This window comes from Cololabis saira, chromosome 5 (genome assembly GCF_033807715.1).
Source record: "Cololabis saira isolate AMF1-May2022 chromosome 5, fColSai1.1, whole genome shotgun sequence".
NCBI lineage: Eukaryota > Metazoa > Chordata > Actinopteri > Beloniformes > Belonidae > Cololabis > Cololabis saira.
Window position 1 is genome coordinate 6,593,562 of NC_084591.1, and position 72,089 is coordinate 6,665,650.

At 41.2% G+C, this 72,089-nt stretch overlaps 1 protein-coding gene across 1 annotated transcript; it reads left to right on the plus strand.

The window, feature by feature from the left end:
- Window positions 1-2,218: 2,218 nt before the first annotated feature.
- Window positions 2,219-46,083, plus strand: LOC133444571 (cellular retinoic acid-binding protein 1). The gene is made up of 4 exons (XM_061722414.1): window positions 2,219-2,642; window positions 11,153-11,331; window positions 38,812-38,925; window positions 45,720-46,083. The coding sequence occupies exons 1-4, from the start codon at window positions 2,570-2,572 to the stop codon at window positions 45,768-45,770; spliced, it is 417 nt and encodes a 138-aa protein (XP_061578398.1). The 5' UTR covers window positions 2,219-2,569; the 3' UTR covers window positions 45,771-46,083.
- The last annotated feature ends 26,006 nt before the right edge of the window (window positions 46,084-72,089 follow it).

The window sequence follows — 72,089 nt, forward strand, 5'->3', positions numbered from 1 at the left end:
GGGGGTTAACGCAGAGCTTTAGGTTCACGTCCATTAAAAACAAAGTTACATAGAGAAACTGGGGGGGGGGAGAAGAAGAAGATCCATCTTTGGATACACTTTCCTACTTAAGCTTTAGTTATGGTTCTGCGTCAAAACGACGCCGTGCCTACGGCGTGTGGTCTGACTGCGTCGACGCGTAGCACACGCCGTCACTGACGTGCACCTCCCGAAAATTGTAACTACACGTCGAGGCGACGCAGACCACACGCAGACGGAGAGGGCTGTGATTGGTTCGCTTGGTAGCAACGCATTTCCAGTTTCCGGTTTGAAGCAGTCGTGAACTTTCAGCACTCTTTTCTTCGTGTATGTGTGATTTTTATGTTTTTTTTGCACAATAGTTGTCCTTATCTCTTTGATTCACTGTGACCGGAAAAAGTCGGATAAACCATTCAGAAAAATATCGCCAACTAGCGGTCACGGGGGGAACTGCACCGTGGAGAAATGGAGTGACGGAGAAGTCTGAAGGGTTCATGACGGTGTCACGGTGACGGCGTGTGCTCTGCGTTGGTTTGACACAGAACCTTAATTCAGGCTTTAGACGTGAAAAAGAAAACCCAATGTGTCATTGAAAAACACATCACCCGCGTTCCCTCACCGGCCTGGGATAGGTGGGTCGGGGTACCCGGGCCCGGCGGGGCTCGCCGTGCAGCCTGGGGCACCTTCTGGCGGTGCTGGACCCCCCCGGGGAGGGGGAAACGGTGCGTGATTGTGTGTCTGTGTCGGTGAGAATGCGGTATGGAAGGGTCCTGCCATGGAGGATTTGAGCCTCCATTGGCAGGACAACAAAACTTAATAATTTATCAATATTATATTATACAAAGATGGTTATTATTATTATTATTGTTATTATTATTATTATTATTATTATTATGTATAGTATATCATATTATTATTAGTATAGATATCGGATAGGTGAATGGATGAATGAATGGGATGCCTGGGTCTGGGGCCCTCCATTGTCGGGCCTGCACGGGTGTCGCCCTGTTGGGGGGTTCCCTCTCTCCGGGCCCGTTTCCGGTCCCCCCCGCTGCCTCTGCGGCGGGGCGCCCCTCTGGTCTTGGAGGGCCACTTTCGTGGGGGGCGGGTGCGCCTGCCCGCGTCGGCGGCCGGGGCGGCTCTGTCTCTCCGGGCAGGCTGGCCCTCTGCCGGGTGGGGGTCGTTGGCCTGAAGGGTGAGGGCCTCCTGGCCGCGTGTCCGGCCCGGACCGGGTGGCCGGGGATTGCCTGGGTCGCGGTCCGCTGCCGCGGGATCCCTGGCTGCTTCTTCCCGCGCCGTGGGGGCCCCGCCCGCGGACCCCCTCGGCCGCTGCCGGGGGGGGGGGGCCTCGCAGGCGGTGGGTTGCCTCCCTCCTACTTCTCCCCTCTGTGGGTTTGCCGGTGGCCTGGGTTCCGGGCTCTTCCGTGTCGGCCTCTGGTCTCGCGGGTGGCGGGGTTGCTCCCCCCCCTCCCCCACTATAGATACACTTCAGGTAGAGCTTTGTTTGGTTTATTTTACACACACACACACACACACACACACACACACACACACACACACACACACACACACACACACACACACACACACACACACACACACACACACACACACACACACACACACACACACACACACATACACACATACACACATACACACATAGCCACTTAGTCACATGCATATACACAAACATACACACACACACACACACAAGAAAAAGACAAAGATGGGGAGAAATGCGGAAAAATAAATAGGTTGTCATTTCTTCTGTATCTTTGAATGAATGTATGCTTGAGTCTATAAGGTAACAATATAATAATAATAATAATAATAATAATAATAATAATAATAATAATAATAATAATAATAATAATAATAATAACAGTAATAATAATAATAAATAATAAGATAACCTTGTTTGAATTGTAAAATGGGTTTGGCTAAATACAATCTTTGACTAAAACAAGACAAAAATGGTCCTGGACAATTCTGACTAAAATAAGACTAAAATTCTCAGACTTTTAGTCGACTGAAACTTGACACGACTAAAGGGGAGATGGGGGGGGAGGTCGGGGATGGAGGTGGGGGGTTTGGGGGGGTGAGGGAGGAACCTCCTCTGCCTCCCATCAAAGGCAGCAACTATAAAGGAGCTGAAGGCGAGACTGCAGCCGGCAAACTGACACACACAGACGAGGAGGCGGCACGGAGTGTGTTTGTGTGTGTGTGAGAGACAGAGAGAGAGAGAGAGAGAGAGAGAAAGAGAGAGAGAGAGAGAGAGAGAGAGAGAGAGAGAGAGAGAGAGAGAGAGAGAGAGACTCCATCCGTGTGAAAGTAAATAAATAAAGAAAGCAGACCCTCCTGGGTGTACCGTGTGAGCGGGAGGCTGAGCCCAGAGCCCAGAGCCGAGGAGACAGGAGCACAGCGAAGGAGGAGGAGGAGAGTCAGAGCCAGACAGACACCCCAGCGTGGAACAGGTTCCTTGTGCAGCCACCTCAGCACTGCCGCCCCAACGCCCCAACGCCCCAACGCCCGCCCCAACGCCGCAGACATGCCACCCAACTTCGCCGGCAACTGGAAGATGAAGAAGAGTGAGAATTTTGATGAACTTCTCAAAGCCCTGGGTAAGCCCTCTCCTCTCCTGTCTTCTATAGCTCCATGCACAGAGTACCGGTAAGTCTTTGGGTAAGAAGCTCCCTGGGAACTGGAGGCAGAGATGCTGAGGGTGGGGGGGACCTGAGCTTTACAGGAGATGAGCAACAGTGGATGCTGGATCCCATCCTGAACAGACGTGGTATTGTTGCATGAACAGAGGAGGGGTGGCGGGGAAGTGGGGGGCACAACATTATTCATTTTGGGCATTTAAGTAGGCCATGCATTAATGCCAGGGGATTTCTATGCCCCCCACCCCCCCCGTCTCTCCATTCTTCCTAATTCCTCTTCTTCTTCCCTGATGGTTGTGGTGGTTGAGACTCGGACCTCTTTAACTGGGTCAGCGTTTCGTCACGCCGGCAACCGCCGAGACGGAGAGCGACGGCGCTCAAACGCTCGGCATCTTCGGGGTAATTTGGACATTTTCAGGGAGAGGGTCAGCTGCTTCGACACCGTCCGGGAGCTGACAGATCACGGCTCCAACTTCCGACGGAAATGTGCGGATTAGATTTTAATTAAAAAAAAAAAAAATTCTTCATTTAAAAAAGTTGAGATAATCTGTGGCTGAATGTCTGACAGGACAAAGACGGAAGACTCTGCAACGAGGCTCTGCAGCTTCATAATTAGGCTCATTACACGCTACACTTGAATCCCTGGCAGCAGAACTGACAGACGACAACCGGCTAAGACCTCGTCCAAGTACGGCAAATCTCCGTTCCTGCTTGGAAGGATGAACCCGAGTCTGAAGCCGCCCGTCGGGCGTGAGTTTGATTCCCCCCCGAGACACCTGTCCGGCCCCGGGTCCCCTGGTCCCGGTCCTGCCCCGTTGGGAGGCCCCACAAGGCAGCAGTTTATCCGCCTGGATGAGCTCAGCAGAACCTCCTCCAGCACGTTAACCTCGTCTCCCCGGGCGGGTCGCCCGGCCGCCGTTACGTAAGGCCCCGGTCACAGAGGGAGCCGACGGGCAACCAAAGCGGATTCCAGCGCCGCTGGGCCGCCACTTTCCATCAACATCGTTCTAATGATCCGTTGACTGGGAGATCCCCCGGCAGGAGGAGGGGACCGGTTTACCCAGAGTGCAGCGAGTGGAGGCCTGACCCGACTCGCCGTTTGTTAGTCCACAGTTCGTACGCCGGCACTCTTTTTTCCAAATTTTATGGCGAATCGCCCAATAGAACGTCATGGGAGCCGGTGTTCTGCCAATTTCTGCTGCTTTGCCAAAAAATGCTACCTAATGGTTTTCTACCTTTGTAGAGCTACAATTTTACCGTGTTTTACTCCCTACTAGGGCTGGGGATCGATTCAAATGTCAAGAATCGATTTGATTCCGATTCTTAAGATTCAGAATCGATTATCAAGATTTGATTCGATCCGATATTCCGATTCGGATCCGATATATTATATTCCAATATCGATCTGGGTTAGTGTTATTAAATAACTGTTTTTTGAGCTGTTGCATGAATTATATGACTGTAGTTCTGCAACATATTAATACTGTTATTATTGTTATTATTGTCTATTTTGGTTTTACATTTTTGAGAATTTGGTTTTTAGTATTTTTTGCAAATGTAACCCCAAGACAGTATATAAAGTAATGAAATATAGACACTTTATGCAATTATAACCTAACACTTTAATGTTTTCATACCTTTAAACATATTTAAAGGCAAAAACATGGCAAAACATTACTTTTTTGGGGATAAACAAAAAAATAACCAAAAGTTGTAATGTAATGATGAAAAAAAAAAATACATAAATAAATAAAAGGACCCCCCCCCCAAAAAAAATAAAATAAAATAAAATGAAAAATAATAAATCTTTAGACATATGAATCGATTTTTAGGAATTAATATGAGAATCGATTTAGAATTGGGAAATCAATTTTTTCAACACGGGCCTACTCCCTAACCCACGTCCTTTTACCCCAAGTGGTCCTTGTCTCTTGCCAGGCCTTTATTGTAAATAAGAATGTTCTTAATGACCTGCCTGGTTAAATAAAGGCCAATGACTGAATGAATATGAAATAAAGCGATAGAATTGTTTTTTTTTCCTCTTTATCATATAATGTTCACAAAGCGTAATGCAGTTCATGTCATGGGTCGTGTATTTTGAAGGATCAAATACTCAACATCCCATATTATCAATTTTACATCGTGCAAGAAATGATTGGCGTGGCAATCAAACTTTGAAACTGACTGTGCGCATGCGCAGAACCACAAAGTAGCATTTCTCAGCAGGTAGCAAGGATTGGCAGAACACCGGTTTAGACGCAATATTTCTTTCCTTTTAGACCAGACGCTCCTCTTTAGAGGCCGTTGGAGGCACATTTATACATTTATCAGGTGATACTGCAAGATATCTACAACACATGACGGTTTGAAGATGAATATGAACTAATTTCTCTGGAAAAGTTCAGACTTCAAAGCAAAGAGATGCTGACGGTTTCCAAACACATGGTGTGATCCATCAGAACATGGGTGGAGCCAAGTGCGATGTGACGTTAATGTGTTTTTAATGTTGGGTGTTAACCATCTGAGACAGGAGGGTCTTTCGGGGGGATTCTTTTCCAAACTTGACATAATATAATGGCTCTCTATAGATTCACCTAGTGGAAAATAAAAAAGATCCCCACGTGAAGCCAGATGGCCCAACCAGACGTGCCCAACACTCCCCCAGGGAAGTCAATTGGGTATGAAGGTACGGCAGCCGCCACACCTCGGCTTCAAGGGAAAATGTAAATGTTTGTTTTTTAAATACATTTATGGAATTACTCTGTGTCTCTTTGTATTGATTATTCTATTACTTAATACATATAGAATAACTACAAATGCAAATCAGAACAACATGATCGATTTCACTAGTTATTTTACACTGCAAAAACTCAAAATCTCAAGAATATTTGTCTTATTTCTAGTTAAAATGTCTAATTTTTAGTAAAAAAAAAATCTCATTACATTTAAGACAAGACTCAAAAACAACCATTTTCACCTGTTTCAAGTAGATTTTCACTTAAAATAAGTGGAAAAATCTGCCAGTGGAACAAGATTTTTTTGCTTGTAATGAGAAGATAAATCTTGTCCCACTGGCAGATTTTTCTACTTATTTCAAGTGAATATTTACTTGAAACAGGTGAAAATGGTCAAATAACAAGTTATTTTTCTGGTGATGACTCTTGTTTTTAAGTGTAATGAGATTTTTGGACTAAAAATGAGACATTTTAACTAGAAATAAGATTTCAACATTTGAAAAAGTTCCAATTTTCTGGACCACACAGATAAGCTACATAGCTACACCTGAGGAAAACGAGACGAGACGCAACGAAAATGCTGGTCATGTGGCGATAGCAATAATTAAATACATAATGCAATATCGTAGACGAATAAAAACAAGACTAAAATGTAGATTACAAAATGAAAACTCTGCTAAAATGTGTCTTCATTTTCGTTGACCAAAACGAGACGAAATGTTCCAACAAAGATCCTTAATGTCCATGTTTTCAGTAGTTTCTCTGGTTTAAAGTCCATGTTTTCAGTAGTTTCTCTGGTTTAATGTCCATGTTTTCAGTAGTTTCTCTGGTTTAATGTCCATGTTTTCAGTAGTTTCTCTGGTTTAATGTCCATGTTTTCAGTAGTTTCTCTGGTTTAATGTCCATGTTTTCAGTAGTTTCTCTGGTTTAATGTCCATGTTTTCAGTAGTTTCTCTGGTTTAATGTCCATGTTTTCAGTAGTTCCTCTGGTTTAATGTCCATGTTTTCAGTAATTTCCTCTGGTTTAATATCCATGTTTTCAGTAGTTTCTCTGGTTTAATGTCCATGTTTTCAGTAGTTTCTCTGGTTTAATGTCCATGTTTTCAGTAGTTTCTCTGGTTTAATGTCCATGTTTTCAGTAGTTTCTCTGGTTTAATGTCCATGTTTTCAGTAGTTTCTCTGGTTTAATGTCCATGTTTTCAGTAGTTTCTCTGGTTTAGTTCTGCTGGGTGACGTTAGTCCTCAATCCCAGTTGCTGCAGCGGGAATCAGATCCAGAAGATGCAGCTGCAGAGTTAGAGGCTGATGCCGTTAACGCAGAGCTCTAGATTCACGTCAATTAAAAACTAAGTTACAGAGAGAAACGTGGGGATCTGCTCTGGGGCTGGAGAAGAAGAAGAAGATCCATCTTTGGATACACTTTCCTACATAGACGTGGAAAAGAAAACCCAATGTGTCGTTGAAAAAGACAAAGATGGGGAGAAATGCGGAAAAATAAATATGTTGTAATTTCTCTGTATCTTTGAATGAATGTATACTTGAGTCTATAAGGTAACAATAATATAATAATAATAATAATAATAATAATAATAATAATAATAATAATAATAATAATAGTAAAAATAATAAGATAACCCTGTTTGAATTGTAAAATGGGTTTGGCTAAATACAATCTTTGACTAAAACTAGACTAAAATGGTCCTGGACAATTCTGACTAAAATAAGACTAAAATGCTCAGACTTTTAGTCGACTGAAACTTGACACGACTAAAATGAGAATGAACGTGACTAAAACTAATAAAAACTAAAACGATATCTTGACCCAAAGACTAGACTAAAACTAAAATTGAAACAGGCGGACAGAAACAACACCACTCGCGATTTTTCTCTTCCTTACATGGCCGGGCGATCCCTCACACCGGGCTCGGCGCCAACATTCCACACATTTCTCTCAGTTTTGAGGAATAGTTGGGTTTTTTTGTCACGGCCACAGAGACTTTATTGTGTGTTCTCCCTGAAACAAGCACATTTCTGGCATCGGCGGCTGGGGTTGGTGTGGAGACTCACGGCCAGCGAGTCTCCCCCTGTCTGAGGTCGTGAGCTGATCGGGGCTGGCATGAGCGCCGGGGGGGTCACAGTCTGGGTGGAGTGTCTGCTGGCAGACCTTTCTGGATTTTTTATTTATTTTTAACAGCAAATTCTGTTGGTAAAGATGCACAAACACACAAGATGTGGCAAATGTCTTGGAAGTCCTACCTGCAGCTTATTGTCTCCCTTCCCTCTTTAGCAAAACAGGTCATTTCTTTGTTTTTATATAATCCTCTAGTCTTGTTTCTCTTCTATTTCTGTACCTGACGACAGACGAGCATCGACAGCCGTTCTGCATCACGTCTTCTCTCTTGAAGAGCCAGTCCTGTGATCAAATCAGCAGTTATGAAGTTATTGAACAAGTTTTCACCAACAGAATAATCTGGATCCTGTCATTACTAAACTGCAAGTGGGAATCAGCAGCCTTTAAGGCGACAATGAACCAACCGACCAACCGACAAACCAACCAAACAACTAACCGACCAACCAACTAACCAACCGACCAACCAACCAACCGACCAACCAACTAACCAAACAACCGACAAACCAACCGACCGACCAACCAACCAACCAACTAACCAACCAAACAACTAACCAACCAACCAACCAACCAACCAACTAACCGAAAAATCAACCAACTGACCGACCAACCAACCAACCAACTAACCAACCAAACAACTAACCAACCAACCAACCAACCAACCAACTAACCGACAAATCAACCAATCAACCAACCAAACAACCGACAAACCAACTAAACAACCAACCAACCAACCAACCAACCAAACAACCAACCAACCGACAGACCGACCGACCAACCAACCGACAGACCGACCGACCAACCAACCAAACAACCAACCAACCGACAGACCGACCGACCAACCGACCGACCAACCAACCAACCAACCGACAGACCGACCGACCAACCAACCAAACAACCAACCGACCAACCAACCAACCAACCAAACAACCAACCAACCGACAGACCGACCGACCAACCAAACGACCAACCAACCAACCAACCGACAGACCGACCGACCAACCAACCAAACAACCAACCGACAACCAACCAAACAACCGACAAACCAACCAACCAACCGACAGACCGACCGACCAACCAACCAAACAACCAACCGACAACCAACCAAACAACCGACAAACCAACCAACCAACCAACCAACCAACCAAACAACCAACCAACCAACCAACCAAACAACCAACCGACCAACCAACCAAACAACCGACAGACCGACCAACCAACTAACCAACCGACCAAACAAACAGAACATAATCATACAAGAGGGTAGAAGAAAGCTGTGAGGCTGATTTTATAAGATACACCCCCGGTAGGGCCGAGGGGCGGAGTCAAGTTGAGTGACCGACTCCACCCCCTAGAAACCTGGCATGACCAGCTGTAAAAGGTGCTGAAAAGTGACCGTTTATCTACATTTCTGTTATTTTGAGCAGTGTCCCAGGCATTTCATTAGGACTTCAGATCACTGATTCATTCAAGACAACTTTTTTTTTATATAGGCTAATTTCTTTTTATTGATATTCAGCATTAGACATTCACATCCAGTACATCATGTACATCATACATCTGTTGTCTGTCCTAAATGTCAGAATAATGTTTTTGTTTTATGTCCAAACAATGAAAAGAAAGACAAACCACCAAAAACTACTATCTACAAGTGGGGAGTGATCTTTTCAACATAACACAGTCCTTGACTTGAGAAAATAAAACCAGGCCTACGGGGCGTGACGTAGTTGAGCCAGTTTTCCCAGTATGAGGTGAATTTCTCCAATTTCTGATCAATAAATGCCGTTATCTTCTCCATTTTATAAATGTCCATTGTAATTTCCATCCATACCTTTAAAGTTGGACTCTCCTGTGATAACCATTTCCTTGTAATAGTCTTTTTACAGGCCACTAGCAGGATATTCATTATATGTTTATCTCTTTTGGCCAGTCCTGAGGTACGTGTCCGAAAAACATAGTCTTACTCTCGAGGAGTATTTTGCATTTGAAGATATCCTGTCGGGCTTTGTGTATCTCTTTCCAGTAATCTTTCATGACAGGGTAGCTCCAGAAAACATGGTAATGATTTGCATTTTGATTCCCACAGTTTCTCCAGCAGACAGAGGAGTTATTATCATATTATTATCATAATGAGACTTCTGGGAGGATGTGATAAAATACCTCATCAGACTTTTCCATCCAAACTCAGGACAACTTCTAAAAGTCATTTTCACGGGATCTATAAATGCAGAAAAGTACCGTATTTTCCGCACTATAAGGTGCACCTAAGAGCCTTCAATTTTTTCAAAAGCTGACCATGCGCCTTATAATCCGGTGCGTCTTATATATGGGTCAATATTGAGCCGCAACAGGTTTATTTTTCAGCAAAGGCTCTGTGTGTATTGTTGAAATGTCTTGCGACATTTGACCATTTATTGTTAGACAGTTTTTCTCCACAAATTGGGCACACTGGTAGGCCACTCTCATCAGAGCTAAATGCAAAGGAATCTGCCCAGGCATCATTGAATGTTACATTTTCTTCAGATATTTTTCTTTTCTTACATCTCTCCATACTTGGCCTTGCTGGGGTTGAAAGTCGCGACGAATGGATGGCGTTTTGGCGGGAATACCGGCTTTCGCGAATATGACGTTTATTTTGAGCGACGAAAAACAATAAAATATATTTATTCTAATATGTCAAGATCACAATAATCTTCCAATTTAGAACTAACATAGTAAAGAACTAACACAAATAAAATACACTTCAATTAAATACATAGTTGTTTTTTTTTTTTTTGGAATTTATTTTCCCAAGCCACTCGGAGCCGCAGTGTAAGGATGAAAGAGCCGCATGCGGCTCCGGAGCCGCGGGTTGCCGACGGCTCTAGAGCCGCATGCGGTTCTTAAGCGCCGCCCTAGTGGCTCCTGGAGCTTTTTCAAAAATGTTTGACCTTTTTTTTTCCTTTTTTTCTTCTTTTTTTCTCCTTTTTTCTTTCTTTCCTTTTTTTCTTCCTTTTTGCCTTTCCTTTTTAATCTCGACGTTTTGACTTTTTTCTCAAAATTTTGACTTTTTTCTCGACATTTCGACTTTTTTCTCGACATTTTGACTTTTTTCTTGACATTTCAACTTTTTTCTTAACATTTCGACTTTTTCACGAAATTTTTGACTATTTCCTCGACATTTAGACTTTTTTCTCGACATTTTGACTTTTTTCTCAACATTTCAACTTTTTTCTCGAACTGCATAATGAAAAAAAAAATCTTCCCCCAGTTCTAACTAATATAGAAACATGCAGCATGTGTTGTCTTCATTCTAAGGCTGATACAAGACTTTTCTTTTTTTGCTCCAGACATATTTGTTTTTTGTGTTTTTGGTCCAATATGGATCTAAAACATTTTGGGTTGCCGACCCCTGCTCTAATGGATGCAGAACGTAACCCCAGACTCTACTGTAGCGCCTTATAATGCGGTGCGCCTTATATATGGAAAAAGTTTTAAATGTGTCATTAATTGAAGGTGCGCCTTATAATGCGATGCGCCTTATAGTGCGGATAATATGGTAATGAGACTAAGCCCCCCCCGTCCCCCCCCCAACCTCCTCCTCTAACCGGTCTGGTGCCGTGTGTTCAGGTGTGAACGCCATGCTGAGGAAGGTGGCGGGGGCGGCGGCCTCCAACCCTCAGGTGGAGATCCGTCAGGACGGCGAGCAGTTCTACATCAAAACGTCCACCACCGTGCGCACCACCGAGATCAACTTCCACATCGGCGAGGAGTTCAACGAGGAGACCGTTGACGGGCGGAAGTGCAAGGTAGGGTACCTTTCATATTGCAATATTGTTTGGGGGAGTACATTTACAACTACTCTCCATAAAATCTTAATTCTCCAGAATGGTTTTGTAAGACTTGCATCTCGATCTGTCTGGGATGCTACTGCTGCTCCCTTATTTAAAAATCTACAGATCCTTACTATTTATGACATCAACAGTTACCAAATATGCATTTTTCTTTCTCAATTTCATTCCTACTCAACACGGCAGGCCCTCGCCCTACATCCGCCGAAATGTCTGGAATCTAGAAGCCAATTTTTGTTTAGGTTTAGAGGTGTCAAAGTCTGGAATAGTTGGTACCAGATTGCAAACAATTGTAGGTCCCTATCCATTTTCAAAAGTTGCTCAAGAGAGCATTTAATTCAACAATGTAGTCAAGAAAGCTCTTGTTTTTCCCACTGTTAATGTTCTTTTGTACTTCATATTCTGTGTTGCCATTTGTTCAGCATAAAATTCATATTTTCATGATCATGTGATCATAGGTCTACAGTAATTTTTTATTTTCATTCATGTTCTGCATGCAATTTTATGATGTATTATTTATTTTTATTTTATAATTTTGTATCCTCATAACTTTATTGTTAAATGTTATTAGGTGGGGGCTCCTCATAAGCCTACTGGCTCGCTCGCTCTGCACTTATTTGTGTGATGTTATTTTTTATTGTATGTGCTAAATAAACTAAACTAAACTAAAACTAAACGGTCACGGAAAGAGCCTTTCTGTGCGATTAGGAGGTAAAACAGGTTTTAGTGGTAAAATCAAAGCTGAAGCAAGAACAGTGTTTTGCAAGATGCACGATAATTATTGTATTTACAGGATAATTATCGTATTTGCACAATAATATCGACTTCCGCACGTTGTACGATCAATAGTCAGAAGTGTACAATCATTTAGTAATTAGCCTGATGTGGAATCTGATTCAGCAGATTCATTGTTCATTTTATTTATTTTGTCCTCACCTTGTTCCTCAGACGGACACGCCTTCTTCGCCCCACGCCATCAGCAAACCCATTTCCCATTTACTTTTGTTATGTACGATAAGTCATAGCATATGATAATACGATACGATATCTCCGCGCGATAATCTTGTATAGTAGGCTATTTGAATTTATTAAAAAAAATGTATTTCATCCCTCACTTGATTTATCTCCCCTGCATATACTGTAGTCACATTTCATTTGTGTAATTTAAATCCATCTCTGTAAATTTATTTTAAACAGCGTAAATTCATTTCAACTGTAGATTCTTCTCTACTGTAAATGTATTCCCTCCCGATTTCTTCGCACCTCCACGGTATAATTACAGTGAACGGCTATTCTATTCTATTCTATTTTATTCTATTCTATTCTATTCTATAATTTGGTTTTGGGTATCTGGCAACACTAAGCCAGAACTTAATGACCCAAGACTTTACACTTGACAGTTTAAGCTCTTTAAAAGTTACAACTTCCTTCTTTTGACTCTTTTATTTTGCCAAAGAATGCACATGAAACAAATTAGCTTTATGAAAACACATCTACAGTCATTTAGTGGTTTAACGGCATATTTTTCAGTCTCTTTAAATATGTTTGTTATTTCTTTGTAGTCATGTACTTTGAATCCTCAGAATTTTGTGTCTCTGTGGTCTTTTTTATTGACTTTCCACCAGTTTCCTCAGTCAGATCAGATCCCTGTTTGGGGATTCGTCCAAAGTTGGAAGCCTCAACTCCGTTTCACCCCAGTGGGGAGTAAACATTACATTACTGTTCTCCTTCTGGCATCATTATCACTCAATTATTCAGTCCAGTCTCACTTCAATTCAGATTGTTTGAACAGCAACAAAAATCATCTCCAGGCACTTTTCATAGAAAGTCAGCGAAGGGTTTATTTATATGACACTAAATCCTGACAAACGCACCAAGGCACTTCAACAATACGGTTCAAATCATTCCAGATTAGTCCAATTAATACAAAGCTAATAAGATAACCATACTAATGATTGCTTTGCTGTGTCATTCGCTGCAGTCCTGTTAAATACGCTCATTTATTGTTCCTGAATGGTCACTGTGCTGCATTTCACTTCATCCAAACACGCAGCAGTCTGTCTTTTTGCAGTTCAGCACATGCTCGACATCTCAGCCGGGAATTCATTAGAAGAATCTGCTTCTGGGATTGTGGGAACAGAAGAACGCTGCTGATGTCAGGACGGAGGTCCTCTCAACATTGATTTAAGGAACAAAAACAACATGGAGAGGTTTTCACTTTTGCGGTCTTGTTATGATAAGGATAGACTCAACAACCGAGACGCCAGCGATTATGAAAAAAAGAAAAAGTGGAATTAAACTGATCTTCTGCAATAATTTATTGCTGATCTTCATCTGAGCCGCAAAGCCACGGAGGAAGCATCTTCTGGTGTGAATCATACTTCACTTCACTTCACAGAAAGAAAAAGAAAGCCCTTTTTCAAGAAAATTAAAAGATTTATTTGCATATATACAGTACTCGAGTTGTAAATAAAAATCAGGGGGGATGGTTGATTTTATCATATGGGGACAGATAATTTGTGCTGATTACAAATAATATAATATATTACAAATAATAGCAGTGACCAAAACACCTGCAGAAATACTGCAGGAATGACATAGCAGCAGTTAAATGCAGCCTTCTGTAAACTTTAAATATCCACTGGGCTTACATCAAATACATCAAAACACAACAATAAAAAACACTTTTCTGAACTTATCAATATGACTCTGTCCTTCACAGGATAAGTTAAATGGATCACTGCAAAAACTCAAAATCCTAACAAGAATATTTGTCTTATTTCTAGTTAAAATGTCTCATTTTAGTAAAAAAAAATCTCATTACACTTAAAACAAGACTCATCACTGGAAAAAACAACAATTTTCACCTGTTTCAAGTAGATTTTCACTTGAAATAAGTAGAAAAATCTGGATGTGGAACAAGATTTTATTGCTTGTAATGAGAAGATAAATCTTGTCCCATTGGCAGATTTTTCTACTTATTTAAAGTGAAAATTTACTTGAAACAGGTGAAAATTGTCAAATAAGTTATTTTTCTGGTGTTATTTTTCTGGTGATGACTCTAAATGTTGAAATAGCAGTAAAACCACATTCATTGATGAAATGACATAAGGGATGGAAAGGGGGGATGGCAGTCAACTCGAGTACTGTATGTATGTATATATATATATATATATATATATATATATATATATATACACACCGTATTTTCTGGACTATAAGCCGCACCCGTATATAAGCCGCATCCGCTCTATTTAAAAAAAAAAAGATATGCAAGCCGCAGATATTTATGTTAGATTATATATTTACTACATGTACAGAAGGATTTTGAACTGTAAATGATGTACATGTTTGTACCTAAATAGATCCTTTCCTAACAGTGTCTTTTAACACGGCAGCAACTTTGCTGATTAAAACGGGACAGAACCAAGAGAAAATAACCGGTATTTATTTCTATTTATCTGTTTGAAATCTGCTTCTACCTACTTCTATCTGCTAAAGAAGAAGTAGCGTATTCTTCTTTGCATTTATTTTGTCTTAGTTTTGATTCCAATTCCGGTTAGAGCGCCCCGAGCGGTGGAAGAAAAATCCACAGAATATTTACACCTTTGTATAAGCCGCATGGTTGAAAACCTATGAAAAAGTAGCGGCTTATATTTCCAGAAAATACGGTAGATATATATATATATATATATATATATATATATATATATATATATATATATATATATATATTATTGTATATGTTATGTTGTTGCTTAAATAAAGACAATCACATTTTATTGCAAATAACAGTAGAAAAGCAGCTTATGGTAAGGTGTAACTTTTTCTTGCAACTGTAGGTTGATAATGACGGGGTAGCTGTGACTCAGGTGGGAGAGCAGGTCGTCCACTAATCTTCTCAACATCCGTCCCATGTGAAAGTCAACAAACCTGCCTCTAAGCAGAGCCTCATTTTAAACGAATGCAGCTCATTTGCTTCAGCGAGTCCTTTAAACCGCCGACACGGCTCAGATTACTGTCATTTATCTGTATCTGAGTCCTCCGAGGTCCTCCTCTGTTTGTCCTCCTGAAGCTTTAATGAAAAATTATCATTTTGCGTGCAGCGCTGCTAACTGGTATCATCTCCACGTCTGAGGAGAAACATTAAGAGCAGCTTGACCTGGATAACAGTTTCTCTCTGCAGCTCTTCTGGCCCCGGGGGGATTGGGGGGCTTTCGTACAAAGCTGCAACACAGGGGCGTGAAATTTCCTTTTTAATACTTTGGAAGCAAAATGAGGGATTTATAAATCTGCAGTTGTCCAGAGTTCACCTAATCTGCCTTTTAAAGATACAGTCATTTAATTGTAAAACAGGCAGAGCGTGTCCAAACCCTGATAGAACAGATATCGTCTGTGTCATGCTATATGAGTAAAGCGGTTACTTAGAAACATCCCCTGATATGATCTAAGCGCTGAGACAATTACACCGCCCCTGGCTTAAACATGAAGACTGCACAGCTTGATGAATTGGACGAGGCAGATCTTGAACCCGATGACCTCCGACTGAAAACAAATCACTGTGGCCTTGCCAGCACCGAGCTGTTTTTAATTTGAGTAAGAAATAAAAACCGCCGGGTTGTGAGTGTGAAACGGCTTCCACTGCACGGAGGAGGAAACTTATTCCTGCAGCAAACGCCCTGACACCTGTATGTGCACGCTGCTGCAGAGAGCTTATGTAACTGACAGTGATAGGAAGTGAAGACTTGGCAGGATTCTCTGACCCATTCATGAATCTGGGGGTTAAACGTCCTCATGTGATCGAGACGAGTTCAAACTAGATTTATATTTGCCGTCGTAACGATGAAACTAAGAGAAAATAAAATCATTTGTATGAATTTTGTAGGACCTTATATAAGAGTCTTGCTGTATGGCGACTAACTAAAAGTCACAGATGAAAAAACTCCATATCAGAAAATGTGGGATTACAATGTCATTTCTTTGCAAATGTCAAGAATTCAAGTATGCCATTGTTTTTTTCTTCAGCCTCATTTCATTTGTTAATATTCGTCAATTTTTGCATCTCAGTCATGCATTTCCACCCCAAAAGTTGGGGAAATGCAGAGCTGGCAAGCAGGTAAAAGGTTAAATTCTTGCTTTAATTTCAATTACAATTAAAGCTGCAAGCAGCGATGAACGGGCCCTCGCACTCACGGCCACCGCCCCCCATAAGCATATCAGAAATGACACCACCCACGACTCTCTATGTCAAACCATTCAAAAGTTATAGCAGAAAAAAGGGACAACCAATCAGAAGAAGGGGCGGGGCTAATTCAGGCCAATGAAGGTCAAGGACTCCATACAGAATCTGATGACACCACCCACGACTCTCTATGTCAAACCATTCAAAAGTTACAGCAGAAAATCGGGACAACCAATCAGAAGAAGGGGCGGGGCTAATTCTGGCCAATGAAGCTCAAGGACTCAATACAGAGTCCAATGACACCAACCACAACTCTCTATGTCAAACCATTCAAAGGTTATGGCAGAGAAAAGTATTCTAGGGGGAGCTGTTGAGCCATTTTGCCACGCCCATTAATGCAAACCATGAAATATCAAATTTATTGCCAGGCCTGGCTTGCATGCAAAATTTGGTGACTATCAAATATGGAGAACTATCAAATATGGACCAATCAGATGAAGGGGGGAGCGCCTTTTGGCGTCTAGCGTCGCCACGGTAACACTTTTGAAAGAGAAAAGTAATGCGCGTAGTCGCAAGATGGAGACGCACATTTTGATGTATAACACACCTGGGTGCACGTTACGGTTCGGGCCGTATTAATTCTCGAAGGAATGGCATATATTGCTCCAAAATTACGCGATTCATTCAAAATGTTCAAAATGGCTGACTTCCTGTTCGGTTTCGGCCATGGCGCCAAGAGACTTTTCTTTAAGTTGCAACATGATACAGATGTGTACCGATTTTCGTTCATGTACGTCAAACCGTATTAGGGGGCTTGAGGCGCAAAGTTTTTTCTGTCTGAACCAATCAGATGAAGGGTGGGCGCGCTTGTTGGCGTCTAATGCTTTTGAAAGAGAAAAGTAATGCGTGGGCACGTTACGGTTCGGGCCGTATTAACTGCCGAAGGAATGGCATAAATTGCACCAAAATTACACAATTAATTCAAAATGGCCGACTTCCTGTTCGGTTTCAGACATGACCCCAAGAGACTTTTCTTTAAAGAGCATATTGCAGGTTAGAATTTTTTCAAAAATGATACCTGACCTTATGTGAAAATGACTATGTGAGAAGTTAATGTAGGATTTAATATGTTTTACAAGACATAAGGGCACTTATTCAGAGGAAAAAGTGGCTGATTTTAGCCAAGCTCCTACAAACGCTTTTTTTTTCGACCACCGCGTCATATGACGTCACACCAGGGAGACGTCTCCACAGCTCTGCCCCATGTTACTGCCCAGACCCGTACACACGTAGCCGGGTATCTGCTAAACCGAAGATATTTTCCTACGTTTGGACCTGTCATCCACATGAAAACGCAAATAAACGAATGTTTAAAAAAACTCCAGGCAAAGGGAAGATTTTTGAAAACTCCGTTTATGTAGATGCGTGTAGACCTAGTGTAGACACAGTCAACCGGAGTTTTGCGTTTTTCGAACGTCACATTATGCTCCAAAACAACAACAAATCTGCTCTGACGTCTAACGTGCGACCTTTGTTTACTACAGAACTACAGATGATCCACCATCTGTTCTCCCAGCTATTTATTAAATAAATGGTCTCTGCTCTTGACACCGTTACACCAACCCAGTCTCACACAAAAACGTACCCTGCCTACGTTGGTCCAAAGTGCAAAAACGTAGAGGGGCTACAATATTAGCCCTTGAAATGTATAACTATTACGTTTTTTTAGCCCTTAAAACGTATAACTGTTACATTTTTCTGCCGATTCGTTTTGCGCCCAAGTCACGTGACTTTTAAGATTCTGGCCGTGATACCAACAAACACGGTGGACATTTTTCATTTTTGAGTGAAGAAAATCAATATTTTGAGTTAGTTTCTGCATAGAAATGCGTTTTGATTACATTTCTAGCAATACATATTTCACTTTCATAATATTCACTCAGTAAATGTATATAATCTCTTGCTTGCTCGTGGTTGCAAGGTTTTTTCAGATCTCGTCAGAATAATGTAAATCTGGAACGTTTTAAAAACGTGAAATGGTTACATTTTTGGTTGCTGTACACGCTGTGAAGAAAATCTATAATTTGAGTTAGTTTCTGCATAGAAATGCGTTTTGATTACATTTATAGCAATACATATTTCACTTTCATAATATTCACTCAGTAAATGTATATAATCTCTTGCTTGCTCGTGGTTGCAAGGTTTTTTCAGATCTCGTCAGAATAATGTAAATCTGGAACGTTTTAAAAACGTGAAATGGTTACATTTTTGGCTGCTGTACACGCTGTGAAGAAAATCAATATTTTGAGTTAGTTTCTGCATAGAAATGCGTTTTGATTACATTTCTAGCAATACGTATTTCACTTTCATAATATTCACTCAGTAAATGTATATAATCTCTTGCTTGCTCGTGGTTGCAAGGTTTTTTCAGATCTCGTCGGAATAATGTAAATCTGGAACGTTTTAAAAACGTGAAATGGTTACATTTTTGGTTGCTGTACACGCTGTGAAGAAAATCAATATTTTGAGTTAGTTTCTGCATAGCGTTTTGATTACATTTCTAGCAATACATATTTCACTTTCATAATATTCACTCAGTAAATGTATATAATCTCTTGCTTGCTCGTGGTTGCAAGGTTTTTTCAGATCTCGTCAGTATAATGTAAAACTGGAACGTTTTAATAACGTGAAATGGTTACATTTTTGGTTGCTGGACACGCTGTGGAAAAAATCAATATTTTGAGTTAGTTTCTGCATAGAAATGCGTTTTGATTACATTTCTAGCAATACATATTTCACTTTCATAATATTCACTCAGTAAATGTATATAATCTCTTGCTTTCTCGTGGTTGCAAGGTTTTTTCAGATCTCGTCAGAATAATGTAAAACTGGAACGTTTTAATAACGTGTAATGGTTACATTTTTGGTTGCTGGACACGCTGGGAATAAAATCAATATTGTGAGTTAGTTTCTGCATAGAAATGCGTTTTGATTATATTTCTAGCAATACATATTTCACTTTCATAATATTCACTCAATAAATGTACACAATCTCTTGCTTGCTCTGGTTGCAAGGTTTTTTCAGATCTCGTCAGAATAATGTAAAACTGGAACTTTTTAATAACGTGAAATCGTTACATTTTTGGTTGCTGGACAGTGCTGTGAAAAAAAAATCAATATCTTGAGTTAGTTTCTGCATAGAAAATGTGTTTTGATTACATTTCTAGAAATACATATTTCACTTTAATAATATTCACTCAATAAATGTACATAATCTCTTGCTTGCTCTGGTTGCAAGGTTTTTTTCAGATCTCATCAGAATAATGTAAATCTGGAACGTTTGAATAACGTGAAATCGTTATGTTTTTGGTTGCTGGACACGCTGGGAAAAAAATCAATATCTTGAGTTAGTTTCTGCATAGAAATGCATTTTGATTACATTTCTAGCAATACATATTTCAATTTCATAATATTCACTCAATAAATGTACATAATCTCTTGCTTGCTCTGGTTGCAAAGTTTTTCAGATCTCGTCAGAATACCCTGGCTACGTTGGTCCAAATGCAAAAACGTAGAGGGGTTACAATATAAGCCCTTGAAATGTATAACTGTTACATTTTTCTAGCCCTTGAAATGTATAACTGTTACATTTTTCTGCCTATTCGTTTTGCGTCCAAGTCACGTGACTTTTAAGATTCTGGCCGTGATACCAACAAACATGGTGGACATTTTTCATTTTTGAGTGAAAAAAATCTATATTTTGAGTTAACAAACACGGTGGACATTTTTCAGTTTTGAGTGAAAAAAATCTATATTTTGAGTTAGTTTCTACATAGAAATGCGATTTGATTACATTTATAGCAATATATAAATGTAGATAATCTCTTGCTTGCTCTGGTTGCAAGGTTTTTTCAGATCTCGTCAGAATAATGTAAAACTGGAACTTTTTAATAACGTGAAATCGTTACGTTTTTGGTTGCTGGACAGTGCTGTGAAAAAAAATCAATATCTTGAGTTAGTTTCTGCATAGAAATGCGTTTTGATTACATTTCTAGCAATACATATTTCACTTTCATAATATTCACTCAATAAATGTACATAATCTCTTGCTTGCTCTGGTTGCAAGGTTTTTTCAGATTTCGTCAGAATACCCTGGCTACGGTGGTCCAAAGTGCAAAAACGTAGAGGGGTTACAATATTCAACCCAGTCTCACAGGAAAACGTGGTACAGGCTACGTTGGTCCACATTGCAAAACGTGGCCAATGTTACGATTTGCCTCCTAAAACGTGAGATGTGAAACGGTTCCGTGGCTCATTCATTTTAATAGGTTTCGTTAGGTTTCGTTTCTGTCACGTGACTTGTTGCTGCCATTTCTTTGATTCTCTGTCTAAATTGCAATATTTTAAGATAGTTTCACCATGAAAAGCAGATTTTATCATATTCATAGCAAGAAATATATTTTGATTATTTTACCCTCATTTAATGGATCTTATTGACGGAAATGTATGAACCATGTGCTTGTTTTACTTCCTTTGAGTAATAAAACCACCAATTCTCTTGCATGGCCCCGTTATTAAAATATATGCCAGGCCCAGTGCTTAATTTCTAAAGTGGGAGGTCCCGGAGCGCAAACGATGAGTGGCTCCGGTGCGAGAGAAAAAAAACACACACACACACACACACACACACTGTTGAACTGTCCGTTTTGACGTTAACGGCGATTTTCACAATGATATCTGCAACATTTCTTAAGGCAGAAACACCACTGTATCATTGTTAATTACACAACATTAGTGGGTTAATTTCCTGCACACCAATTTTCATGTTTTTCCCTTCGATTGTGAGAAAAAAAAGAGTTGTTTCACGCTGAGAGCATCATGCCAGCCAATCAGAATCCTGGAAAAAACATCAACAAATGACACGTGTAACTTCCAGGCTGATTTATGGTTCCGCGTTACACCAACGCAGAGCCTATGGCGGAAGTGATACTAGTAGCTGATTGGCCGATATGTGATCATCATCATCATCATCACCATCATCACCACCATCATCATCACCACCATCATCATCATCATCATCATCACCATCATCATCATCATCATCATCGCTACCACCATCATCATCATCACCATCACCATCATCATCATCATCAGTCAAGTCAAATTGCACGTGCGAGGTCCCGTTCATCGCTGCTTGCAGCTTTAATTTATATATAACTATTTTAACATTTCTAAACGCAAAAACACGAAAGTGTCCTTGATAATTCAATAATACAATAGGTTCATGTTAAGGAAATCCGTTTTAATTAGTTCTCCTTCGATTATGAGATGTTATTAATGCTCAGTAGACACAGGAGGTTTGTTATGTATTGTTATGAGGCCTATTTCGTGTCTATTTTTGAACAGTTCACTAATGCTTTGAGCTAGGAAGCTGAAATTCTAGACTCTGTATCAAAAGGTGACTTTCATCCACTGTGCAGATTTTCAGATCTGTGTGACCTTCGGAAGTGTCAAAGGTCACCCCGTCTGTTGCTTTTCGGCCTGCTAAGACTATTTCGTGTCTTTTTTTGCATAGTTCACTAACGCTTTGAGCTAGAAAGCTGAAATTCTAGACTCTGTATCAGGAGGTGACTTTCATCCACTGTGCGGATTTTCAGATCTCTGTGACCTTCGGAAGTGTCAAAGGTCACCGCGTCTGTTGCTTTTCGGCCTGCTAAGACTATTTTGTGTCTTTTTTTGCATAGTTCACTAATGCTTTGAGCTAGGAAGCTGAAATTCTAGACTCTGTATCAGGAGGTGACTCTCATCCACTGTGCCGAGGTCCAGACCCGTGCGACCTTCGGAAGTGCCAAAGGTCACCGTGTGTGGTGCCTTTTTCGTGCCTTTTTTGTGTGTTTTTTGAATAATTCACTAACGCTTTGAGCTGGGAGGCTGATTTTTGACTATGTTGCAATGCAGAAGGCCCTTTGCTAGGATCTTTTGGTCTTGTGGCTGTACGACTTTCACAGAGCTAGTTGGCATTGCAGAGGGTTTACAGAGTTGAGACTTGGTAAGCCCAATTTAAGCCCCATATGGAGGCCACAGGTCAAGTTTTACTTGGTTTGGTCAAATATTGTGGCAACGGTGTCCGTTCGAATGTTGGAAAAGGTGACGTTTCAAAGCCCCGCCCATCGAAAAGTACAGGTCTGATCTGCACCAAACTAACGTCTGTCTGATCAGGGGATGCCCCCGAACAACATATACAAAATTCAGATTTCTATGACTTCTGCAACAGTGTTTCCTCTAAAACGTCCTGGCTGGTTAGGAGGGTGTAGAAACCTCTAGCTCTGAGAGCCTCCTGACTAATGGAAAAGGGCCTATTTTTTGTCTTTTTTTGCATAGTTCACTAACGCCTTTAGCTAGGAGTCTGAATTTTTTATATGTTGTTCGGGGGCACCCCCTGATCAGACAGACGTTAGTTTGGTGCAGATCAGACCTGTACTTTTCGATGGGCGGGGCTTTGAAACGTCACCTTTTCCAACATTCGAACGGACACCGTTGCCACAATATTTGACCAAACCAAGTAAAACTTGACCTGTGGCCTCCATATGGGGCTTAAATTGGGCTTACCAAGTCTCAACTCTGTAAACCCTCTGCAATGCCAACTAGCTCTGTGGAAGTCGTACAGCCACAAGACCAAAAGATCCTAGCAAAGGGCCTTCTGCATTGCAACATAGTCAAAAATCAGCCTCCCAGCTCAAAGCGTTAGTGAATTATTCAAAAAACACACAAAAAAGGCACGAAAAAGGCACCACACACGGTGACCTTTGGCACTTCCGAAGGTCGCACGGGTCTGGACCTCGGCACAGTGGATGAGAGTCACCTCCTGATACAGAGTCTAGAATTTCAGCTTCCTAGCTCAAAGCGTTAGTGAACTATGCAAAAAAAGACACAAAATAGTCTTAGCAGGCCGAAAAGCAACAGACGCGGTGACCTTTGACACTTCCGAAGGTCACAGAGATCTGAAAATCCGCACAGTGGATGAAAGTCACCTCCTGATACGGAGTCTAGAATTTCAGCTTCCTAGCTCAAAGCGTTAGTGAACTATGCAAAAAAAGACACGAAATAGTCTTAGCAGGTCGAAAAGCAACAGACGGGGTGACCTTTGACACTTCCGAAGGTCAAACAGATCTGAAAATCCGCACAGTGGATGAAAGTCCCCTCTTGATACAGAGTCTAGAATTTCAGCTTCCTAGCTCAAAGCATTAGTGAACTGTTCAAAAATAGACACGAAATAGGCCGTAGGCTCTGCGTTGGTGTAACGCGGAACCATAAATCAGCCTGGAAGTTACACGTGTCATTTGTTGATGTTTTTTCCAGGATTCTGATTGGCTGGCATGATGCTCTCAGCGTGAAACAACTCTTTTTTTTCTCACAATCGAAGGGAAAAACATGAAAATTGGTTTGCAGGAAATTAACCCACTAATGTTGTGTAATTAACAATGATACAGTGGTGTTTCTGCCTTAAGAAATGTTGCAGATATCATTGTGAAAATCGCCGTTAACGTCAAAACGGACAGTTCAACAGTGTGTGTGTGTGTGTGTGTGTGTGTGTTTTTTTTTCTCTCGCACCGGAGCCACTCATCGTCTGCGCTCCGGGACCTCCCACTTTAGAAATTAAGCACTGGGCCTGGCATATATTTTAATAACGGGTCCATGCAAGAGAATTGGTGGTTTTATTACTCAAAGGAAGTAAAACAAGCACATGGTTCATACATTTCCGTCAATAAGATCCATTAAATGAGGGTAAAATAACCAAAATATATTTCTTGCTATGAATATGATAAAATCTGCTTTTCATGGCGAAACTATCTTAAAATATTGCAATTTAGACCGAGAATCAAAGAAATGGCAGCAATTTTATTTTTCCTTAAATGTAACAGTTATACATTTCAAGGGCTAGAAAAATGTAACAGTTATACATTTCAAGGGCTAATATTGTAACCCCTCTACGTTTTTGCATTTGGACCAACGTAGCCAGGGTATTCTGACGAGATCTGAAAAACCTTGCAACCAGAGCAAGCAAGAGATTATGTACATTTATTGAGTGAATATTATGAAAGTGAAATATGTATTGCTAGAAATGTAATCAAAACGCATTTCTATGCAGAAACTAACTCAAAATATTGATTTTTTCCACAGCGTGTCCAGCAACCAAAAATGTAACCATTTCACGTTATTAAAACGTTCCAGTTTTACATTATTCTGACGGGATCTGAAAAAACCTTGCAACCACGAGCAAGCAAGAGATTATATACATTTACTGAGTGAATATTATGAAAGTGAAATATGTATTGCTAGAAATGTAATCAAAACGCATTTCTATGCAGAAACTAACTCAAAATATTGATTTTCTTCACAGCGTGTACAGCAACCAAAAATGTAACCATTTCACGTTTTTAAAACGTTCCAGATTTACATTATTCTGACGAGATCTGAAAAAAACCTTGCAACCACGAGCAAGCAAGAGATTATATACATTTACTGAGTGAATATTAGGAAAGTGACATATGTATTGCTAGAAATGTAATCAAAATGCTATGCAGAAACTAACTCAAAATATTGATTTTCTTCACAGCGTGTACAGCAACCAAAAATGTAACCATTTCACGTTTTTAAAACGTTCCAGATTTACATTATTCTGACGAGATCTGAAAAAACCTTGCAACCACGAGCAAGCAAGAGATTATATACATTTACTGATTGAATATTATGAAAGTGAAATATGTATTGCTAGAAATGTAATCAAAACGCATTTCTATGCAGAAACTAACTCAAAATATTGATTTTCTTCACAGCGTGTACAGCAGCCAAAAATGTAACCATTTCACGTTTTTAAAACGTTCCAGATTTACATTATTCTGACGAGATCTGAAAAAACCTTGCAACCACGAGCAAGCAAGAGATTATATACATTTACTGAGTGAATATTATGAAAGTGAAATATGTATTGCTAGAAATGTAATCAAAACGCATTTCTATGCAGAAACTAACTCAAAATATTGATTTTCTTCACAGCGTGTACAGCAACCAAAAATGTAACCATTTCACGTTTTTAAAACGTTCCAGATTTACATTATTCTGACGAGATCTGAAAAAACCTTGCAACCACGAGCAAGCAAGAGATTATATACATTTACTGAGTGAATATTATGAAAGTGAAATATGTATTGCTAGAAATGTAATCAAAACGCATTTCTATGCAGAAACTAACTCAAAATATTGATTTTCTTCACAGCGTGTACAGCAACCAAAAATGTAACCATTTCACGTTTTTAAAACGTTCCAGATTTACATTATTCCGACGAGATCTGAAAAAACCTTGCAACCACGAGCAAGCAAGAGATTATATACATTTACTGAGTGAATATTATGAAAGTGAAATATGTATTGCTAGAAATGTAATCAAAACGCATTTCTATGCAGAAACTAACTCAAAATATTGATTTTCTTCACAGCGTGTACAGCAACCAAAAATGTAACCATTTCACGTTTTTAAAACGTTCCAGATTTACATTATTCTGACGAGATCTGAAAAAACCTTGCAACCACGAGCAAGCAAGAGATTATATACATTTACTGAGTGAATATTATGAAAGTGAAATATGTATTGCTAGAAATGTAATCAAAACGCATTTCTATGCAGAAACTAACTCAAAATATTGATTTTCTTCACTCAAAAATGAAAAATGTCCACCGTGTTTGTTGGTATCACGGCCAGAATCTTAAAAGTCACGTGACTTGGGCGCAAAACGAATCGGCAGAAAAATGTAACAGTTATACGTTTTAAGGGCTAAAAAAACGTAACAGGTATACATTTCAAGGGCTAATATTGTAGCCCCTCTACGTTTTTGCACTTTGGACCAACGTAGGCAGGGTACGTTTTTGTGTGAGACTGGGTTGGTTACACCGACGCGGAGCCTACGCCGTAGGGTACGCGGCGACGCGCAGCAGGGCTGCAGCTGGGCTGCGTCGGTTTAACACGGCAGCTCCGCGGCGGACATGGGGAAACTCCAGCTCGTTACCCGAGGAGGAGGCGCAGCTCGCGGGGAAGCGGCGCAGCTTCCCCAGGGCTGCAGCAGTGCTGCAGCTGGGCTGCGTCGATTAACGCGGCAGCTCCGCGGCGGACACGGGGAAACTCCACCTCGTTACCCGAGGAGGAGGCGCGGATCCCGGGGAGCCGGCGCAGCAGAGGCGGCCGAGAGGCTGGAAGACCAGATGATCTACAGGTCTGTGCTTATGAAAGTGGTCGAAAACGCATATCTTCGGTTCTGTGTGGAAGGTTTTTTTTTTTAACAACGATGTAATGTGGATACAAATTATTTTATAAACGAAGGGGGGGAAGTATTCGGTTTTAAAAATACCCGGCTATTTCGGATGCTTTAATTAGAAAAAAGAGAAGATAATAAGCCTGTTTTCTGTTTAGAAAGTACAAACGTAGACAGATTACAAATACTCACCCATCTTTTAGGAGTTATTTTCGGAGTTTCTTTCAGGAGCACGGGCGGGTGCTGTAGTGAATAAAGGCGGATTTATGGTTCCGCGTAAAATCGACGGCGTAGCCTACGGTGTAGGGTACGCGGCGCACGCAGCGTTCTGTGCGTCGCTGCGTAACCTACGCCGTAGGGCTGCGTTGGTGTAACGCGGACACATAAATCAGCCTTTTAAAAAGCGAGTTTCAGCTGTCAATCAAAAGAACGTGGGGGGACTAACGGGTAACGTAATTATAAGGCTGTGGCCTGTCATATTGGTGTGAATACACATTCACAACCTCTTCAGTGCCACAACTAACATTAAGATCCACTATTTTTCCTATTGTTGAATTCACCGCGCTCCCCTATGCCACGTCACTTCCGGTTCAACTTTTGAAGATGCAGAAGAAAAATACTCTCACAAAAACAACTCCGGAGGTCACTGTAGTATATATTTATGCGTATTTCAATGAAAATTCAGTTCCTACATTATTTTCCTACACATTGATTCACAGGGGTCTCCAACCTGCAATATGCTCTTTAAGTTGTGCCATGATACAGGTGTGTACCGATTTTCGTGCATGTACTAATTAATATTCTGTAAAAATAATAAGTTATCCATGAGAGGCTGAGTCTTGGAGGATCAAATACGGCTGTAAGAGTTCCTCCTTATCAATAAAAGCATGAGAAAATCAGTGAAATGGTTTAAGATATTGTTCTCCAAAGTATGTAATGTTTCATTCACAGATGACAGTAAAAAGATCATTTACCTCTCTGCGTTCAGAGACACCTGGGATAGATATATACGCAGACAGGAAATGTGAGGGAAGCGTACATTAAACAGAAGAAAAAAATTAAACAAAACATACGGTAATAAAAAACGAATTAAAATTCCTCTGACCAACTAATCCACTTTTATGGTCAACTGTGGTTTAAACATGAAACATCAGTTTTTGTGGGTGAAATGCACAAATCTGTTATGTTTGGTGTTGTTTGAAGAATCTGGGTGGAGTTTTGACTCCACGACGTTGCTAATTAGTTTCAAAAGCCAAAAGAACAAAACAGCACAATAAAGTTCATAACACAACTATTTGTGTTTCCATTAATGGAAAAAAAACTCAATAAACTGAACCATACCGGTGTCGATAAAACCACCGTCACGGTACGGATGGATGGATGGATGGACGGACGGACGGACACACGGACGGATGGATGGTTGGATGGACGGATGGATGCTTGAATGATGGATGGATGGATGGATGTTTGCTTGAATGATGGATGGTTGGATGGATGGATGGATGGATGGATGCACTGATGGATGGATGGATGGATGGATGATGGATGGATGTTTGCTTGAATGATGGATGGATGGATGGGTGGACGGACGGACGGACGGACGGATGGATAGACGGATGGATGGATGCATTGATGCTTGAAGGATGGATGGATGGATGATTCATTATCAGTTGTAGTCTTGGTCTGGCAGAATGGATCACATTGCTACATAAACATCATTTTTAAACCGCAGCTTCGAGCGTTTCCTGGCATGGTTGGTTTCGTAGACTCTTCAGTGCTTTACATCATATTCCATGTGAGGAAAAAAAACCCTGACGGGTTGTGGGTCGTGTTTGTGTAGCCGTTCCCTGCCAGACGGAGGCTGGACCTGCAGGCGGCGGCGCCCGCTGACACCAGCACATGTGCCGGCCCGGGCGAGGGCGGGCGGGCGGGCGGGGGGGGGGACATTTCTGTGGAGTGTTGGCAAATTCTCGGGTGGAGGAGGTTTGGCAGACGAGGCCAAAGTTGGTTTTGGCCGCGTTCAGCTGCACCCACGGTTAAGTGGATTACATGCTGATCTGTGGCTGGCGTGGAGCGGAGGGCTGATTAACGCTGCTACAAAGTTAAAAAGCTCCAGTTAATCGGAGCGAGGGCAGTGGGATCAGGTGGCGACTTCTCACTTCCAAGGCCATGAGGTGACGAGGCGTTTCCCCTCTGCCCCGGAGGCGACGGAGAGACGACCAGCTGGGCTTCGGCAGAAGAGAACGGAGAGAACGGAAACCCTAATGAGGCGGTGAATGCACCTGCTGTGACGGGCGGGGGGGGGCTCAGATTAAAGTGGCTAAGTTCACCATCTGGGAAGCCCATTTTTCATCTGAATACATTACTTTCAAATCTCATGTCAGACCGACGCAACTCACCTCCGGGGCACAAGACTATCCCGTCTGGTTGCTATGGCGACAGACTTTTAGCAACGGGGCTACACAGAGAGGACCGGAGAGCAGGCTCGTAGTGTGAATGGCACAAATGTAACACTCAATGAAGTCCTGAATAATGTATTGGGGCAGTTTTCAACCGATTGCATCGTCTCAGGTCATCCGTGATTTTTGGAGAGGTTCAGCAGCCTTGTAGAAATTTGGGACGAATGGATAAAGGTGGGGTTCATTTTTAGGACAATGCAGCTTTAAATTTAAGTCGTAATTAGGCCTGTGTTGAAAAAATCGATTTCCCAATTCTAAATCGATTCTCATATTAATTCCTAAAAAGCGATTCATGTCTAAAGATCGATTTTTTAAATTTTATATATTTATTTATTTATTTTTTCTTTTATTTATTTATGTATTTTTTTTTTTCATCATTACATTACAACTTTTGGTTATTTTTTTGTTCATCCCCAAAAAAGGAATGTTTTGTTGGACACGAGAATAACTGGTCTGGTGCCATGTTTTTGCCTTTAAATATGTTTAAAGGTATGAAAACATTAAAGTGTTTGGTTATATTTGCATAAATTGTCTATATTTCATTACTTTATATACTGTCTTGGGGTTACATTTGCAAAAAATGATAAAAACCAAATGCTCAATAATTAAAAACCAAAATAGACCGAAAATGGAACAAATAAAAACGGAATGTGGGAAAAAATAAAACCGATTTCATCTGTCTCTGTTTCCTCCCTGGATCTGTTTGGTAATTCTGACCCACATGATGTTTCTGAAAGCAGTTCTATCAGCATTCTGGGAGCTGATTGGTCCTTACAGCATCATTAGCTGCCAATACTTGCTGTTTAATCTCAATATAATACTAGTAGTAATATTTTGCATAACTACAGTCATATAATTCATGCAACAGCTCAAAAAACAGTTTTAATAACCCTGACCCAAATCAATATAGGAATCGAATCGGATCGAATCAAATCTTGATAATCGATTCTGAATCTTAAGAATCGGAATCGAATTGATTCTTGACATTTGAATCGATCCCCAGCCCTAGTTGTAATGTCTTTAGCTTCTGACAGTGTGTCGTTTAGCACAGAGAGGCGGGAACAGGCCTGCAGCTAAGGGCAACACAAGCTGAGCACCTGGCAAAACCGCTTGTTTTTGGGCTGATTTTAATGCTCTCTGAGAGCTTCAGGAATGAAAGGTTATTGGTTTTGTCCTCCCCACTTTATTTACCATTAATATTTAATATTTACAACATATTATTTTACAATATATATATATTTTTTTCATCTATTTTCCTGAAAGTCACCAATGCACTGCTTTGAAATGTATTAAGGCCGGTGTTCTGACAATTTCTGCTACCTGCCGAGAAATGCTACCTTTTGGTTCTGCGCATGCGCACAGTCGATTTTCAAAGTTTGCATCAATTCTTGCACAATGTAAAATTGATAATATGGGATGTCGAGTATTTAATCCTTCAAAATACACTACCCATGACATGAATTGCATTACACTTTGTGAAAATTATACGATAAAGAGAAAAAAACAACAATTCTATCGCTTTATTTGATATTCATTCAGTCATTGGCCTTTATTTAGCCAGGCAGGTCATTAAGAACATTCTTATTTACACTGACGGGCTGGCAAGAGACAAGCACCACTTGGCGGGGAAAGGAAGTGGTTTAGGGGATAAAACACAGTAAAATTGTAGCTCTACAAAGGTAGAAAACCATTAGGGAGCATTTTTTGGCAAAGGAGAAAAAAATGGCAGAACACCGGGATAGACCAACCCGAAGGCCAAGCCGGCTACCATCTTCCCAAGTTGGTCAAAAAAATACTTCCGAACACACCAACACCGACGGCAACGTACGTTCTGCGTGGGGTGTAATACTTCCCTATAACTGCAGGTGGCGCTAATCTGTGATGAAGAGAGGAACAACCGGAAATGGATGATCCCGCTTGTCGAGGGTTCTGAACTGAGTCATCAGTCAATGTTTTCACTTCTGATAGAAGTCAAGAAGGATTGAAAATACGATGCTAATAATGAAAATATTATACAATCAAACACAATCCAAATCTAAACCCATGCGATGATAGAGTGTAGCGTAACGTCTGTGCCGTCGCTGTCCACGAAAATTTGGCTGAAATTTGCAACTTCACCACTAGATGTCACTAACCATCACTTGCAAGTCCTTAAACGGGATGAAACTTCCCCCTTTTCCCATAGGTTGGCCCAATTTTCCCAGGTCTTAATAGAATGTCTAAAACATGTAGTACAAAAGTGCACTTTTAAACAATAGTTTTTAGGGGGTGGCGTCAGCTATTACGCCACTCCTTTCTTCTAATGGATGTGTCTCTTCTAAAATCTGAGTTACAGATCTGCACAAACCAATTCAAAGTTACAGCACATGCAACAGAATATGAAATTAGGTGGAAATGAAGATGGGAAAGCCAGATGATTTCACTCTGATCTGGGTCTGTAACGTCAGACTCTTTGGTGCTTCAGAAAAAGGGACAAGGTTTTATTAGTTCAATGTTTTTTAGTTACTTTCCCACAAAGATCAAAAGGTACAATGATGGACCGGAGATCTTTATTCTTTTATTCCCAGGGAGGCACAATATCCGGTCCAGCAACAGCTCCCTATTTTCTCTGGTCACTGATATCGTTATTAATGCCAATACAGAAGAACATTTCTAGGTGGTCACTCCTGTAGAACATGCACAATACGTCCCCATTGCTGTCAGTGGTGACAGTTTTAGTAATTGAAAGGCTCTGGTAGATCCTTAAACATGTCAACGAGGTTCTCCGAGTTGCTCGTACTCCGTGTTGACGGATAACGTTCGTAATGCTGACACTCCTACCCAGTCTCTTTCTCCAACCCCTGAGGGCAAACTAGTTTAGCTTAGTTGTCATGGGGCTTTGCATTCTGGCGGCAGGCTTCATTTGGCTATCAGAAGGCTTGTACGGTCGTCTCTGATCATCCCTGTGACGCCCCGATTTCCCCCGCTTCCTCGGTCTGCATTGCCAGTTCACACGGCGCTCACCTTACCCCTGTTACGCCTTTGTTACAACCTGCTACGCTGGAACAGTAGAGTAACGGATGCAAAATGTTTCAGTCAACAGAAAGCCGAATTGTTGCCTTAATCCAACCGATATCGTAAGTTTTAAATGCCATGTTTACACCATAAGCTTGAGTTATGGTTCTGCGTCAAACCACACGGCATGCCTACGGCGTGTGGTTTGCGTCGAAGCAGACCACACGCCGTCACTGACGCCGTCACTGACGCCGTCACTGATGCCGTCACTGACGCGCACCTCCCGAAAATTGTAACTACGCGTCGAGGCGACGCAGACCACACGCAGACGGAGAGGGCTGTGATTGGTTCGCATTTCCGGTTTCCGGTTTGAAGCAGTCGTGAACTTTCAGCGCTCTTTTCTTCGTTTATATGTGATTTTTTTTGTTTTGGTTTTTTGCACAATAGTTGTCCTTATCTCTTTGATTTACTGTGACCTGAAAAAGTCGGATAAACCATTCAGGAAAAGATCGCTAACTAGCGGTCCCAGGGGGTACTGCACCGCGGCTAAATGGAGTGACGGAGAAGTCCGAAGGGTTCACGACGGCGTCACGGTGACGGCGTGTGCTCTGCGTTGGTTTGACGCAGAACCAAGTTCAGGCTTTAGCCGGGCTGTAATCGAACCGAAATGAAGTTCTTGAGATTGAGCTTTTAGTGCCAGATAATGCGTCCTAATCAGAGTTATTCCGGTATGAATACGGAACCCACGCTGAACCGAGCTAGTGACTGTCCCGGGACTCAAGCAACAAAGAAGGAACCGGAAGGACGCTAGTTTCTCTGAAACTCCAGTTTAATCCTTAGCTAGATTGTTGCCAATAGCTTGATTTAGATGTGCATGGAACCGCACTGACCGCCATAGAAAGCTGAATAAAGGCGCTACAGCAGCAGAACCACCTGGTTGTGTGAATGTGGTTCGAATGACAAGCTAATACGTCCCCTTTTAAATTAATTCAGACTTGGTTGACTCCCTTGGGAATAATAGAGCAAAAGGTGTAAAATCAGAGCCCAATAAAAGACTGCTATGATAAATCATTCAACGTTTTTCTGAGATGGAATCACCTTCATAAGTTTTTTTAAATTAAGTGGAAAAAGAATGAGGTTTTCTTATTTGATAGTTTCACCTTACCTCAGGCCCCGTTTACACGTAGCAAAAACGGTGGTGTTTTCATGCGTTTTGGCCGTTCATTGAGACGAAAACGAAGCTTAAAGTCTCCAAAAACGATCATTTCTGAAAACTCCGGCCAAAGTGGAGATTTTCAAAAAACCCCGTTTTCAAGTTTGCTTGTAAACGGAGGGAAACGGACATTTAGGCTTCAGAACGTCACATTATGCAACAGAAATGTCACCAGCATCATTTGTGCGACCTGTGTTTACAATTTGTTTGGCCACCATCAATATTTTCTTGTATTTTACCGGTTTTATATTCTAAAGTCACACTTAAAAGTAACTCCACTTCTCTGTCACTCCAAACGAAAGACTCTCGTTCCGTCTTGGAAGTAACTGGCAGTCAAGGCTGATTTATGGTTCCGTGTTACACCAACGCAGAGCCTACGGCGTAGGCTACGCGGCGACGCGTACCCTACGCCGTAGCCTACGCCGTCGATTTAACGCAGAACCATATTATTCAGGCTTCACACGTGTCATTTGTTGACGTTTTTTTCCAGGATTCTGATTGGCTAGCATGACTTTACGCTTCTCGTTACACTGCCCCCTGCAGGTCTGGATGCTCATAGCACCTTAACAGCGTATTCATGCGGGTTCGTATAAATGAAGAGATTTTGAAAACGATCTTGTGTAAACGATGGAATTTTTCAAAACGTAGAGGGGGAAATATCCGTTTTTGTAAATACCCAGATATTTCCGTGGCCTTACATAGTTGCAGCCAAATAGTTGCAGCCAAAGTCACAGTTTTCACGTACGACAACAATAATTTCAGAAATGTAAAAATGTAAACCCTGCTTGATTTATTAACACTGTGAATACTGCTTGGAGTTATTCAACCCAGATAGCAAAGACTACTAAAAAAGCTACTGTGAACGTGACGAGCAAACGTTGACATTAAGGAGATAATGGAGGAAATTAAGAGATGAATCCAGAAGCAGAGAGCCCACGCTTTGGGTCTCTGAAGGAAAATCCATCTTTAAAACCTTTAACTGAGCAGGAAAGGAGATTTCCTCCCAGTTTTTGAAAATGTTTGCATCTGAAAAGTATTAAGAGGCCGAGACGAGCCGAAAGAGAATACAGGCTCTTGATGTATTTATGAAAGAAACCGTGGGTTTGTATGAGCACTTTGGATGAATTAACGAACAAGAAAATCCATCCTAAAACACAGCTGCAGCTAACTGTCTGTTTATCTGGTTACACAAGGGAAAAACAGAAAGGAAATAATGAAACTAGTCCCAGAGAAAGCTGCAGAAAAACCCGACGATGGCCGCTCTCAAGTCTTTTTTGATATCGTGATTAACAACCGTCTCTGAAGCCGCGGCTTCAGAGAAACAAACCCTTCAAAATGGAGCAAACCATCAAACAAAGTTGTCTGCAAGTCATGCTGCAACTACGCCGGCCGGCCAGACGATACTGGAGAGATATCACACAGTTTCAAAGAGGGCCCTGCCAAATAACGGCGGGTTTGATCGTCCCTGAGCTCGGGAGGCGCTGATGAAGCTCGAAAGAAGGATCAAACTTCAGCGGTGTGATGTGCTGATGTCTCTGGTTAGGAGAAACAACATAACCAGAGTCCGGAGGACAAGTCAAGCTCAGTAAATATGAACGAGACGCCTAGCGAGACTAGCTGTTGGCAGCGCCGTCCTATAGGGGGGAAAGGTGGTGACAATTACAAGGGCCCACAGCCCACAAGGGCCCACACATGGCCCCCCCAGTAACCTATGAAAAAACGATTATGCATACATAATACACATTATATACTCATACTCAGGGCCGCCGCAAGGGGTGTGCGAACCGTGCGACCGCACGGGGCCTCGCGCTATGGGCCGTTTTTTTTTTTTCCCGTTTTTTTTTCCTTCGTTTTTTCCCTTATAAATATCAACAGTCACGTTCCATTACACACCTAAATGTGTACTAGTCTGTGCATATCAATAAATATATGTGCAATGATGCGCATGTCTGTTGTTCAATACAACTGATCAGACCAAGCGCAGACACAAGGTGTTCTGATCCAGACGGTGGAGTTGGAACAAACTGTCACACAATGTCGAAAGAACGAGACAGATTCAGAAAATTTCCATCAGGGGATGAAAAAAGAAAAAAACTAAAGAAAATGGAAGAGTTTAATGCCTCTCTGAAAGGCTCGTTTGATAAATTTGTTACAAAAATCACCGATCCGACCGGGTCTCAAGCAGCCGTGGGGCCCCGCGTCGAGGTAAGGCCAGATGATGTTGAGGCAGGGGAAGGTATCCAGTATTTTGCTAATTGGAGAGTTAAAATTGCGCATATAGACACCCGATCCGACCCGAAAAACCCCAAAAGCCCCCACCCACCCATTTCGCACAGGGCCTCGCAAATCTCCCAGGCGGCTCTGCTCATACTAATGAATCCAAATTCAATACAGAGCCACCAGTCACACAATATTCTCTAATTTAAATCACTTCGATAATTCCCTTTGCCCCTACCCTTCTTAGAAATGGTTTGGTCCACCCAGCTCTGTGCGAGTGAGCAGCGCGCTGCGCGAACGTGAGAGCACAGCTGGACTAGGTGTACAGTAGCTAGGTGGTGGAAAGCTATCATGCCCCCCAAAAAAGCACAAATCCGGGCACCAGAAAAGGGTTTCACGTGTTTACTGACCTGTCTTTGTACAGGTACTGTGTAGTACCGCGGACCCCTAGTGGTCCGGGGTGCAATTGCAAGGGGTCCCTGGTAATAAAATAGATCGTTTTTAGATAGATTATAGATTATTATTTTACTCAAATGTGACCGGTGCTTTGCTCTATCTAAATGTCTTAAAGACTACTTGGATACTTTAAGCATGAAATGTGCCACCAATCTGTTCTTAGACTTTGACAAAGGCATTCAAGGACACTGGGACATTGTACGGACATTTATGGACAAAAACAGCATTACACCAATATGATCTTGACAACCTGACAACCTCTCTTACTTACGGTACTTACATTTTATTTGAGAGGGACCATGTGCAATTAAAAACATAAATGTAAACATTTGATGCAGTGCACCAGAGTTAGCCTTAGGCTAATTTGCATCTGCAGTCCCTTGGTACAAATAAATACAGCACAGATAAAAAAACATCAAACATTATTCAAGGATATGTAACATATATTGTAGCAATAAATAAACTGGAGGAAAAGGTCATGTTGTTCACTAGCAAGTTAGTGGGTGCATTGTTGTGAGAGTTTTAAATATTTTTTTTATATTAGCTTTAAAGACACCAAGCAAGTCACAGGTTTTGATGTTGTCTGGGATTGTGTTCCGTTGTGTGACAGCTTTAATGGAGAAGGCTGCCTGTCCGAATGCCTTCTACCTTACAGGTGTCGCCACGTTAACAAACTCGCTCAAACAGGCGGGGCCAAGCCTTTTAGGATTTTGTAAACTGTACATAGATTTGAAAATATTCTAAAATGTTCAAAAGTTAGTAGATTGTGCTGTTGTAATATGTCACAGTGGTGGTACCTATAGTTGCTTTTGGTCAAAGATTTCCAGGGCCTGTTTGTACAGGGATTCTAAAGGCCTAATTGTTGTCTCCTACCTTGCTCCTGCATGCAGTGTTGTGTAATAGAACCATGTTAAATGCCAATCAAAGAAAGTGTATTACATCACTGCACTGTACCCCCCCTCCCTTTTTTGTGTTCATTTATTGATTGATTTATTTATTTTTTATTATTTGTGTCAATTCTCTTTTCCCCCTAATTGTGTGTGTGTGTGTGTGTGTGTGTGTGTGTGTGTGTGGCGTGCATGATATGTTTATTGTGTTGTGGACCTGCCAGTCTTCTTGGTTTATGATGTTAAAAACTAATAAAATCTTAATATTAAAAGAAAATGTGGCAGAGACCTTTATCTACCTAAACTGCATGACCTTCTTTCACAATCATCATTCATTGTATTTTAATAAGAAATGTTGCACCCATATGCATTGTTGAAGTGACTGCATGACACTGTTATTACAATTTTAACACGATCTGCATCCTTTTCAAATTATGACCTCCCCCTAGCGTTTCAGTGAGCATACCAGAGGCGGATCTAGGGGGTGGCTACTTGGGCTCAAGCCCCGAATGTTTTTGCAAAAGCCCCGGATCTGAAAAAAAAAAAAAAAAAAAGAAATCGTCTGGTCTAAATGTTCAATTTGGGCGCAGGCGCGGCGCAAACACCGCCGCAGGTCTGTCTCTCGCGCCGCCGAGCTCGGTGGAGAACCGTCCGCTCTGGGCGCATGCGCAAACCGAGCCTGTGTTCTGTCGATTTCTGCTGCTTCGTCGAAAAATGCTACCACCACATAAACCGATAGCGTCTGTCTGTCGATTTTTGCTACCCTATCAGAAAAAGATCCCTAATGGTTTTTCTAGCTTTGTAGAGCTACAATTTTACTGTGTTTTACTCCCTAAACCACTTCCTTTTCCCCCAAGTGGTCCTTGTCTCTTGCCAGGCCGTCATTGTAAATAAGAATGTTCTTAATGACCTGCCTGGTTAATTAAAGGCCAATGACTGAATGAATATCAAATAAAGCGATAGAATTGGGTTTTTTTTTCTCTTTATCGTATAATGTTCACAAAATTTTGTAATTTTGATGTCCTGATACTGCGCCACAAAATATGTAAAATTATCTAAATATCTTAAAATATTTGCCTGTGCCCAAATTGAACATTTTTTAATTTCACCCGTGCCGTGCTGTGACGACATCTCGGCGCGTCCAATAAGAGAGAAGGTGCTGGAGGGTGAAAAAAAACTTGCGGGTTGTAGATCAGAGACGATCAAGATTGAAGAAAAAATAGTTTTGGCTGTGAGTCTGTGTGAGGAGCTGTGGGATACAAGACTGCTGGCCTATCGTGACCTCAATAAAAATGGATAAAAGTGGAGAGAAATCTCCCAAAATTTGGGCATACCAGGTGTGTTTAACAGTGGTAGAAAACTTTTGGTAGTGGTAGACAGCTTTTGCAAACCGAGCTGTAGGCTACTGTACGAGTGGGAAAAGGGTGGCAGACCGAAAGAAACTAGTTCAAGCAGCTGCTGACTATTGTAACATTTCTATAGTAAAAAGGTCTGAATTTGTTGTCCAGTGCTTTTTGTTCAAATTTTCACCACCTGAGCACCCCCAAAAGTGCAACGACGTAAGAGTTGATGTTTGAAGCACTCGGCCACATGCAAAGTGTGCTGGTCCTGATGATAACGGCCGTACTGGTTTGTGCATGGTTAATCAGCCTTTACACTAACACTGTGGCTTGAAGACATCAGTCATACTGCCTGTCCCGTCTTTTGTCCGTCCCCCCTGCAGAGCCTGGCCACCTGGGAGACGGAGAACAAGATGCACTGCAAGCAGACTCTGGTGGACGGGGACGGCCCCAAGACCTACTGGACCCGGGAGCTGAATGGGGACGAGCTCACACTGGTGAGAACAACGTCAGGGAGTCACGGCGGCGTCGTGACAGATTATCCTCCGTCAGGAAAAACAAAAAATAAAGATGATCCACAAGAAAGCGCTGTAATTCAGGGAGAGCGTGAGCTCAGCGGTGGCTCTTCGGGCTCACTTATTTAGGTAATACCTATGGAAGTAACATCTCTCCTCTGTTTGTGCTACAGAAAAGAGCAGTGAGAGTCATTCACAGGGTAGAACCATCGAACAGATTATTTATTTTGGCAGGTTTGTTGAAAATGGCGGCTATAGTTGAACTTCAAACAAAAAATAGATCGTTACCAGAACAGTTACAAAATGTGTTCAGATTGGAGGATGAGGACAAGGGACTTAAACTTGATTTCAAACATACTTTTGCAAGGCTAAACATAAAACAAAAGTGTATTTCTGTTACAGGTGTAAAATTATGGCATGGACAAAGCAAGGAACTGAAAAGTTGCACAAGTTTGTATCAGCTTAAGAAAATGTTTAAAAAAGAAAAGATAAGTGCCTACAAAAAAGAAGAAGGAGAAAGAAAAAAAATAGATAGAAGAGTGGTATTTTTGTTTGTTTTCTTGTTATAAATATGTGTATACCATATTTTCTGGACTATAAGCCGCACCTGAATACAAGCCGCATCCGCTCTATTTTTTTAAAAATAATTAAAAAAAGATATGCAAGCCGCAGATATTTATGTTGTTAGATTAGATATTTACTACATGTACAGAAGGATTTTGAACTGTAAATGATGTACATGTTTGTACCTAAATAGATCCTTTCCTAACAGTGTCTTTTAACACGGCAGCAACTTTGCTGATTAAAACGGGACAGAACCAAGACAAAATAATTAAAAATAAATAGATATTCATCTATTTATATATCTATTTATCTGTTTGAAATCTGCTTCTACCTACGTCTATCTGCTAAAGAAGAAGTAGCGTATTCTTCTTTGCATTTATTTTGTCTTAGTTTTGATTCTAATTCTGGTTAGAGCGCCACGAGCATTTATCGAAATTTTGTGAAAAAAGTCGAAATTTTGAGAAAAAAGTCGAAATGTTGAGAAAAAAAGTCTAAATGTCGAGAAAAAAAGTCGAAATGTCGAGAAAAAAGTCAAAATGTCGAGAAAAAAGTCACAATGTCGAGAAAAGAAAGTCAAAATGTCGAGAAAGTTAATAACCACACCTTTGTATAAGCTGCATGGTTCAAAACCTATGAAAAAAGTAGCGGCTTATAGTCCAGAAAATACGGTAGCTAGATTGGTGTTCAGTAAGTCAACGTAATGGTATTAACAGAGAGGGGCAGGTATCATAAGTTTTCTTCTTCCTGCTCCTTTTCTTTCACGGTGATAATGTGTACTTCATGGAATTTTGTACAACATTATTAAGAATATACAGTATACCATGAATGGAATAAATGAAATGAAATGAAAGTTAGCCTGTTCTCCGGCTCGTTCTCATGGAGGCCGGGGCTTAAAGCGGCCAGTGTTTCTCCGCTTGAGAAATGGTTAACGAAGCGAGGGAGGGAGTGCATGAAGTCGCCCGGGAGACTCAGCCGTTAAGGAAATGAGAGAGCCGAGCTTTCATCCACCCCGCCGAGAGACGTGAAAGGAGAACAAGAGCAGCTGCTACGCTGACATCGCTGTAATGCCCCCTGTATTTAGTCAGATTAATATGTGCAGGAGTCAATGGCTCTAAAGCCCCAACCGTGTTCGGGGGAGCCGTTGAGCGCTAAGGCGCAACACAAACAACTCACAGGGCTCTGCGGCGATCTCCGCTCGGCTCTCCGTGCTCCCACGCTCGCCTCCTTTGTTTTTCCAAGTCTTTATCGTATGAATGTGGACGAGGAGAGAGCTGGAAACAACAACAAAGGAGGTTATAATGCCGTACAAGCCGGCGCAGGGTGTTTATGTAGCTTCATATCCAGAGTAGGGCTGTTCGATTTTGCCCAAAAATAAAATCTCGATTTTTTTCTCTCAAAATCCGATTTTCGATTACGATTACGATTATTTTGTGAATTGACAAAAGGCAAAGAAATGATTTCAAATATGCTGTTTTTTTATTGAACATTTGCCCCATTGGGCTTTAAGTGTAAACTTTGCTCTTATTAAACCAAAAATGAATGAATAAAGTGCAAAACTCTGTAAAATAAGTTGAAAAAAAGTTAAAAAAAAAATAAAATATAAAGTTTTATCTCTGAAAAAAAAAATCAGCAAATCAGCACTTACAAACATACAGTTAGTTATATTTCCAATTAAATAAAACAAGACATTTTCTAATTAAACTAAACTGGGTCTTTGCATGCTAAATAATAATGCAACCCATGAAGGAGGTAGAGGTGTGTAATGTCAGTCATTACATTTGCTATTCACATTTGCAAGTTTTTTGCAAGGAACACGAGCCGGTCTACGGCATCTGGCTTGAGGGATGCCCGGTGGCATGTTCCAACGCCCCCTCCTACACTAAAGAGCCTCTCCCATGGGGCACTTGTTGCAGGTATTGAGAGGGGAAAAAAAAAAAAAAAAAAAAAAAATTAAAATCGATTTTACGATTTACACGTTTTAACATCGTTCTAATTACATAATCGCGATTACGATTTAAAATCGATTAATCGAACAGCCCGTACGGCGAGTACGTTTTGGGAAATGTTGTACTTTTAGGAGTAGTTTTGAATCACTATAATTTTTACTTTTACTTGAGTAGATTTGTGAAGAAGAAACTGTTCCTCTTACTCCGCTACATTAGGCTACGTTGAGCTGTTACTTTTCTTTTATCCCTTTTATCCACGTACGCGTCAATCTCATGACATCACTGAGTGATTCTTTGGGAAAAATGTTTCTTTTTGCATGTTTTGTCACATTTACACAGACTCAAACGCACACAGAGTTTCTATGAGTTCATGTTTGTTCTAGTTCTGCCTGGTTAAAAAAGAAAAGTACAAATTTTGAAATTTTGTACTACTTCTGCTTAATTTTTTTTTTATTCTGTTATTATTTCATTATTTATTAAAGTACTTGAATTTACTTTAAGATTAATTTAATTTAGCTATTTTCTATTTATTTTATTGATTTAATTTGCCTGAAGATGATTATTTTGTACTTCAGACGTTACTCAACAGTTACTCAGTACTTGAGTAGTTTTTTCACCAAGTACTTTTTTACTTTTACTCAAGTAATTATTTGGATGACTACTTCTTACTTCTACTTGAGTCATATTATTCTGAAGTAACAGTTCTTTTACTTGAGTAGAATTTTTGGCTCCTCTACCCAGCTCTGTTCATATCACAGGCCCGAGGCTCGTATTGATTAAACAGAAGGGGAATGGCTCCCGTTAATGCATCAGTTTCACACGGAGCTCTTCCCAGAGCAGACCGAGGAGCTGAGAGGGCTCTGACCTCCTCTGTGGGTGATAAAAGCTGACCGGCCCTCTGGTGACTCCCGGAGGGGGAGAAGCTCTGTCTGCCCTGACGGAGGGAGATGGAACTGAGCTGTGACATCAGCTCGTGGTTTCTGTCTCCCAGCTCTTCTCACGTCATTTCTCCCCGCAGCGTTATCGCTAGGGATGGGCGGTATGGACTAAAAAATGTATCATGATAATTTCTGACATTTATCCCGATAACGATTAAATGACCATAGAAAAAATACCAATTCAACTCCACCTTTGTAACTATAAATCTATCACCACATTCAGTCTTTGGAGCCCCCAAAACACTACACCACCAACTACACCAATTAAATTGAATTGATAAAAACCAATTAAATGAGTTACACCTGTACTGCAAAACTGTCAAACCGCCATGTTTGTTACACAAAAATCTCATCAACGAGAATTTATCTATCCTTCCTTGCTCACTCGCTCACTCGCTCACTCGCTCACTCGCTCACTCACTCACTCACTCACTCACTCACTCACTCACTCACTCACTCACTCCCCTCCCTCCCCTCCTTATAAAACCGTGTGCAGGCACACTTTTGCACGCAATGTTCGCTTTATAAATCACAGTCCAGCTGGAAGGTTGCGGAGGTGAATTCGCCTCATAGCCCGCCCTCTACACGCCCACTCCATACCATAAATGGGCAATGCAAAGTAGTATTTGCATATGAATGAGCCTGCTGAGCATGCGCAGCGGCTTCCTGCAGCCTGTTTGTGCGTCTGGATGAATGAGACGTGTCGAGCCACCATGCCACTGAATTTCACAGAGACTGAGCGCGAGATGTTGTGGATGAGGTGGAGGCCAGGAAAACAAGATTATTTGGTGGTCACAGTAAAAGTGCTGCTCAGTGCTGCTCAAGGCTGATTTATGGTTCCACGTCACACCAACGCGTACCCTACGGCGTAAGCTCTGCGTCGTTTTAACGCGGAACCATAATTTAGGCTTACGCCCGCACGTAAAGGTTTCACGTGCGCATAAAAACTCATTATATATATATACAAAAAATCTGTGTCCCTTTAGGGGCTCCGTAGAGCCCCTAAAGGCTCTACGGAGCCCCTCATTTGTTCTGTCCTAAAGCGGTGGGTGAAGAGGAGGTTCCCGGCTCGGCGTGTCCACCGCGGCTGCAGCAGCACCAGAGTCCTGACTGACGCTGAGCTTCACACACAGAGGGACACGATCAGCGCTATATTATAAGTCTGATATATGTTGTGATATGTGATATGACATTATTAAGAGTATGACATGAATCTGGCTTCATTTCACCACCTCACAGCCTGCGTTGCCAGTTCTCCATAAAGGGAAAGTTCGGTTTTTTGCAACCTGGACCTTATTTCTGGCATTTTTTATGGTCGTATACTCACCCAGGCAAGTTTGGTGTCATTTGGAGTCCTTCGGAAGATATTAGGAGTTTTTTGTGAGCCGCTTCTCCATATAACGGTAGTGAAGGGGGCACCGCGGGACACAGACGATGCAGCGTCTAAATAACACATGATTGCCGCGAAACTCGTTCATTTCTTTTATGAATCACTAGATCTGCTTCCAGGACCTGTTGTCTACATCCGGGGCTGTGTGTGTAACAAATAAATCAGTTTGTAAACAAGACCTCTGACCTGCATGACGTCATCTCTGTGCGCGCACTCTGTCCTCCGTTCAGTGAGCTCTTCAGCCGTATACTCCGGCTCAAAACGGTAAGGACGTCCATCATATTCAAAGTCGTCGTCCACAACCTCAGAATTTGACAAATATTCAGACATGTTTCAAATAACTAACAGTAAACTAACAGTAGCGAAGTCCAGCTGTACACAGAGCTGTGTCTGCGCTGCGCGATGGAGCTTGACTGCGTCGGTTTCAGGAGTGGGAGAACACGTCAAAGGAAAGGTTTTCTGAACTGTGATATAAACTGCTATAAGCTTAAAAAAAACACTTAAAATGATCAATAAAGTTAATGTTTGTGCAGGAAACAGATGCTTAGACACATGCCGAATACTTGAATATCTATGAGTAAAAAATACTGACTAGTAAAAAGCGTGATGGTTCTTAGATAGATAAAGTTTGATTAAAGCCTGTAACCTTTGACACGACTCTGGAAAGCAAGAGGCAGCTTTGCCCTCAGATAACCTCTGTGAGACTTGAGACATTTCCAAAAACGCTCCCCAACCCCGAGGCGAGGCGACAGTCGCAGAGCCCCCCCCCTGAGACGGAGGAGGATTAGAGATCATCAAGCAAGCGTCTGACTGAGGCTGGCAGCGCTGTAACTGGGGCGCATTGCAGCGATCTGCAGGGTCTCTGTCGCTGCTTTAGTCTGAAAACTCTTCTGAGGGCGTTGTGGTGCGGACGCTGCGCATGGATCAGTCTGTCAGAGGTTTCTGCTGGTTTCATCATCTAGCAGGCCGCTGAGCTGAGAGTGTTTCCCAGCGTCTCCTTAAAGGGGTCCTATTATGAAAAACTCATTTTTTCTTTCTTTAACATATATAAAGTGGTCTCCCCTCAGCCTGCAAACTCAGAGAAGGAGGAAAGCAACCAAATTCTGCAGTGTCTGTACAGCCGTCCGGATGATCCGTCCAGTGTGATGTGGATCTACGAGCCAATAAGATTCTGCTCCTGTCGTTACGTAACGACGGGAGCGATGCGTGAAACCACTAACAACTAACTCTGGCCGGAACAACAACAAGTCAAAATGTTGAGAAAAAAGTTGAAATGTCGAGAAAAAATTCTAAATGTTGAGGAAAAAAAGTCAAAATGTCGAGAAAAAAAGTCAAAATGTCGAGAAAAAAAGTCAAAATTTCGAGAAAAAAGTCAAAATATATAGAGTACGCCGTACGGCGATCTTCGCGAACAACGGACGAAAAAGGGATTATGTACATTCACTGAGTGAATATTATGAAAGTAAAATATATATTTCAATGTAATCAAAATGCATTTTTATGCAGAAACTAACTCAAAATATTGATTTTATTCACAAAAAAATAAGAAAATGTCCGCCATTGTTTTTTTTTTTTATTCAGTCCGCAAATGACGACGAAAAGCATTCTGGGAAATTTTTATAACCCCTCGCTCGCGAAGTCAGCATGTGAAATCCCTCGATGTGAAGGGGCTATTCTCAGCCCCTAGCCCTCGTTATACCCACTCCCCCTTGGTGAAAAGAGGAATTGGGACACCACTACCTTCATGGGAATGCGAAAAATTTAGGGGTAGTGAAGAAAACGAGGGCGAGGGGGAGAATTGGGACGGGGCCTTGGTCTTCAAGGACTTTAAAGAATACTTTAAAGTGGCCTCATATGCTTGTTGAAGTAAATCACTTCCACATAGTTCATCCGTCAGCTGACTGAAATGTAAAACTCCCTTTTTTTTGTGTCCTGCAGACGTTCGGTGCTGATGACGTGGTGTGCACGAGGATTTACGCCCGCCAGTGAAGCTCCGCTGCGACCTCCACCCGGACAAGACTCATTTAAACCTGCCGTGTTAACTTGCTAACTCATTTGCCAAATATCCTGTGTAATCTGTCTTCATCAGTCCTAGCCTCCACATGCGATAGTGAAGCCTCCGTAATCTGCTCGACTGTAGTGAACATTGTCTGTAGTCGTGGTAGCCGAGTATCTCCGTGTGCAAACATGCAGCCCCCCCCGCCAGCCGTCATTATAGGATTTAGTCGTCAGGTGCATCAGTCAGCTGTTCATGTTTAATGAGAGCAAACAATAAAAACAATGGAACAAACCGTATCTGAGACTCCTTCTTGTTTAGTCATCTTGCAGGGCTCGGTGGGTGCACGGTGCAGGCCAACGTAAGTGGTCTACTCAGCTGTCATACTGTATTTGAGACTAAAACCTTGCTGGTTGTCCTTCCGGTGAAAACTACCTTGACTATGTGCAGGACAAAATGAAGTCTCAAACTAAAAACTGAAAGATGTAACAAACAAAAACCATTGTGTCTTTCAAGACACAATGGTCTAAATCAGGGGTCTGCAACCCAAAATGTTTTAGAGCCATATTGGACCAAAAACACAAAAAACAAATATGTCTGGAGCCGCAAAAAATGAAAAGTCTTGTATCAGCCTTAGAATGAAGAAACACATGCTGCATGTTTCTGTATTAGTTATAACTGGCTACTCAGCTGCAAATGTAGCTAATGTCTTTCCACATGACTCTTTTTGTTATCGGACAACTTCTCGCTACAGAGCAAACATTCAGGCAATGAATGCAACTGATTCGCTCCAAGAAACGTTGAATCCTCTACCGAAGCGTATTTAGGGCCATGCAGGAGAAAAAATATTAGAGAGGGGAAGATTTTTTTTTATTTTGCACTTCAAGAAAAAAGTCGAAATGTCGAGATTAATGTTGAAATACAATTTCAAGAATAAAGTTGAAATTTCGCCTTTTTTCTCAATATTTCAACTTTATTCACGAAATTTTGACTTTTTTCTTCAACATTTCGACTTTTTCTCGAAATCGTACTTGAACATTGTCGACATTTAAACTTTTTTCTCGACATTTCGATTTTTTTTCTTGAAATTTTGATTTTTTTTTCGAAATTGTATTTCAACATTAATCTTGAAATGTAAACTTTTTTCTCATCATTTCGACTTTTTTCTTGAAATTTAAACTCTATTATTTAAACTCTGTTATTCTACAAATTTTTACAGCATTGGAAAATGTTAAGAATGTTTTTGTCATGTTTCTCCTCCTACAGAAACCGTATTAAAACAAAAAATGTATTTCCCTCCCCCATCGATTTCCATTTTCAAACATTTTTGAAAAAGCTCCAGGAGCCACTAGGGCGGCGCTAAAGAGCCGCATGCCGCATGGTCTAATCAGCTGTCATACTCTATTTGAGGCTAAAAGCATGAATAAGAGGTCTACGCTTGCTTGAAGTTGTTTTTCTGGTGATGAAGTCCCCACACCGTCTCACATCTTGCCAAGCGTTGGTTACTGTCAAGACAAGTGTGTGTACATTTATGAAGTGTGTTGTGTGTTGGGGGGGCAGCCTAGCTTTAAATCTTGGGTGCCAACATCTGACAGATCCCATGCTCTGTTGAATCTGCTTCCATGTTTCTATTTATCTATTGTCTCTTTACGTTGTTCTGCTCTTTTACTTATTTTTTCTATACTAATTTTCATGTACTATTTCATCAACCTGCCGAGGGAATACAGGTGGCACTGTCCCTCTTTTGAAATAAATAAATTACAATTAAAGCTGCAAGCAGCGATGAACGGGCCCTCGCGCGTGCAATTTTCACCAATAAAAGTCAAGGACTCACAACTAAGTCCGATGACACCACCACGACTCTTTATATCAAACCATTCAAAAGTTATGGCAGAAAGTAGGAACTATCAAATATGGACCAGATATGGATCAGATGAAGGGGGGGCGTGCTTTTTGGTGTCTATCGTCTCCCCGGTAAAAAGTAATGCCCATCGTCACAGGATGGAGACGCACATTTTGATGTATAACACACCTGGGTGCACGTTACGGTTTGGGACGTATTAATGGCTGAAGAAATGGCATAAATTGCACCAAAATTACACGATTAATTCGAAATGGCCGACTTCCTGTTCGGTTGCGGCCATGGCGCCAAGAGACTTTTCTTTAAGTTGCGACATGATACAGGTGTGTAGCGATTTTCGTGCATGTACGTCAAACCGTATTGTGGGGCTTGAGGCACAAAGTTTTCTAGGGGGCGCTGTTGAGCCGTTAGGCCACGCCCATTAATGCAAACCATTAAATATCAAATTTTTCGCCAGGCCTGACGAGAACGAGAACGAGAACAATTCCTACAGATACAATAGGGCCTTCGCACTGTCAGTGCTCGGGCCCTAATTACAATTTTAAAAAACCATTAAAAACTACCTCAACTGTGTGCAGGACACAATGAAGTCTCAAACTAAAGACTGAAATAAACAAAAACCATTGTGTCTTTCAAGTAATTTCAGTTATTTCATTGAAAAGTCCTAACAAATATGTGTGAGATCCGTGTATTTGCACCATTTCCATCTCACGGAGCAGCTCAGGCGTACGTCCTTAAGTCTAAGCTGCTTCTTTGAAGTGAACCTGAGGCTGAGAATTCCACATCCCGTCCTGCATCACCTCCGCTGGGACTGGGAGCACTTTCAGAGCCGCTCTTTGAGCATGATGCAGCGCTGAGGCAACAAGATCAAAGACGGAGCTGAGAGACGAGACGAGACTCAGCAAAGACAGCCAAAAGCCTCCCAGCGAGGCCCTCGACTACTTGATCCAAACTGAGTGCACATTCGTGCAGAGGTGTCTTCAGTATTCACATTCATTACTCAAGTAGAAGTATAGATACTAGAGTTTAAAAATACTCCTGTAGAAGTTGAAGTTTTTTACTCAAGTAAAAGTTTAAAAGTACTGGTTTCAAAACTACTTAAAGTATAAAAGTAAAAGTAATGTAAGGGGGAAAAAAGCCATTAAGGACAAGCCATTGAAAATGAATGAATCTTAGTATAATGCAAATATATTAAAGAAGCATATATGTGTACTATTGAGCATTAACATGTGTTTCAGAGAGCAGCAGATATGATGACTAGTTGCCTATAAGTATTGTAATGGTGCAAAAAGTCAAACTTCAGAGGCATGTTATCATTTATCCTAACCTTTATTGGAATTGTAGCAAGGCGAGTGCTACCGGGGCCGACCGAAGGATGGAGAGACACTGAGTTTTGTGCAGAACCCTTCTTTATTTAAGTTAAACCGCCACACACGTGCAGAAGCACCTTCACCCAGCTTCTCAGACCCTTGCTGCTGGGCAGCCGTGCCTTATGAAGGCTGGCAGAGTGGAGAGGCTGATTGGGCCCACCTGTGCCCTAATCAGCCTGAGTGGCTGCAGCTCCTCCACCCTGCCACAGGAATGTACATCCAAGTTTAGTTGCAGGAATCTGAGGGAACGGATGTAAGAACAAAACTGGACAAGAACATCTGAAACAACCACAACCAAATTCACTCTATCTGGATGGAGCAATTTAACTGGATAGTTTTTTTAAAGGCCGAAATGAAATAGAGTAACGAGGCTGTTTTTAAAATGTAAGGAGTAAAAAGTACAGATAATTGCGTGAAAATGTAAGGAGTAAAAGTAAAAAGTCGTCTGAAAAATAATTACCCCAGTGAAGTATAGATAACCAAAATTTCTACTTAAGTAAGGTAACAAACTTCGTTACCTTACTTTAAACGAAGTATTTGTACTTCGTTACTTGACACCTCTGCATTCGTGTGAGTGGCCTGATCGTGAACTGAGCTGTAATTCTCAACGACGGGAGCTGCATCTTCAGAAATGTTTGTTTGATGGAGAGAAGTCGGTGAAATGGCAAGGGAAATCAGCATGTGGTAGAAAGGAGAAGTGTCCTCGTGTGACTCGCCCTCCGGGCTCATCACGCCATGGAAGGGATATGTGAACAAGCAGATGTGGTGGCGTTGCGGTTCCTTCATCTATCTGACCTCTTTTGCTTCACCAGCCTTCCTGACCGCGCTGCCTCGCGTCTCACGAACAAGGTGATCAGATGAGCTCCGAGGACTGACACCTATTCTGCAGATTCCTATGAAAATGAAGGAATAACGGAGGCAGTTTGGGGAAAAAAATAAATCACAGAAGAGTTAAGACATAGAAGTATTTTCAATGAAAATTAAGAACGAACATTAAGGATATGAAAGAATTTGGGTGAAATATAGAGTGAAAGTAAGAGCCAGGATGAATGTTATGTGCTGAAAATGAAGAAATATGGAGGTAAATTTGTGTCTTAAAGCGACACTACGTAACTTTTCCACCTTAATCTAATATTTCCAGAGTCATTGTGATGGTACATCAACTTCCAACAGGTTTAATGAACCTCTGTCATGGTCTGAGGGGTCTGTATCACCTTCACTGGCACTATGTAACTTTGAGGAGCATGGTAGGAACCCTGCCACACTAAAAAACTACAAATCTTTACGACTTTGACTGCTTTACGGCATACGTCACTTCCCCCTCCTTCCCAATTCGCAGTCTAGACGAAAATGGGCGGGGCTTGGAGCTCAGAGCTCAGCAGAAGCTGGTAACCCGTTGCTGCGTCGTGGCTGCAGCAGCTCCACACAACAGACGTGGGGAAAAGATCGCTAATGGTTTAACTTTTCACCGGTTTCCTGCTCGGAGGCAGAACCACGCAGGCCAAGTATCTGATATAACAAAGTAAAAGAGTGAAAGAGTCGTCGGCTCGCTTTGGATCGCGGCTGTAACGACCAAACACCGGCTTCCACACAGTAAAGCCTGAATTATGGTTCTGCGTTAAATCAACGCAGACCTACCGCGTAGGGTACGTGGCGACGCGCAACGTACGGTGCGTGTCGCCACGTACCCTACGCCGTCGACTCTGCGTCGATTTAACGCGGAACCATAAATCAGCCTTAAACCACAAACACTCACACACACCGGGTCGGATCAAAACACAGGTTTTATTCCCCACTTCTCCAGCTAAACGCAGTTGCTGGCCAGCTCTCTGCGGTGCGATTAACCCCAATCTTCAGATAAAACTAGTTTGTTGAGGAAAAAATATTAACTCTTATTTGTAGCTGCAGAGGAAAAAAATAATCTCACGAGGAAAACAAAAATATTGCTCACGCCTCGGAGCCTCTTCAGCATAATATAGCAGTCAAAAAAAAGAGAAGTAAGAGGGATACAAAACATGTACTGTATGTTGTACTATTATACTAATTTATTGAAACACATGGCGAGTCAAACATTTACCAAAGCAGCTGCCAAACACTCCTAAACAAGGTAGTAAGACGGTGGTTCTGCAGAACTGCAGCAGTAAATCCTTTCTAAAGAGTGGCGCTCCAACGAGGAGCTCCATTCTTCAGTAGGGATTTCATATGGATCCAGACCGTTAATAATCATTATTTTCTCCATATACCGCTCCCTGGCTTCCTTGTTTAAGGTATCCCGGTAAATTCCAGTTCCTTTCCAGCAGTTTAACGTATTTTTTTTTGCGTTCCGTCTGTTCACTTGGTGAAACAGAAAAGCGTCCCGTCTTCTCTCAAAACAAATGCACGCGACGGGACAGGATCTTTCCGGCAGTACGCGCTGGTGCTCATGGGAAACGTAGTGTTCTTTGTGTAAAGCACTACTGCTTTTGTCCAAAAGATGCCGCCAAACTCAGAAAAGCTGAAAGTTACGTTGTGCTGCTTTAATTATTATTATTATTAAAATGTGCGTCTCCATCCTGCGACGATGAGCATTACTTTTCTCAGACAAAAGCGTTACCGTGGCGACGCTAGACGCCAAAAAAGCACGTCCCCCCTTCATCTGATTGGTCGATATCTGATAGTTCCTACTTTCTGCCATAACTTTTGAATGGTTTGATATAGAGAGTCGTGGCTGGTGTCATCTGCTAAATGTCCAGGCCTGAAGAATCTACATGCAAGTCATACAAGCTTCCACTGCAGCCTGAACGTGCACAAGGGTGCGAGGGCCCGTTCATCGCTGCTTGCAGCTTTAATTTATCTTTATCGTTTATTTAGTCTGAGTTCATGTTGTCCCGAACATGTATCCGACTTTGAGCTGCTGTAACACCCGAATTTCCCCTCTGGGGATCAATAAAGAACTACCTTATCTTATCTTATTAGTGGGTGGAGCCAATGACTCCACTCCACCCCTTTTCATCAGGGCGGCATACCTCTTATTAAACTGGTGTTTCAGTTTTGCTCTAACCAGGTCCAACCCATGTCCATGTAATGTTGAGTAGACTTAAAGCTGGGGAAGCTGGGTAATTCTCTGGATCTATGATGTCACTGTTCCCTGCAAAACTGAGTGGCTTTCTAAATTACATGTTTTATGCTCCTATATGGCTGTACCTACAAGTGTTTTCACGGAAAACAGTTAAAAAACACACGTTACTCTTCCTGCAGATCTTCTGCTTAAGTAGCATTTCAAATAACGTCTTAATTTTTTAAATATATAAGCAGAGCTGATGCAGACTATGGAAACATTCCTGATCAGGCCAGCGGAGTTGACCAATCAGAGCCGGCCCGGCTGCCGAGTGGGACGAGGGAGGGAGGACGTGCATCTGCATGCAGGCCAGCTGACAGTCCTGCCGGGGCCCCGGACAAAATAATCTAAGATGGGCCCCCCTGCGCCCGGATCTCTCCTTCTCCTCTTCCTCTCCTCTCCCTCTGCTCTTCAGGTTTTTATACAAGCTAATGGACATTAACATTAGAGCTAGCCAGTTAGGTTAAGTTACAAGGTTGGTAAACGTTGGCTGCTGTTTCTTACCTTGCTCTACGCTGACTTTATTAATTCCAGCTTCACCGTCACCACCCTTTTAAAATATTTGTGTAGAGAATCTCTGAGGCCTCTATTATCTTCTTCTTCTCTTCTTCTCTTCTTCTCTTTTATCTTCTTTTCTGAGCACCGGACTTGTGCTGACCGGACATTTTGACCATTCTAATGGTTGAATTAAATGATAACATCAAATTTTGATCAGCGGCCAAACCATTTTTGTGTTGGGGGTTCTTGACCACAAGGACAATTAGGAAGAAAACAAATAACAAGCTTTTATGTAACTCAAATACTACATATTTTTTCCACAAATACCATATTTTCTGGACTATAAGCCGCACCTGTATATAAGCCGCATCCGCTCTATTTTTAAAAAAACAATAAAAAAAAGATATACAAGCCGCACCCGTATATAAGCTGCATCCACTCTATTTAAAAAAAAAGATCTGCAAGCCGCAAATATTTATGTTGTTAGATTAGACATTTACTACATGTACAGAACCATTTTGAACTGTAAATGATGTACATGTTTGTACCTAAATAGATCCTTTCCTAACAGTGTCTTTTAACACGGCAGCAACTTTGCTGATTAAAACGGGACAGAACCAAGAGAAAATAACCAGTATTTAACATATAAATAATATATTTATCTATTTATCTGTTTGAAATCTGCTTCTACCTACTTCTATCTGCTAAAGAAGAAGTAGCGTATTCTTCTTTGCATTTATTTTGTCTTAGCTTTTATTCTAATTCCGGTTAGAGCGCCCCGAGCGGTGGAAGAAAAATCCACAGAATAGCCGCACCTTTGTGCTGCACGGTTGAAAAACTATGAAAAAAGTAGCGGCTTATAGTCCAGAAAATACGGTAGGTATATTTTGAAACATTTTGAAAAAAGTATTCCATAATTTAATGAGAATAATTTTTTTTCTTTTTTTTTTTTTTTTCAGTTCTGGGCCCCCCCCCACTCTGGGCCCGGGACAACAGACCCGTTTGTCCCCCCCTATCGACGGGGGTGTCTGCATGCATGTGTGAACTGTGTTACATGTCAAAGATGCAACACAAATAAGACCTTTGCCTTTGTGTCTTATGTTATTCAGACAGTGTTTTCAGGAGCTGATTTACGGCGAGTTGCTGCTAAAATACAAACCTCTCTTGTTGAACAACCTTTGGGAGCTTAATAAAGACACTTCCAGCGAGCAGGTGCACAGCACCCGGGCCAGCGAGCCTCGCTGCAGCGCGGCGTGTCCCGGCCTCAGCAGTGGGCCGGGGCCTCGGCCCGGACCCCGGCCGCCGGATTAGAATGGCAGAGAAAGTGGCACGGCGTCAAAAACAAAAAGCAAATCTGTCTTTGTCCGTCATGGCTGCCAGGGATTAAAATGCTGTCCCTTTCAGCGCTCTGCCTTGCGAGGAACAAACACAGTAGCGCGGCGGCCGTTCCCATTCCTCAATGCCAAGACCGCGGGACAAGACTGTGCCAGCCCTGCTTTTTGACCTGGTATCCCACGAAATAATGAGTTTCCTCCTGAGTTCACTACAATGCTCCGGGAAGCCGGGGCCGGGACGCGCTGTGGTGTTAATTCAATGACAAGCTGCTGTTCAGATGGCAGACCCCAAACAGATGAATAAAGGGATTGTTTTGGGGGTTTTTTGGTTGTGGTTTTTTTTTGTTTTTGCTCAATTTTCAAGGGGGTGGAGGTGTGTGTGTGTGGGTCTTCTGGGCATCAAACAGTGGAGGCTCTGTGAGTAAACTAGAGTACAGCCTCACTTCCTTAACAAACAAAATCAAAAGATGCCCTTCCCTTCTCCACTTGGCGGCCTAATTGAGCCTCTCCGTGGACTAAGAGGGCCCTGGTTTGGTGAAAACAGTTTGTTTGCTGGCTTTTCTGAACAGAAAAAACTAAATAAAATAAACTCATTAGTGCACACTCAAAAGTTAATTAAAGCTTAGAGAATTTGGCCACTTTCCAAAAATAACAATTCTGAATGATCAACATTCAGAAAAGATTTGAAAAAAGAGAAAGCAAGTATAACTTAAAAGGAACAGAGATTTTTAAAAAACAAGATTCAGGACAAAATTGATGGAACGTTGTGTTTCTGTGAAAGGAATCAGTTTATGGAACAATCTGAATAAAGAAAACAAAGAATCCAAATCAAACATTACATTCAAAAGTACAATTAAAGCCTGAATGTTAAGGAAATATAATGAAATAGGTTAGTTAAGTTTGATTGACATAACCATAGGCGGCGGTAAATTTGATTTTAATTAAATTTAAGTTTTTTTATTCACTTAGTTGTTGTTTTTTATTATTAGTATTTTTAATTTATATTATTTGTGAAGTTAATTCTTGGAAAAAGGGGCAGATCAGATAAGATTCTTCTTCTTTCTGCTCCCTTTTCATTCACAATTTAAGAACATTTGTATTTGTATTATTTTATTTTTTTTGAATGAAATAAAGAAATACCAGAATTAGTGCACACTCAAAAGTTAATTAAAGCTTCAGAGAATTTTGCCACTTTCCAAAAATAATAAATATTATAGTTTTTTTTTTTTTTTTAACTGTGTTCATTGCTGAGATGTTGATTGAGTCTAAATCTGTTGTATGAGACTCAAAAACAGACTCAAAACAAACTTAAACTGGCTGATTAGTTTACAAATTGGTCATTCGGTTCAGGTTGGCTTGGCCTAACGTGATGCAGAGCTTTCTCAGTGAAAACAGGACCATTCTGGGGTGAGTTTGAGTAATGACAAGAAGACACGCCAAATGTAAAGATTCACAAAACCTCATGGCTAAAGTTTGGCTCAAGCACCTGTAGCACCCGAGATACTAAACCTCTTGGTTCAGTATCTTGTGATTTGGTGGCGTGTAGAGGTGGTAACCGGGGATTTATGCAGCTGGATACAAGCCTGGCACACCAGCAGCTGCTTCTGTTATGGAAAACACTTAGTGCAGAATAGAGAAGGACTGCCCGGGCCGGGGCGGCCGAGCGTGACGGCAACACTGAACACAAGTCAGGTGAGGCAAGAAACATGAGTTCTGAAACAAACATCCAGGTCAACCGTACATGATTGGAAGAGAAACGGTGGCGTATACTATCCAAGGATGCATTTACACACAGCCATGAGTAGAACAGTAGTTCTGATGCACTGTGGTGGAATGGATGTGGGCTCTTTGCACCAAAAAGGTTTAAAACAGGGGTGTCAAACTCATTTTGCTTGGCGGGCCGGATTTGACAAATTTTTTTTCTTGCGGGCCACACGCTCAAAATAACAAAAACGGTGCAATTTTTTTTTTGCTAATTCTTTTTTTTTTTTACTATTGTTATCTAATCCAATATCAGTTTAGTTAATTTTAAAAGGAATTATGCACTTTGTTTACACTATAATTATGTAAAATATATTTTTTCAGGATCTTTTCTTGAAATGTATCAAATTATGTAAGATACTTTGAATATCATTTTACAAAGATAAACAGAAACAAGTATGTTTTTTTTATATTTTGCTTTTTTATAGGAAATGTAATTAAAAGCAAAATCTTTCTTATTACATCCAAGAGTGTTTCTTTGTGATTTAGAGATTTTTCCAGTACAATTAAGTGTATTTATTTTTAAAAATTGGTGCGGATATTTACGCCAGTGTGCCGAAAAAGTCAGCACTTCTCTTTTAACTGTTTTACTTTGTCACTATCCTCATATTCAAAACTGAAATTCTCCGAATAAATATCTTCTATCAATTTTTTTTAGCAGTGATATTTTTCCTGCGAAAATATATAATAGTAGTCAGTTAATAAAAATAAACGACCTTCTACAAAGAAATAAAATCGGCAAATGCATTCTAGAAAACTAAAAAAATGTCAAACTGCTCTATTTGTGGAATAACGATGGATTTGTAGAAGAAATATATTATCGGATATGCTGCGATTCATGGCAATTATTTATGCCTTCCTTTTTAGTAAATTAACATTTAGGTTTTTTGCGTTGGAAAATTCTCGCGGGCCGCATGAAAACCTCTCTCGGGCTGCACATTTGACACCTCTGGTTTAAAGTTTATAATTAAAGCCTTTATATTCTTATAAAACATATGCTTCTTAACCTATTAATGTAAAGCAAAAGTGAGCATTTCTTCATCTTTTGGACCCAGGTTATAATAGAAGAAATGCAAGACACTTATTCATGCTAAAAATATTGTATATTCATGAATGAATTAATAAATGAATAATTGGACAAATGAATGCTTCGGAAACAGAGGATTTTGCATATCCCGTACAGGCCAGGTGCTAATTTATTACCCACTATTTTAATCATACTTTTTTCGTGTAAAAACATAATAAAAATCATCATAGTGAGACTCAGTATTTATCAACACAACCTCTGAAAAACATTTTCATTTTTTTTTTACTATGCAACTGTTTATTCAGCAAAAATGAAGCCAAAAAGAAAGAAACTGCTTCCGTAGGATTTAAGAAAATTAAAGGCTTTTGACGTCTTCCAGTTAGCTTTCCGTGGTCATCGCTGCGTCGAGAGTGAACTCGTTAAGGTGTTCAATGACATCGGCATAAATACAGACTGTGGAAGAACCACGGTGCTGGCGTTATTGGAACTCAGCACAAGATTTAACACCATTAACCATGAGTTTCTGGAGAATTGGATCAGACTTTCTGGTACAGTACTGGTTGGTTTGAATCTTACATAAAGGACAGGGACTACTTTGTCTCACGAGGTAACTTTACATTGGAATTGAGAAAAATGACATGTGGGGTTCCCCAAGGTTTTGTCCTAGGACCCCTTTTATTTAACATCTACATGCTCCCTTTTGCTCAGATTATAATAAATCAGAATCAGAATCAGAATCAGAAAAAGCTTTATTGCCAGGTCAGACATTAATCAGACGAGAGAACTTGACTCCGGTTTACACCGATGGCACCATTAATACGGACGCCATACAAGTTAGCATAACTACCGGGACGTCTCCCTGTCCCCCCCTGCAGCTGATAGGAGCTCTGCCCGGCGGCCGTTGTTGAGATTAGATGTTCTTTCCCCAGCTCTTGTCCTTCCTCCTCAGCTGTTTCATCACCTTCTTCAGCTTTCCCCCAGGCCCTCCTGCTTCACTCAAGAGGCAGGTGGTTGACCGCTCCGCAAAGCCTCGGCATCCGACCTCCGCTGGGTAGACGCTGGTCTTCCAGCCCGCCTCCCGGCACTCACCAGCTTTCTCAGGCCCCGTTTACACGGAGCAAAAACGGTGGCGTTTTCATGCGTTTTGGCCGTTCGTTTACATGAAAACGAAGCTCAAAGTCTCCAAAAACCATAATTTCTGAAAACTCTGGCCAAAGTGAAAACTCCGTCTTCACGTTTGCTTGTAAACAGAGGGAAACGGAGATTTAGGCTTCGGAACGTCACATTATGCGACAGAAACGTCACCAGCGTCATTTGTGCGACCTGTGTTTACAATTTGTTTGGCCACCGTCAATATTTTCTTGTATTTTACCTGTTTTATATTCTAAAGTCACACTTAAAAGTAACTTCACTTCTCTGAATGCAGCATCATGTTTGCAGCAGAGCAACCTCATACACAATATATTACCAAGCACAGTAGTGGAGGGGTTATGATTTGGATTGCAGTCGAACATGATCTCCTCTTTACACCAGAGAAGCCTCGGCAAACATGAGACCTACCTATCTATCTATCTGAGCACTGAGCCTCGGTGAAGTGGATCTATACTATCCACAGAGCCTGATACTAGCTGACAGAATGACAAACCCTCCGCTCTGACGCTGAACATGCAGCGCATTAACTCACATTTATCTGATCTGAACAACAGGAGGATGGAAAAGGTCACGTTTCCCCGAGCGTGTGAACACAGTCACGTGAAGGAGTGTGTCGTTTTAAATGTCAAGCCATAAGAAAAGCATCTGGGCTCGAAATTGTGTTACAAGTTACAGTTATTTGTTAAACAAAAAACAAGCAGAAACAAAAGCAAAAAAAAATCTAAATGTATAAGTACATCAGATGAATATTTAGGGGGATGAGGGTCTGCTGGAGTTTATCTCAGCGGTCTTCAAGCAACAGGTAGGTGTCCACCAAGCCACTGCCGTGCCCAATTATCATTATTATCAGTTTCCTCCTGACCTCATCAGGCTCTCATTTCACTGCTAAGAAGTGGCTCATAAGTCTTTACAACTTTGTTTCAATTCATGAAAGTCTGCGATCATGAATTATTCCACACCTCTCTTCCCTCTCAAACATTTCCATCAGGTTTAAGTCTTTCACCTCCCCTTTAACTGGGCCTTGGGATAACCCAAGCTAAACTGGAACTATTACACAGGTGGAATATTTATCACTTTCTTTTCATCACAGTTTGAAGTTTTAGAAAAGATGTTTAATACCTGCTGAGAGGTTGGGCTGTGAACTCCAGTTCATGTGTCATTCATCAGCGGACCGGTCCGGTAGCCTCGTCCAAATTAGTTTGCCCCTTCGTCCCCATGGCGGTGTTGCTTACCTGCTTCTGGATTTCAATAGACTTCCTGATCTATAGTTTGAATTCACTGGTCTCCAACGTAATGATCCATGACGTGGTTCATCCTCCTGCAGTCATCTGTGATGGCTGATTTCTTGTTTTTACCTTATTACCTCTTTTCTTATCATTTTATTTCACTTATTTGCAGTACTCGAGTTGTAAAAAAAAAATCAGGGGGGATGGTGGATTTTATCATATGGGGACAGATAATTTGTGCTGATTACAAATAATATAATATATTACAAATAATAGCAGTGACCAAAACACCTGCAGAAATACTGCAGGAATGACATAGCAGCAGTTAAATGCAGCCTTCTGTAAGCTTTAAATATCCACTGGGCTTACATCAAATACATCAAAACACAACAATAAAAAACACTTTTCTGAACTTATCAATATGACTCTGTCCTTCACAGGATAAGTAAAATGGATCACTGCAAAAACTCAAAATCCTAACAAGAATATTTGTCTTATTTGTAATTAAAATGACTTGTTTTAGTAAAAAAATATCATTACACTTAAAACAAGACTCATCACTGGAAAAAGCAACAATTTTCACCTGTTTCAAGTAGATTTTCACTTAAAATAAGTAGAAAAATCTGTATGTGGAAAAATATTTTTTTGCTTGTAATGAGAAGATAAATCTTGTCCCACTGGCAGATTTTTCTACTTATTTCAAGTGAAAATGTACTTGAAACAGGTGAAAATTGTGAAAATAAGTTATTTTTCTGGTGATGCCTCTAAATGTTGAAATAGCAGTAAAACCACATTCATTGATGAAATGACATAAGGGATGGAAAGGAGGGATGGCAGTTTTACAGGGGGGATGATTTGGACTGTTTTTATTTCAGGGGGGATGCTGTCCCTCCTCATCCCCCTCAACTCCAGTACTGCTTATTTGCTATTTAAGCGTACTCTTAAATTAAATACTTTCTGAAAACCGCAAATGAGATGTGTACCTGCAGTACCCTACTGCCCTTAGTTTTCAGCAACTTGTGCTTGTTATTATTTTACCTTCTTTTCTCATAATTTTATTTCATTTTATGTGTTATTTACTATTTAATTATGTCTTGCCGCTTATAATGTGGATGTAAAGCACTTTGAATTATTTTGTGTTGAATTGTGCTATATAAATAAACTTGCCTTGCCTTTTTCTGTTCTGTCCTTCTGTGTCCCGGTGAATCGCCCCACCGTTTCTTTTTCACATTGTTTTTTATGTTCTTTCTTCCGTGTGTACTAAGCCTTCCCCGTTTTCCCAATGTATACTCTCTGACATGATTTGCAGGGTATTTGGTAAATGACATTGCATTCGGGCTTCCGGCTTAGCTGTACATGGGGTGAGACGTGATTAGCGGAGCTCCTGCAGAGTTAATTTTAATTCAACATTTATAGGCACTTTTTGCATCACTCCCACGGCTTTGGTTTTAACTAAATTATTTTCAACGTGGTTACTTCGACAACTTACCACGGAAATGCCTCCAAAGTCCATTAAAGCGGGGAATAACCCTCCAGCTAACCCGCGGCCTGCTGCTCATGCCGTCTCCTCGCCCCGCGGTGATTCTCCTCCTCCGGAGAGCACCTGCGCTGCGCAGGTTCCAGCTGCGGAGTTCAGCCGGCTTAAAACCGAACTCCTCTCCGCTCTCCGCAATGATGTTGCAGCTATATTTCGGTCAGAGCTTCAGGCAGCACTTACCGAGAATTTAACGTCCATTAAGTCCGAGCTGCTTTCTCTTAAAGCCGATCTTTCTGGCAGTATTTCCTCCATGAAGGCGGACGTCGCGGGTCTCGCAGCCACGGTCGCTGGGATCGAGCTCTCGCTCTCAAGCTGCTCAGACGACATCGTTGCTCTCCAGAAAAAAGTGGATCACTTGTCAAAAGAATATGTGAGGCTGGAGGACAGATGCGAGGATTTGGAGTCAAGGTCTCGTCGGCAGAACGTACGGATTATTGGCGTCCCGGAGGAGGATCCTGACTCTTCATCTGCAGCCGGTGTTTCCAGGCTATTGGCGGAAGCCTTCTCCCTCGACGCAGAGCCGGTGGTGGATAGAGCCCACCGCACCCTCATGCCGAGACCGAAGCCCGGGGAGCGGCCCCGCGCAATAGTGGCAAGGCTCCATTATTACACCGACTGCGCTGACATCCTGAGAAAGGCGAGAGAGCGGCAGCAGATCAAAGTCCGGGGTATGAGCATCTCCGTGTTCCCGGACCACACAGCCAAGACAGCGCGGGCGCGCGCTGCCTTTAATGACGTGCGCCGTCAGCTGCGGGAGATTGAAGGAGTCCGGTATGGATTGCTGTATCCCGCACGGCTGCGTGTAACCCATGACGGCCAGCAGCGGGACTTCACGTCGCCAGATGAAGCCCTGGCATTCATCAGGAAAATAAAAAAAGTGACTACCAGCTAGTTTTCTGGGACGATTTATCCAGCCTGATGTCCGTGCGGGACTCTGGCCCGGGGTGAGTGACTGAGTCAATTCAGAAAATGGGACTTTATGTCGTAATTTTTTATTTTTTATTTTTTATTTATTTATTAATTTTTTTTTCTTTTCTCTTCTAACTATCAATGGGAACAACACCGTTTTAAATTGATGGCCTAATCATTTCTCTGGTATGATGCCTTGATTAGAAAATATGCACACACCCCTGTCTTTGCTTAAATTGTGTGCATGTGTGTGCGTGTCTGTGTGGGTGTGTGAGTGCATATATGTATATATTATTGTTCTATAGGCCAAAGATCTCCCTAATTTACGTTTGTTGTTACCCTGACAAGACAGTGATCGTCAGAATGCCTCAGATTGATGGTTTCATATGCCTCATATTTTATTTATTTTTTTTTTTTTAAGGTTTTAACTCTGCAGGAGCTAATTTTGTTTTTGTTTTTGTATTTAGCTTTATAGTCGAAAGCATCTCTTTTCGAGAATGGCTTCCTTTGAAGCCAGCACGGCTGTTTCCATCGTTTGGGGATGGGATCATCTAATGTGCGTTGGGTGGGTGGGTGGGGGTTATGGGATGTTGGCTTTTTGTCTCTGTAGGTATGTATATACTCCTGAGTTTTGTTTGTTTTGGTTTTCCCTTTTACCTCTTTTCCTTATATCTCCTCTGGTGGTGGGTGAGTCGGTCTTATTTTCTCTCAGAGAATGCCTATGAACGATCGTAATCTGCGCAAGCCTGATACTGGATCAAACATTACATTCACTAGCTGGAATGTGAAAGGTGTGAATAATCCAATTAAGCGATCAAAGATTTTTTCACATTTGAAACGCCTGGACACTGACATAGCTTTCCTTCAGGAAACTCATTTGCGAAATAAAGATCATTTCAGACTCAAACGAGCTTGGGTGAGTGATATTTTTCATTCAAATTTTGATTCTAGGTCTAGAGGAGTAGCAATTTTGATCAACAAAAGAGTCAATTTCTCCGTCTCCAGGACAATATCCGATAAGAATGGTAGATATCTTATTGTTGCGGGCACTCTATACTGTAACCCTGTATTGTTGGTGAATATATATGCCCCTAATTTTGATGACCCCAATTTTACGGATAGGCTGTTTGGCAACCTCCCTTTCTTAAATACGCATATTACAATACTGGGCGGTGATCTGAATTGTGTTATTAATCCTTCTTTGGACCGTTCGAATCCTCGTACTTTGACTCAATCCTCTATGTCAAAATCTATTACCGATTTTACAGTCAAGAACGGGCTTGTTGATCCGTGGAGGGTCTCACATCCTGGAGATAAGGAATTCTCTTTTTTTTCACAAGTACATCAGTCATATTCACGTATTGACTATTTTTTTGTTGATGGCTCTCTTCTCCCCAAAGTTACTTCTGTCGTATACCACCCAATTGTTATTTCGGATCACGCCCCTCTAACTTTGAATATAACATGGTCTGAGCGCCCCCGTTTTTCTTCTCCCTGGAGGTTTAATCCATTGCTTTTATCCGACGATGCATTTAATGTTTCTATATCTGCTTCAATAGATGATTTCATTGCATTAAACAAAACAGATTCTACCAGTTTTTCGCTAGTATGGGAATCACTCAAAGCATATTTGCGAGGACAGATTATCTCTTATTCAGCATACGCCAGTAAAATCCGCAGGGCTAAATTACAGGAGCTCACATCTAAAATTCAGGACACAGACAGACTAAACTCAGTTAACCCGAGTCCGAGTTTACTGAAACAACGGCTTGATTTGCAGTCAAAATTCGATCTTATAGCGACAGCCGATTCTGAACGGCTCCTATTACGCGCTCATGCCAACTATTATGAACACGGCGATAAACCAAGCAGGTTATTGGCTCACCAATTAAAAAGGCAAGCAACGTCGAGACTGATTCCCAGCATTAGAGATTCTAATGGCACACTTACCACCGATCCAATCGCCATCAACACAATTTTTAAATCATACTACTCCTCTCTCTATGAGTCAGAATCTCCACTTGACACAGCAGAAATGACCTCCTTTCTTGATAATATCACTGTCCCTACTATTAATTTGGATGTGGCTAATGGCCTCGATGCTCCTTTCAGCTTGCAAGAAATTGCTGCCGCCATTGAAGCTACGCAAAGCAACAAGGCCCCTGGTCCCGATGGGTTCGGAGCTGAGTTTTTCAAAAAATTCAAAGACAAATTAGCCCCCCTTTTACTTTCAATGTACAATGAGTCCCTTGATCATGGCTCATTGCCTCCCTCTTTAATGCAGGCGTCTATTGCCCTCCTTTCGAAGAAGGACAAGGACCCTGAATCATGCACTTCTTATAGGCCCTTGTCTTTACTGAATGTAGATGTCAAAATTTTAGCCAAAGCACTAGCAATTCGTCTTGATAAGATCCTTCCTAGCATCATATCTGAGGAGCAGAATGGTTTCATCAAGGGACGCCAGCTCTTCTATAATGTTCGTACACTTCTTAATGTGATTCTCTCTAAAGATTCTTCTCCACTCCCTGAAGTTGTTATCGCAATTGATGCTGAGAAAGCTTTTGATCATGTCGAATTTAACTATCTTTTTGCAACACTTCATAAATTCGGATTTGGACACAGGTTTATATCGTGGATTAGACTTCTTTACACTTCCCCTCAGGCCAGCATTCACACCAATGACAACTACTCCACTTATTTTACATTATCACGTGGCACGAGACAGGGCTGCCCTCTCTCCCCTTTGCTATTCGCTCTATCCGTCGAACCACTTTCAATTGCTTTAAGAACTCTTCCTCTATTTCGCGGAGTCTCTAGGTCCAATGTGGAACTTAAATTGTCACTTTATGCAGACGACCTCCTTTTATATGTATCTGACCCTTTAACCAGCATCGCACCAATATTATCTCTGTTGAAGAATTATGGATCCTTCTCCGGCTATAAGGTCAATCTTCACAAGTGTGAATGCTTCCCCATAAACTCCTCTGCTTTACAACTCAAACAATCTGATATCCCCTTTAAACTCAGCCCGTCAGGCTTTAGATACTTAGGGATTAATGTGACCCGCACTCTGCCCTCTCTTTTCACCGCTAATTTTTCCTCACTGGTAACTCGAGTGAAGGCGGACTTACAGAGGTGGAACTCCCTACCATTGTCGCTGATAGGAAGAATTAACACAGTGAAAATGACTGTATTGCCTAAATTTCTTTTTTTGTTCCAATGCACTCCTTTATTTCTACCAAAATCTTTTTTTAAATCACTTGACCAAATTGTTTCCAACTTTTTATGGGCCGGTAAGACACCCAGAGTGAGGTATTCGCTTCTCCAAAAATTTAAATTTAATGGGGGTCTAGCACTACCAAACTTTATGCTTTACTATTGGTCAGCGCATATTCACAAACTAATTTATTGGCTTCAGTCTCCTGAGTTATTATGGTGCAGATTGGAGGCTCAGTCACTCTCTTCATCCTCTGTAACGGCCCTACTCTCCTCCTCTTTACCATTGAATCCCTCTAAGTTTACAAATAGCCCTGTGGTGCTTTCCTCCCTTAAGATTTGGTCACAGTTTAGGCGCCACTTTAAATTTGCTTCTCCATCCATCTATACACCTGTTACTAAGAATCATCTGTTCCCTCCATCACTAGTAGACAGCACTTTTATGATTTGGTACAACCGGGGCATTAAGCACTTCAGGGATCTATATAAGGATGGTATCTTTTCCACATTTTCAGATCTGAGGTCAAAGTTCAATTTGCCTGCCTCCCATTTGTTTCGCTACTTCCAGCTTCGACACTGCGCCTCTGCTCTGTTTCCATGCTTCCCTTCCCTTCCTGCTAACCAACCGTGGGATGATCTTCTAACAATGAAACTCAGTCAAAAGTCTCTGATATCTAAGATATATGCACTGTGTATGACATTTGATGATCATTCTGTAGATAAAGCTCGGGAGGGTTGGGGACGAGAGTTGGGCCTTGACTTCACAGGGGAGCTGTGGGATAAAGCTATCCGTAGCATACGATCTAGCTCCCCTTGCGCTAGATTTGAACTTATTCGATTTAAGGTGCTGCATAGAGCCCACCTATCAAAATCCCGATTATCGGAAATATATCCGAATGTTGCAGACCTATGCGACAGATGCCAGGGTTCTCCATGCAATTTAAGTCATATGTTTTTCTCCTGTCCTAGGTTACAGAAATTTTGGAGTGATTATTCTGTGATCATGTCTAAAGTTCTGGGTAAAAAAGTTGTTATGGCCCCTCTCTTAGCAATATTCGGACTCACTGTTGACTCCTCACATATCAGCCCCACACAGTCAGAAGTATTGGCTTTCACATCCCTTTTAGCAAGACGTCGTATCTTACTTCTATGGAAATCCCCCAAGTCCCCGTCTATTTCTATTTGGCTTAGTGATGTTATGTTTTTTCTAAAATTGGAGAAGGTGAGATACTCTTTAAAAGGCAACGCAGCTAAATTCGTTCGCAAATGGCAATCTTTCATAGACCACTTCACCGCGTTGAAGACTCTACCCACCGACTGACCCCCCCCTCCCTTAATTTTCTTTTCATCTCCTTAATTTGTTTTTTTTTATGTTTTATTTATTTCCAGTTAATGGGATATCACTTATGGGCATCTACATTCACCACTGCATTTGTTTTTTGTATGCATTTTTGCTCATACATTACTTTCCTCCTTTGACCATTTCTTGCTCATCTGTTTATTTATTATTTAACGCTACAGAGACTCTGTTCCTTAGTTAGGTTTTGTGTGTTTTAAAAAAAAAAAAAAAAAAAGGAGACAATGTATAATGCGTGTGTTTGACTACAGATTTCCATGTTTTCATTGTATGTTGTTTCCTATAAAAAGATCAATAAAAAAAAAAAAAAAAAAAAAAAATGACATTGCATTCTTTTGTCCGGTTCTATCCTTTGGGTGTACTAGTTTGGCGTGTGGTTTGACAGGATGCCTCGTATCGGTAGGGTCGCCACCCGTCCCTTGAAATACGGAATTGTTACGTAATTGGGAATTAAAAGTTGCGTTCCATATTGAACCAATACAGACATATACTGTATTATGCTCTTATTTATTAATGTCATAATATACAGGTGAAGGTCGGAAGATTTGAATATATATATATAAAAAATCTAAAATTAGAATATTTTATGAAATCAATAAACAATTCAATCATCAAAATTATAACAAATAAAGGTTTAACATATATTGCTTTGCATGTAATGAGACTATGTAATATATTAGTTTCACCTTTTCAGTTGAAGTATTGAAATAAATAAACTTTTACACTATATACACACCATATATTACCATACTTTTACACAAACATAGCATAGGAGGATATTTCAGTTGCTAGTATGGTTGGCTGTCTGTACAGTCATACAAGTTCAATGCTATTAAAGCACTTTAAACTTGAAATCAAAGCATTTTGTTTTTTTCCGCATAAAATATATATATTTCTATGCAGCTTACAAGTTTTGGGGATGTCCCTTTTTTTGGTGTCTGCGCTGCTGAAATTGGGGCGTCCTTATTTCTATTTCTGAAAGGTGGCAACACTACGTATCAGTTCTGTTACAGGTTATAGGCAGGAATAAATGCTTCTTTAAGATAATAGCTGATGCCTTTCCTCCTTGGCATTATGTTAACACACACCTGAATGCTCCATAGCAGCAAACTGCTTGAGTTTGGCCACATTTTTAGTTTGGTGCCTACTTTTAAATACTAATACACCACAGATAATTATTCTTTTAATTGTGTCGTGATGTGTAAAACACTAGACGTGAAAGAGCGTGCACTCTCTTTCTGGCCTGACCTTATGTGTGTGGTTGGTTGGGGGGTTGTCACTTTAAATTACCAGGCGTGCTTTGTGCCTCTGACATCCCCGGTTACTTTCATCTTGTGGTATATTTAGTCACGCTTAAGTCTCAATAAATGGCACTCTCAGGAGGGCGCACACATTTTCAGAGCACTTTCCCAGAACAACCATGCACCAATTCCTCCTGAGAAAAGAGAACCATAGAGGAAAAGGAATACATGTGATAGTTTGGATGACAATGAGAATATTGCTGTGAAAATAAATAAATAAACTCATGCAAAAAGGCCAAGGATGACAACACGTCTCACGGTTTTCAGCCTGATTTCCTTTCCCTTCGCCAGACAAAAACAACCAATGTGTGAAACCTGCCAGTGATTCTCATAAGTGCTTTAGTCCTAGATCAGGGGTGTCAAATGTGCGGTCCGAGAGAAGTTTTCATGCGGCCCGCGAGAAGTTTCCAACGCAAAAAAACGAAATGTTAATTTACTAAAAAGGAAGGCATAAATAATTGCCATGAATCGCAGCATATCCAATAATATATTTCTTCTACAAATCCATTGTTATTCCACAAAAATACAGCAGTTTTCGGCATTTTTTTAGTTTTCTAGAATGCATTTGCCGATTTTATTTCTTTGTAGACGGTCGTTTATTTTTATTAACTGACTACTATTATATATTTTCGCAGGAAAACTATCATTGCTAAAAAAGATGATAGAAGATATTTATTCGGAGAATTTCAGTTTTGAATACGAGGATAGTGACAAAGTAAAACAGTGAAAAAAGAAGTGCTGACTTTTTCGGCACACTGGCGTAAATATCCGCGACAAGAAAATAAATACGCTTAATTGTACTGGAAAAATCTCTCAATCACAAAGAAACAGTCTTGGATGTAATAAGAAAATAAAAATGTAGCTTTTAATTAAATTTCCTATAAAAAAGCGAAATATAAAAAAAACATACTTGTTTCTGTTTATCTTTGTAAAATTATATTAAAAGTATCTTACATAATTTGAAAAAAAAACGAGAAATTTCAAGAAAAGATCCTGAAGAAATATATTTTACATAATTAGAGTGTAAACAAAGTGCATATTTCCTTTAAAATTAACTAAACTGATATTGGATTAGATAACAATAGTAAAAAAAAAGAATTTGAAACAAACATTTTCACACCGTTTTTTTTATTTTGAGCGTGCGGCCCGCGAGAAAAAAATTACTCAAATCCGGCCCACCAAGCAAAATGAGTTTGACACCCCTGTCCTAGATGCTTCAAACTTAACAAAAGATATTTTTTAGAGCTAGATTTGAGGACTCTTGGATAAACGAAAACAGCTCCTACAATAAAATCCAATTTTGAATAATAACATCTAATGGACTCATTTATTTCCTTTCATTCAGGAAGTTCATACTGAGTTTGTCCCTCCAAGATTTTGTCTCATCATCCCCCAACAAATATGAATCATCTGCATTCATGGTCATTTAGCTAATGCCTTTAGCTGCGACCCAAAGTATTAACTAATTAAAATTCTGTTTCGGTAAGACGCCTCGTAAAATAATGGTCCCAGTAACTGTTAGCATGAGCTTCTAATTATTTTCTGTGACTCAAAACACATTTGTCATTGGAAATGTTTTTGATACAAGTCCGTGTTGTGAGAGATAAAGTTGGCAATAATATGAAAATCATATCAGTGGGATACAAAGTCGTAAATATAATTGAATAATCGGTGACATAACTGTCCCAAAGCTCCTGAACCGGGCCAAACTTGGGTTTTGGCACTCGATGTATGAGTCAGACGGAGCCCAAATTTAATCAGCAAGCTTTGACACAGGACACAGCCAGTGTTGGGGCCCGGAGAAAACGGAGAGCTGGGTCACATCTCCTGGATACGTGGCCAGGTTTAAGCAGTTGATCCATCCGTCAAAGCTAAATGTGGGCCAAAAGAAGAATGATATCATTCCTAAGAATCAAACTACAGCTCGACCACCAACTGTTTTTGTCTTCAAATTGTTTTTTTTTTTTTTTTTTGCTTTTATGAATATTATATTCAGATATTCAAGACCTTGGTGGATATCCATCTTCCAATGCTACAATCATCATCTTTTCTTCACTACCCTTAAAAAAGAAGGGACAGATTTTAGGGCACTTGAAATCTTCCCAGGGGCCTGTCCCAATTCTCCCACTCCCCCTCGTTTTTATCCCTGCTCCTAATCAGGAAGCTGAGAGCCAAAAGCTGTTTTAATTTCAGCTGTAGTGCTGTTAATATGCCACTTTATTAAGTTTTAATATTTTTTCAGGCGTAAAAGTAACCGTTAAGATCTCCAACCTGGGCTCAGTTTATCCAAATAACGCCTGTTAAGAAATTTGCTCCGAAAATTTCAGGATTTCTGCCTGACTGCCGGCTCCGGAGTTTATAGGTCCATAGGTGTTAAATCGACGCAGAGCCTACGGTGTAGGGTACGGCGTACGGCGCGCGTCGCCGCGTAACCTACGCCGTAGGCTCTGCGTTGGTGTAACGCAGGACCATAAATCAGCCTTTATTCTGGCGAGGTTGCCAAAACGGGCAAAAAAGTGATTATGTACATTCACTGAGTGAATATTATGAAAGTAAAATATATATTTCTCGCTAGAAATGTAATCAAAACGCATTTTTATGCAGAAACTAACTCAAAATATTGATTTTATTCACTAAAAAATAAGAAATGTCCGCCATGTTTTTTTTTTGGATTCAGTCCGCAAATGACGACGAAAAGCATTCTGGGAAATTTTTTGGTCCCTAGTTCAGCGAGTGAGGATCGGAAATCCCTCGCTCCGTAGGGACAATTCATAGCCACTCGCCCTCGTTTTCTCCACTACCACTAGGTGGAAAGAGGAATTGGGACACCACTACCCTCACGGGAACGCGCAAAATTTAGGGGTAGGGATGAAAACGAGGGCTAGGGGGAGTATTGGGACAGGGCCCAAATGTCATCACATATCAGACTTATAATATAATAGCGCCGATCGTGTCCCTCTGTGTTTGAAGCTCAGCGTCAGTCAGGACTCTGCTGCTGCTGCAGTCGCGGTGCAGGACACGCCGGGAACCTCCTCTTCACCCACGAGACAACTGGAGTGACTGAGGACAGAACAAATGAGTGCCGGGCCACTCTACGGAGCCCCTAAAGGGACTCAGATTTTTTTTTCTAAGCACGCGTGAAACCTTTACGCGTGCGCGTAAGCCTAAATTATGGTTCCGCGTTAAAACGTTACAAAATGTGACGCGGAACCATAAATCAGCCTTACGCGCGCACGTAAAACTCATTATATATATAAAATAAAATCCTGTGTCCCTTAAGGGGCCTCTTGGCCTCCACCTTCAGATCGCACCACTTCTTTTTTTCTGCCCCATCTGTCCGGGGCACTCACGGCGTTTAGCGCAGCAACGACGTGCTGCCACTCACTCGCTTTATTTTATACTATCTATATACTTTTTCTACTTTTACTGTGACCACCAAATAATGTGGTTTTCCTGCCTCCACCTCATCCAAAACATCTCCATCTCAGTCTCCGTGAAATTTAGTGGCACGGTGGCTCGACACGTCTCATTCATCCTGACGCCAAACAGGCTGCAGGAAGCCGCTGCACATGCTCATTTATATGCAAATACAGTCATTAACTACTTTGCATTGCCCATTTATGGTATGAAGTGGGCGTGTAGAGGGTGGGATATGAGGCGAATTCACCTGCGCAACCTTCCAGCTGGACTGTGATTTATAAAGTGAACATTGTGTGCGAGTGTGGCACACGGTTTTATAAATCCGGATTTTTTTTTGCGCCCGCCATTTTCAGCTTTTGGGTTTACGTGCACTTTTAGTATGAATCCTACACACTCTTTTATAAATGAGGCCCCAGGTCCTCGGGAAGTCCAGCTCCATCCTAGTTTGTCCTCTGGACTCTGTGCGGGAGGTGGGGGACAGCAGGGTCCTTGCTAATTCGGATCACACCCCCTGCAGGACAGACGGACCCCCCCTCGCTGTGTGAAAGACAGATCCACTGTGGGACAAATCAAAGTTCTCTTCTTCCTCCTCCTCCTCTCCTTCTTCTTCTCTGCTTGAGTGCCACCTCCAAAAACAGAGGTCCCTGACGTGATGAGCTGTGTCTTGTCCCGCTGACGCCTCCGGCTGGAATTAGCACGGAAGCCTGTCAGTCAGGGATCATGGCAGCTGTGAAAAAGAAGGTGGAAATCAGGAACTATTTTAACGACGAGAGCGTGACTCGCCCGAAGAAAGTAGTCCATCAGCTGCTAATGAGTCCAGAGTTCTGGTAACAGGCCCGTCAGTCGTGTCTTAATCATGCTCGGTGACGGGACCGTCATCCTGATGGAGAGAAGGGTCAAAGCAGGTGAAGTTTGGAGGTAAAAGTAAACTTTGATGGTTGTTATTTCATGATCAAACGGGAAAAGATGAGTAAACCCAAATAAAACAGGTGGATAAAACTTGCTGGGTTCACGGATACAACCAGCAGGCACACATTTTGATGAGCCTCATTGAGAAGGAAACTAAACTAAATAAATAAAATATATCCAGAAAGGGGGGTGGATATGTCCCCTAGCTTTTATTTTGACTGGACATTTTTATATATTCTGTAAAAGCTCATCTTTCCTTTTTTAGGGACAGAGCACCAGCAAGGCTTGTGCGAAGCCCTATTGAAATCGGTACGATTATTCTTATTTTAGCCGAAAA

What these genes read in the sequence shown, in the direction of transcription:
- LOC133444571 (XM_061722414.1), top strand. Translation starts at nt 2,570, where the DNA reads ATGCCACCCAACTTCGCCGGCAACTGGAAGATGAAGAAGAGTGAGAAT. An exon ending in TTGACGGGCGGAAGTGCAAG is followed by an intron (nt 11,332 to 38,811) that starts GTAGGGTACCTT and finishes TCCCCCCTGCAG; the next exon opens with AGCCTGGCCACCTGGGAGAC. An exon ending in ATGGGGACGAGCTCACACTG is followed by an intron (nt 38,926 to 45,719) that starts GTGAGAACAACG and finishes TGTGTCCTGCAG; the next exon opens with ACGTTCGGTGCTGATGACGT.